The 52,896-nt window shown below is 26.7% G+C and overlaps 2 protein-coding genes and 1 pseudogene across 4 annotated transcripts; 1 reads left to right on the top strand and 2 right to left on the bottom strand.

Annotated features, from left to right (window-relative positions):
• Positions 1–20,686: 20,686 nt before the first annotated feature.
• Positions 20,687–52,526, bottom strand: LOC149062941 (uncharacterized; annotated as a pseudogene). The gene is made up of 6 exons (XR_016189746.1): positions 51,896–52,526; positions 29,655–29,887; positions 28,115–28,448; positions 23,635–24,330; positions 20,948–22,339; positions 20,687–20,818 (listed from the first exon to the last, which is right to left on the bottom strand). The product of XR_016189746.1 is annotated as an uncharacterized LOC149062941 (transcript).
• LOC149062942 (uncharacterized) lies at positions 35,079–35,804 on the bottom strand. The gene is made up of 3 exons (XM_089215451.1): positions 35,616–35,804; positions 35,393–35,522; positions 35,079–35,338 (listed from the first exon to the last, which is right to left on the bottom strand). The coding sequence occupies exons 1-3, from the start codon at positions 35,802–35,804 to the stop codon at positions 35,079–35,081; spliced, it is 579 nt and encodes a 192-aa protein (XP_089071577.1).
• Positions 39,344–43,717, top strand: LOC107166303 (uncharacterized). Of its 2 annotated transcripts, none has more exons than XM_015514898.2 (11): positions 39,344–39,565; positions 40,138–40,360; positions 40,438–40,636; positions 40,696–40,872; positions 40,935–41,170; positions 41,227–41,438; positions 41,553–41,627; positions 41,696–41,864; positions 41,936–42,202; positions 42,272–42,453; positions 43,515–43,717. In XM_015514898.2, exons 2-11 carry the CDS (start codon positions 40,154–40,156, stop codon positions 43,645–43,647), a joined length of 1,857 nt encoding a protein of 618 aa, XP_015370384.2. In that variant the 5' UTR covers positions 39,344–39,565; positions 40,138–40,153; the 3' UTR covers positions 43,648–43,717. The 2 variants fall into 2 exon arrangements, with proteins under 2 accessions (XP_015370384.2, XP_089073512.1); XM_089217386.1 differs by having other exon boundaries at positions 40,135–40,360.
• Positions 52,527–52,896: the final 370 nt, after the last annotated feature.

Raw genomic sequence — 52,896 nt, 5'->3', positions numbered from 1 at the left:
AAACATATAGAGGGGGATATACGAAATTCCGGAGGGGCTATAGCCCACTAAGCCTCCCCCATTCTACGCCTATAGATGATGGCTGTGTTATTAAACAAATCATTAAAAGCTTCCCAAGGAAAAACTTTTGAGCAGACCGATTAAAAAATGATATCGGTCAACGCGCGCTCGTATTACAAAATGGCGAAAGCAAACCGCGAAAAAACGGTTAACTATCAACAAAGAAACTAGAGGGAAATACGAGAGCAATATTATAAACGATAATTATATTGGCCACGTAAGTTGTAACATTAAACATTTAAGCAAATTATATGTAACATTATATTAAAAATGGTTGAAAGATGAATGTGCAGATTGCATAGGCGCCCGCAGAAATTTTTCTAGGGGGGGGGGGCAATGTTAGGATTTGAGGATAAATATTATAATTTTACTAGGTGTTTTAAAATAATAACCTTTTTTATTATACTCGTATACAATATATTATATTTTATTATATTACAACTTATTTTATACTTTAAATTTGTTGTTTAGTATATAGTAATTTATCTTAGAACATTCAATTAAAAAAAATATTTTGAAAAAGCCAGGGGGGCAAATGCCCCAGCTTGCCCCCCCCTGCGGGCGCCTATGGCAGATTGGTAGGTAGCTGTGTTGTAAAATTGATATACCTACTATAACATTTGAATAAAATAAAAAAACTGTAAGTACTTGTCATAATATTTTCATTCACTATGGACCTACAGTACCGTAGCCAGAAATCTGTATTTTTGTATTTTATTATTACAAATTTCTAGAACGATAAAACACCCTCTTAAGTAGGTACCTAACTACCTAATGCAAATTTAAGAATTCGGTGCAAAAACCAGAAAAGTTTATTTTTTTTAAAAATCTACTTTTTCATGGAATAAAATAAAGAAAGAAATTTCTCTCAAGTTGGTGCAACAACTATATCAGTCCAATATATATACCACTGCGTACTTATACTTTTTCTAGTAAATGGACTTTTATAGTTTACTTTGTTGATGCAAGAATAGTTCATACGGTCGCCCAGGATTTTTGCTGCAAATAATAATCACCTTTTAACAAAATAGGTAAAAATGGGTAGTAAGTAGTACCTATACATACATTATACAATTTCGTTATTGTTAAATGTAGTTTTCTTTTATAGAATATAAATGAACCAAAAATATCTGTTCATGTCCAGTATCTATCTTTCATAGAAGTAAATATTGGAAGTACCTAAGTATAATTTTCAAAAAAAAAATCTTATCTTAAAATAGTTTTTTGTTAATCCTGAAAAATATAAAAAAGTGGAATCCTTTGGTGTTTGCAGTATCTGAGCACTTTAATTTATTTTTGAATATAAATTAGTCATCAAAATTGGACTATTGCTGAATTACAAATAAATAACTTAGCACCAAAAATTAGAAATTAATTTAATAGTTCATAACGATAATAATAATCAAGTAAAAATGTGTATTTATTTTCTCTTTACGAATAAATTAATCAATATTTTTTTCATTGATCCTTGATCCTTTAAATAATATTAAGCATGTAATACCAAGCTAATAACAATTTCTTTTGTATTATGTGTGGATACACGCTGCATACTATAGAAGCTTGTGCTAAAGATCTTGTCAAAGGTAAAATTGTGTGTATTTTTAAAAATGTTTTAATATTAAGAGTGACATCACTATCCTTCTTCAGGATATAATTATTAATAATTAATAACTCTTTGAATTGTAGGGAACACATTTTTCCTGCAATTGCACTGTCCGAAATAATTATAAATTGATTTAAACTTAAAAAAAAAAATGGCTTTCATAAAAATCTTATCTATAATCGTGGTCTAGATATTAATTTATCCTATATTTACCTACCTATGTAAACTGCATAAACTTGATAATATTAGTTATTAATTATTAGATACTAAATAGGAATAATTAAATATAATTAAATACATATCTATTCAATGATTATATTAATAAAATAATAAACAATATTTCGAGAGTGTGGTCCTTCATAGGTTACTCCAAGGGGCTAGGGCATAAGTAGTACGCGTATAATAACTAATGAGTACTTCTTTAAAGCCCCAGGTTTTAATTGATATTATTAATTTATACCTACCTAACAATCATAAATTATTGATATTTTAATAATTATTTTATTTATTTAAACGATGTTTTTAATGTTCTTATTAATTGTGTCGGTAAATTTTATTTTTAGGCTTCAAAATTTAAATAAATAATAATAAAATTCGAATTAAAATGTAACATATTTTTGTGATTTCAGTAGAAACTGCGATTTAATGTAAGCAATAGATAAATGTTGAAAAAATAATGTTGAACATTTTAGTACCTATAGTAGAAAGCTATAAAAAATACAAATAATTAATTTCAGTTTATTATTTTTTTATAAAATCAAAACATTTACTTTGGAGGAATCAATATTGTAACATAACAACATTAACTTAGTATGAGTAATAAAATGAAATTAATACTCTGAGATGAACACTTAAAATGTTGTTACCTTGTAGTGTTCGTGTATCATATGTTGCATATACAAAAGTTAGGAAGGAGCTGCAATTCGCGTAAGACTACAGAATTCCCGCACAAGTCACCATGACATACTATTTTCTTCATAAATAAATGAAAAATGTTTCTCGAAGCAGTAATGTAAAATTCAGACGTTCAAATTCGCTTTCATTATCAAAACAACCAAATCATTTGTTCGATAATGAAATGATTTTTTTTCTATTACTTATGGAATCAATACTCAATAGTGAATTAATATGTAATAACTAATTATACATTACATATTAAGTATTTTTCATGTACGTTGTGATAATTTGTTGTCACTAAGAACTTATCGTATTATTGCCTAAAATACGTGGAACTCTAAAAAAAGTTAATTTCGACGATGTGGTTCGAGGGATGAACAACAACTTCAATATAAGATCATAGGTTTAATTTCAGCTTGTAAATTGAGGGCTTTACATATTAAAATGAAACAAACCTGTAGTGGGCTCTGCCCCACACCCCCACGTTTAAATATAATATTATTAAATATTATATTTTTCTCACCCACCTTCCACGATCATTCATTTAGGTACTTAAATGTAATATATTTATATATTATATTATAATTATTGTAACCATCGATTTGAAATTGGAATTTTACCCAAAATTAGTTCGTTGGAAAATTCATTCGACAAATTCCGTTTAATATGCATTTTTTATGAATTGCTGAATTAGTAAATCAATCTTGACTCATAGAAATTCGAAGCCAATTATTCCGAGTAGGTCAAAACACTCAAAACAAAACGAATACTATTAATTTTACAAAATATATTACATTTAAACAAAAACTATACATACAAAGTAAAAAATATTGACAATTGTGAAACTGTATGTTTTTCCCAAAAAAACGGCTAGGCCTATGGTCGATGACAATCATGAATTCGAGACAATACAAATATTACAGCTTGTAGGTATCAGGTATGCATAGATAAGGTATACATTGTTATTTATTTGCCAATTATATTTAATAATAGTTTTACAGTTATTCTTAAATGGTTTACCGTTGATTTTCGTCGAGAATTGACATAAAATAAAAATTACGAACGGGCCTGATCGGGTGCAATATTTGTATTTAAGTTTCGGAACAGCTTGGACCAAAAAACAGCTAGTGTTGATCTCTAATAGACACTAGTCAGGAATATAGGATATTTGTTTACCTCGATTTAAAGTACTAAGGCAGTAGTAATATAGGTACTATCTTAAATCGTGATACCAACTCGACATCAGTGAAAGACTGAAGGATGAGAAATCGCGCTCTGGCGGTGGCGTACGATGTTCGCTGACTTTTTCTTGACTGACACTACAATCCAGCAGAGCGCAGTACTCGATCCGAAATGCACGTATATCAGCTTATCTAGTTATTAACTATTTCCATTATGGAAAATATAAGTACACATACACATAGGTATTTGTAGACTTGTAGGTAGTAGGTACGATAGGCACATACAGCCGTGTCAGTTTGGCTTATGGTCCGGCACAGTAATTTACAATGGGCCCTTTTACAACAACAAAAAATGGCATTTTACATTTATAATCTTTATAAACATATACAGTTAATTAAAATTGTTTATCATTAAATAATTAAATAAAATATTCAAATTTAAAATAATGATTTTAATACTTTTTAATATCATAATAATAGAATATATTATAATATGTTTTAAAATAATAATTTCTTCAATTCTTGACTAGAAGATGCTATTTGATCAATTATTTCATCTTTTTGAATAAATTTGATTAAATCTTGTTCAACAAATAAGGACATTAGTGTTTCAAGATGTTCTTGATTGATAGACGATCTTAGTTTAGTTTTTAAGATATTCAACTTTGAAAACGTACGTTCACATTAAACTTGTGTACAAGGAACAATTAAAACATATTTTAATGTTAAATATAAAGTATTAAACAAATGTTGATGTTATTTCATAAAGTATTTGATAGACTTTAGGTAAGCAGTCACCGCATTTTGGTTGTTTTATAGCAGCCACATCATCTTCTGTATCTATTATTTCTCTTAAATTATGTTCACAATTATATACAGATCTTATTGTTGCAGAAAAACTTGAATATTGTTCTGCAAACTGTTTTAATTCAACAAATAATGTTTTTCTATCTACTCCAGCCAACTTAGGTAGTTTATTTAACAGTGGCGGACTGGGAGAAAAACACAGCCCGGGAAAATCATAATTGTAGAGGCCCTCAATATACTAACGGCCTTTTAAACATGTAATATATTTTTTATAAGTCATGTGGATGCTATAACGATGTATACAATACCTAATAACTATTTTAGATTATGAGCGGAGCGATGAATGTACTCGTATTGTTTTTACAATGATGTGTGTGTTTTTTATTTTTTTTTGTGTCTATCATCACCTTCTGGGACAGTAAAAATGCTTAGATTTTTTTCAACATTATCTTTTCTAATAGGAAAGTAGTGAATCTAGTTGGTAGTTTTCCCAGTAGTTTTCAAAAGTGCCGTGAAAAACAAAAGAAAAATTATTTTTATTTTTTGATGTAACTCTAAAACAAATGATCATAGATAGATGCAATTTTGACTGAATGTTTATATTAGCATTTTTTATACACCAAAATATTTTCAAAATATTTTGACTTGTTTTGAACTATTTACGGCAATTTAAAATTTCATGTTTTTTAATTTTTTTTCTATAAATATCAATAAAATTGTATTTTTTGTCCCAAAGTGCGTGAAAAGGTAATGAAAGGCTCCTCATATATTGTTACTACAGCGGTTGAAAAATATTAAAAATGCATAGGCACAAATTTTTTTATAATCATTTAAAGTTTGAACTTTTACAAAATGACACTTCAAATTTTCTCTATAGCTATTTGAAGCAAAACTTGTGGAAAACTTGTCGTTAAATTTTATAACCTTAGATATAAATACAAACAATATTATGAATTTTGAACTACAAAATAATTTGCAAATATTCATGGTTTTGACAAATTATTGTCAATATTTGAAATTCAAATGCTAATAAAAATTTAATTTGAATTTCTGGTGGACATTTTTTTTGTGATAAAGATTGACAAATTTGTAAGAATCTTGTATTAAATTTTCAAATCTTAGATTTAAAAAGAAAATTTTTTATGAATTTCTAGCTTATAATAATTTGTGAATTTTCGTGATTTTTACGTATGTTGTCAAAATTAAAATTTAAATGCTTGTAAAAAAAAAATGTGACTATACATTTCTTGTATTTTTCAACTGCTATTGTAAAAATATTTTAGGAGCCTTGTATTAAATTTTCTAATCTTAGGTATAAAAGGAAAATTTTTTATGCATTTCTAAAATAAAATAATTTACGAATTTTCGTGATTTTTACGTATATTGTCAAAATTAAAATTTGAATGCATGTAAAAAAAATAATGTGGCTATACATTTCTTTTATTTTTCAACTGCTATTGTAAAAATATATTATGAGCCTTGTATTAAATTCTCAAATCTTAGAATTAAAAAGAAAAACTTTTATGAATTTCGATCTAAGATAATTTGAAAATTGCCGTAATTTTTACGTATTAAGTCAATATTTGAACTTCAAATGCTAATAAAAAAAAATCGTGCCTATGTATTCTTATAGTTTTTTAATCACTATAAGAATAACTTATGAGGAACTTTGTATTAAATTTTCAAGTATTTTGATCGGGCCAAAAATTTTTTATCAACACTTAACTTCAAAAAAAAATTTTCAGACAAATTGAAAATTTCAGTCGTCTATAAACATCTCAAGAAAGAAAATGCAAAGAAAATGCCAATCTAAATAACTGATAAAATTTTCAAGTATCTGCAAATTATACTTTTTGAATAATAACAAATATTTAAAATCGTTTGAGGATAAATCGTTATCGGAACGCTATTTCGTAAAAATTTAAAATTCAAACGCACTTAAAATTTTTCCTATAATAATGCTTCGAGTTTTCTCTATAGCTACTTGAAAGAAAACTTAGAATCTAAAATTATGAAATGTTCAGTTTTAGATTCTGAACGAAGTGATGAATGTATTGATTTTACAATGATGTGTATTTTTTTTTGTTTTTTTTTTTTTGTGTCTGTTTACAGCATAACTAGTCGAAATAATGCTTCGATTTCAAACTTTGGGGGTAGTTTCCGATGTAAAATTGAAGATCCTTGGTGCATTAAAGAGTAAAAAAAGTAAATAAAAGTAAATATTTTCCAACAGTTTTCAAAATAATCGAGAAAAACAAAAAAAAAAATGACAGAAAAACGCGAATTTTTACGCAAAACCAGTTTTCGACCAAATCGATATTTATATATGGTTGTAATTCAAAAACTAATATTGTAATAATAAATACTTGAAATTTTCACCAAATGTTAATGTTAGTGATATCTATATACAGTTTAATTTTCAAAAATTTTCGACTTTTTTTGAGTTATTTATAGACCACTGAAATTTTCGACTTTTTTGAGAATTTTTTTTTGAAGTGTCAATAAAAAAATGTTAGACGACCAATAAAACTTGAAAATTTAATACAAGGTTCCTTATGAGTTGTTCTTATTGTAGCTAAAAAAAATTAAAAATCGTAAGTCACAATTTTTTTTTATAAGCGTTTATAGTTCAAAATTTTACGAAATCTGTCGAAAACGCGAAAATTTGCAAGTAATTTTGAAGTTGAAAAATCATAAAATTTTTTGCGTTTATAACTAAGGATTAAAAATACAACACTAAGTTCTCCATAAGTTTTGCTTCAAGTAGCTATAGAGAAAATTCGAAGCATCATTATAGGAAAAATTTTAAGTGCGTTTGAATTTTAAATTTTTACGAAATAGCGTAACGATAACGATTTATCCTGAAACGATTTTAAATATTTATTATTATTCAAAAAGTGTAAGTCCTAGGTACTTGAAAATTTTACCAGTTATTAAAATTGGAATTTTCTTTAAATGATTTAATTTTCAAAATATTTTGACTTCTTTTGAGATATTTATAGACAACTGAAATTTAATTTTGAAGTGTCGATAAAATTTGTTTGGCCCAATCAAAATACTTGAAAATTTAATACAAAGTTTCTCATAAGTTATACTTATGGTGATTAAAAAATTATAGGAATACATATGCACAATTTTATTTTATTAGCATTTGAAGTTAAAATATTGACTTAATACATAAAAATTACGGCAATGTTCAAATTATCTTAGATAGAAATTCATAAAAATTTTTCTTTTTAGATCTAAGATTTGAAAATTTAATACAAGGCTCCTAACATATTTTTACAATAGCAGTTGAAAAATAAAATAAATATATAGTCACAAATTTTTTTCATAAGAATTTACAGTTCAAATTTTGACTAAATACGTAAAAATTACGGCAATGTTCAAATTATCTTAGATAGAAATTCATAAAAGTTTTTCTTTTTAATTCTAAGATTTGAAAATTTAATACAAGGCTCCTGTCATATTTTTACAATAGCAGTTGAAAAATAAAAGAAATATATATGCACAATTTTTTTTTACATGCATTCAAATTTTAATTTTGACAACATGCGTAAACATCACGAAAATTCGTAAATTATTTTATCCTAGAAATTCATAAAAAATTTTCTTTTTATATCTAAGATTTGAAAATTTAATACCAGGTTCCTAAAATATTTTTACAAAATTTGAAGCGTCATTATAGGAAAAATGTTTTGAGCGTTCAAGTTTTAAATTTTTATGAAATCGCGTAATGATAACGATTTATCCTCAAACCAGGTATTCGTATACATAAGGTATTATGAATTATGATAACTACATGATAACTACATTAATCGATTAACCATGCCTTATGCGAAATGCGTCTTAATTGAGAAATAAAATATTTGTTTCAAAATAGAATATATGACAATATTTAAATATAATATATCCTAGAATGACAAATCATCTCCGTTCAGAATCGTTTTTCGTATACAATGATACCTATCATTGCATTCAAATTTAATCCCATCCATTACAGTAACCTACTGTACAGCAGAGCGACATCCACGACTTACCCGCTTTTTTTATAACTAAGGATTAAAAATTTAAAATATAGATTCTCATAAATTGTTCTTATTATGGCCAACAAATCTAAAAAATATATTAACACAGTTATTTCTTATAGACATTTTAAATTTAAATTGTGAATTTTTATTTCTTTATTTTAAATAAAATTAAATTTTTTAATTACATATAGATTAGTATTCTTGCTCTACGATAAGAGGTATCATCTCAGTGTATAGAGCAAAGCTAGAAAATTCATATGTTAACCATACACTTTGTTCAAATTTATCAACTACTAGGAATAAATAATTTTATTATTATTAAACAAAAATTTGGACGAAATTATATATTAAATCCAATAATATCGATTTTGGTTATTTTGTTGTAATTTAAAAATAAATATTATTCGTGGATATAAGAAACTTTTAAGAATATATTGATATTACATAGCTACTTATTACTTATTAGATAATATTTTAATTTATTATTCCACCATTATAATATTAATAAATATATATTTTATACCAGCAGCGGCCCACCGGGAAGTTTCCCGGTATCCCGGTCGTCCAGTCCGCCACTGTTATTTAACGAATTAGATGGAAGATTTTCTAATGAAAGTTCTAATTATGCATTTATGCGTGTCTGTATGTCTGTGTGTATCACTTTACTATCTGAAAATTATTGTAAATCTATTTTTGTCACGTCGGTTTCAACCACCGCTTATTACCCGTATAATTATATATTTATATAGGAATATGGCATTAATCTAAAGATATTGCATCGACTAAATAATATAGCGTTATCGTAATCAGCCTGCCTCAATAATATTACAATATTCAATCATCGATTACAAATATCAGTATTTATAATAAATGGTTCAATGTTTAAAACTTGATTCGATTGGAACCGAGTACAGAATCGCGAGTAAACTTAATATTATTATCCGTATGGGCCCCTAAAATTTAAAAATGTCCAGGGGCTCGATCGCGATCGCCAGGTAGCCGGGTGGGCCAGACAGACACTGACATTCAGCTTGTAAATATAAAATGTATATTATGTACAATATTTTAATATTTAGACTAATTTTAAGCTATAATTACTCCACTATCTTATTCACATCATTCTCTACCGTACACTGATATATTTTAGTAATTTTACTGAAGCGAGTAACAATAAAATTGTAATTGTGTGATATAAATATATAATATCATATCATAATTCTTACTTAATGATATATCATGAAGTTTCATGTTATCATGTTTTTTTTTTTCTGTCAAAATTAGTTCAGCCTACCTTATTATTAAAATAAAAATAAATTACTTTTAGGTACTAGGAAGGTTTTAGGTAGGTAGTATAAATTATGTACTAAAAAATATTTATATAATTATAAATCGATGAACCGTCTCCATTCAGAACCACTTTTCATACCTACATAATGATTCATGTACATTAAACAATTAAACCGAAAGGAGGGTTCTACGATAACAACGAACATTAAAAAAGGGTTCCACTGATTAAAAAAAAAAAAAAAAAAAAAAAAAAATAAAGGAATGCTGTTATGACGATGGTATTATAATGGTTCCAAAGTATGCGCGCAAGTGACTTTACTGGATAGTATCGTGGCTGTCGTAAAGTTTTATATGGTCTAAAAATAAATTCTATGCCCGACAATGGAGGTGATAGAAACGATTACAATTGCGCGTGTAATTAAAAATGTTAAAATTATGTAAATCTAAATAATACATAGTTTCATACTAGGTACTCTTAACAATTTTTTCTAGTTGTTATTTAGTTTTCATTGTTTCTTATAATTAGTCATCATAAGACCAGGGCTATGACTCACAGGGAACACTTATAAAACTTTAGTTCAAAAAGGCACTGTGAGCCAAATAAATTTGGAAACCACTATAGCATTGTTTTTTTAGATTTTGAGTAGAGCGATAAATATGTTGTTTTTTTTATTATGCGTCTGAGTTTTTTTCGTGTATGAATATAAATATTTTATAGTAGAAAAAACACTTTCATTTTTGTCTTGTCTGGTCATGATAGATAGTATGATACAAAGTTAAAATTATAAGTACTTAATAAAAATTATAGTAATTTATAGTTTATACATCACATATTATTAAAATAAATACAATAAAAAAAATTATTATATTTTAACATGCACTTATTTAAAAATGCTCTTATAAAATATTTTTAAGAAACTTTATTATTATTAGAAATTACAATGTTTCTACATAAACTAGATCGTAATTTACTTAACGAAAATATTGATATTTAAAAAAATTGTAAAAAAATTAGCCATTCGACTTAAATAAGTGTTTTTACTTTTTACCATATAAATTTTTCTAAAAATTAGAACAAAAGTTATTTAATTTGTAAGAATGTCATATCTCTGTGGGACACTCTGTATACTGTACCTGTCAAGTTGTCCGTTTTGATAATATATGATGTATTATTCATTTTTCGATTTTTTCTCTCGAATTGATCGATCTAACATTTGGCAAGAGAACACTTCTAAGTTTTATATAAATTTCTGTTTGTATTTCATCATCAATTAAAACCGCAACCAAATTAAAGATAGATGGAGATTCTTCATAAAAACTTCGATTGATTCGCAGGTTATTTTTCGTGCGTTGTAAACTAGAGATTGCTGATGCCATATTTCTGGAGGATATAGTCACAATTTACTGTTAAATAGTTTTCAACGAGATAGTCTGTATATTTGATGATTTTATCATCTTAAGGACAATCAGCTATAAAGTTTATATAAAAACTTTCCAAAACATTATTTGAAGTAATCCAAAAGTATAGCGCAACCATTTTCCAATTTCTGAAGATCGGTCTTGATATTCAGTAGCCAGTCCTACTTTTGGATTTGGCGATACCAAGTTTGAGTTAAATGAAACCTACACCCAATAATTTTAATTTGTGGCCAAAATTCATAGACTGCGTTAATTATAGCTTTTTCAAAATATGTCGTTACATACTGCGGCAATAATAATACACCTAAGAATTTCATTTCTGTAATATCAAGCGAAATGTATATAAGTTTCGGTATTCTTGTTTGGAAGTAAACAAAAACTCAATGGAATATAATTTCCATTTTTAAGTCCATGGATAGTAAACATTTGGGTAAAAAACGAGCCGAATATTTAAATGTCCTGTCTGTTATGTAAAATGTCTCGATTTCTTTTAAGAATAAAATCTTTATGTATATGAAAATAATACAATTTTTTTTCTCTTGGCCATTCACACGTAAAAAAGGCTCACCTTGTTTAGTTTTTAAATTAATTTTTTCCTATGATAAATAAACGTTTTTTAAATTTGTGGGACACGCTGGTAATATTTTTCGTTGAGCTTCGTATACATTCTTTCTTATTCGTTTTATGTCTGTTGTATTAAACTGTAAAGACTCATCATTTTCACCAGCTTCTTTTAAAATAATTTTTTTTTGGCCTTTCGTCAGAAAATTACGCTGAACTAGCAATTTATTGTACTCCGATCATATGGTGATTGGTTGTGTGATACATTTTCATCATGATGTTGTACGACAATTTGATTTTCTGTGTACACTTTAGCATGACAATCTATTTTAATATATCGCCAACGTGTTGAATTATTTTATTTTGTTCACTGACCCGATACTAAATTTATGATTATCTATAACTAATAACGTTTTACCTCGATTACTTTCAATAAATTTAGCCATTTATAAAAAAATAATGGTTTTGAATTATGAAAACGATTAAAACGACGTAAAGATAGTATGATAAACATATAGACACTGTACTACTGTAGTTATTACGTTTATATATAGATTGCACGACCTCGCGACTGTACGAGCATCGATATTATAAAAATAAGTTACTGATTATTGATATTTTATCTTGGCTATAAAAGATAGTTGCTCGATACAATACGACCTATAACAATCGGTCTGGGTACATTCGACATATACAGCAATCTTTATAATATTATGGCAGTTGCTAATTTCCATCACATTACGATCAAGCTCAGTCACCAGAACTAACCACTAGTTACGACAAAACATTATATTATGTAAGTTATTATTATAGATTTTAATAATTTTTAATTTGTATAACATTAATATTATATATTATCTTAAGCTTTATTTTTGATCGAAAAGCGAATCGGCCAAAAAGGGAAGGGTACGTTTTTGGTCGGAAACGGCCATGCCCCTAACAACATGGGAAAAATTATTTAGCGCGAGACAGGACCAACCACTCAGACAGTAATCCAAACCAAGCAAACAAATTTTCACACTACAAAGAAAAAATTTACAGTGCCATCATCGTTTTTATTTTTTCGATATCACTAATACAAAAAAAAGTTTGAAACAATACATTTTTAAACAATAAGAACTTTTTTTCTATTTGTAATAATGATCAAATAAAAACGACGTAGGTAGCACAGTAAATATTATCTTCTTTATAGGTAGTATGAAAAATTGGTAGCTTTAGCAGTTAGCTTCAGTTAGCTGAGTGATTCTATCCTGCACTTAATAGTTTTTGCTATACTGTATTAGGCTTGTAAGACGGACTCTTGAGTGTAACACAACAATTTTAAATTAATAATCGCATAAAGAAAATTTTAGCCAAACGTACATGTATATGATCATTTCGAATACACTGTAAAATGTCAAAATAATATAATAATTCAACTCTTTTTGAACTATTTTGATATTTTACATAAGATATTTTAGATTATTTCTTTTTAGTTTTTTTCTCACGATAAAATTCGATGTATAATGTTTTTCTGGGTTTGCTTTTAAAGCCACACGATTTATTAACACTGATTTATATATGGGAAGGTTCCCATTTCGGTTTAAACGTAGGTAGGTACAAAAAAAATACCTTACAACAATATTGTATTATACGTATTAGATTGTATTATATCATATAGATATCTTAAATCGTTCGAATAATCCTTAGGGGGTGATGCTATCAAATAACATTATAATGTATTACTCTTCTTTTGAATTTTACAAAACCGGTCGTCGTTTGACAACAATAACAATAAGAATTCTTCGAGGGCACGTTATTCAGGACTATGTCGGGCCAGTGTATTGTGTAGATGCATATCGTATCTCCTACCTATATATATATATATATATATGTATATACTTATCTCTAACGACTTATTTCAATGCCCAATAAATTGTTTTTTTTTTTTGTTGTAATTTAACTAACAATTTACAATAACCGAAAATGTAAGAATTTACCTACATATTTTATAATGTTAAAATCGATCCTACAATAACTATTACTACTACTACTACTACACAGGCGCTATTATAGTTCACATCATATTCATGGTTTCTTCTTTTCTTTGATATTATAGTATACAAGTTGTAACCAAACAATCTGTTAAATTAAAAATTGATACTAGATAAATGTCTGGAAAAATTAAACTATACTAAAATTAGATTTATTTACGTCTGAATATTCCTATACAGAATATTTTGAATAAAGCTATTACATTTTGAGTGAATTTACTCAAATAAATATTGATATTAAATGAATATAATTACCATCCAAATTTTTCTGCAAGTCTTATTAATAAAATATAGACTACCTACATTAGTTTTTTTTTTGAAAGTACCTGGATTAACTCAGTATTGACTTTAGAGCTACTTAAAAAATACTCAGAACAGTAGGTATATTATGAAAAATATATTTTATAAAATTATAATAATTTAATAATATAATACATTTTTGCCATAAATTAATAAAATATTCGATATTGTAATTATTTCGTGATTATATATACATATATATATGATGTAAAACATTTTAATTATTTCCATGTAAGATTTCGTAGTTAGAAATCCTGCAAAAATATTATTTTCATTAGAATGTATCGAGTATTGAGTGTGCCGTCGAAATAATCAAATACCTACGTCTTAATGATTAGGTATCGACTAGGCAAATCACGAACACTATCAAAAATACGATGGTGTAAATTACAAACAATATACCCGTGGTGGTGAAAATTATGACGGCCTGGCCGATGTACGAGTTTTTGAAGTACCTACCTCTTTCTGTCAGGCACGTAAATAGTTGCTTATTTGGGGGAGGGGGGCAATTAACCTTTTTCAGAATGCTGTAGGCTTAAAAAATGTGCAACGTTCCATACTTTATAATCATTTATTATAATGTAAGTGGTTTATTTTTATTGTAGAACAAAGTTTCAAAATACATGATTCAGGTGTATAATATTATTGTAATACTCACAGGTATTAGATATAAATATAATAATTTCATACAATTTATCTTACTTCGGAGTTTTAAAACCAATAAGAATAAGAATTCAAAATAATAATAACATATTAGTTAGTATTACATTTATTATTACATAATAAAAATTATAATATTAAATCAGTATTACTTTTTTCCATAGAAGCAAAGCGTTTAATTATATCATCAACTGAGAGTTTTATTTTTTTTATTAATTATTCAATGATGAATACAAAATATTAAATTATAGGTATATTATAATGTTAGGTATTGCTATAGTAAAATCATTACGCTTAGACGTTTTACATGTAAGTATTCAGGCACCTATCTTTACATTCAATGACGCGCGATCGGTGAAAGAAATGAGTGTCAAAACGAGGTAGAGAAAAAATAAATCGTATCGTACAAAAGTGCTTAAGTTAAACACCTGTGTGATTCATTCTGCAGGATATTAATATTTATTTGAATTATATCATTCAAAAACATCAAACGTTAAATCTAAATAAACAAAATATGCCGTTAGTAATATCTGATCATACAATCGTGTTATAAGACGTCTAAAGACCGAATTTATATACATTTTATTATTCATAATTCATACTGAGTGTATGCATGACTTCGAGAGCTTTAAATATTATAAGCATAAGCATTTTAAACTGTACTGAATTCATTGATTAAATTATATTTTACATATCGAATAATCATAATGATACCTCATATTAGTCATATTTGAATAATAAGGCTCAAGGCATATTTACATATTTTGTACACTACTAATGAATAATTAATCAACAATTTCTTCTAAACAATTAAGATAGGTATGTCAATTAATTTGAAATGGTCAAGAAAAAACTGTAGATAATCGAAAATAATATTAATTAATTTAGGAAAAATGTCATGTATTTTTATATCCTTAGCTATTATGTCAAATAGCCAACACGAACTGGTGGTAATCAAAATCAAATAAATATGTCTAGACTTCAACATTACTCACATATTTTTAAACGCTAATTAGTGTTATATTACCAAAGTATTAAAATTTAATTACAAATATTGGTCTATCATGAAACAAAATAATTAAAGAAACATTGAACTAAAAAATCTATGTTCAAAGTTTAAATAAAATAATGAATACAATTTAACATAATTTTATATTTATATTATTATAAATTTCAAACATTAACAATAATTTTTTGGTTTTATTATGTATAATTCAATGAAAATTAAACCTCTAAAATAAACAATGATAATCTGACTTATTTTGACGATAGTGTAAATATTATTATTATATTGTGTTTTTATTATTTTTTTTTGTAGATATACCATACACAATATTAGTTTTTTAATTTTAATTAATGCTTTAACATCTATGGTCATTACTGCATTAGTCCATAATTTATTTGAGTAAGTTTTTAACTATGGGCTAGAGTACGGTCGGTTAGAAAACGTGTATATGTGGTGAGGATTTGTCACTATAACCCTGGTGGTCACCCTTCCGGGAACTAGTGACACCTGCTGATGTTTGACCTTACAACATGTTTGTGACTTAGGCAAAACACCACACTACACTAGGCTACATATATAATATTTAAAAGACTATAAAAGGTTAGGTTTTATTAAAAATAAAAATACATATTTTGAATGATCGTTAGGACGAATAATACAAATAATTATTATTCTATAATGATTAAATAATATTATCAAACAATACTTAATTAATGTAACCTAAAAGTTAAAAATATAGTATCTGATTTGAAGGTTCGTTGAAATCTCTATGGTTTCGATATTAACGTTTTACGTGTTTTCTTTTGAAAGGTTTTCTAATATTTAATGTGATGCATTAATCAAAGACTCAAAAAATATTCTACTCGGTGCTTTAAATGTGGTCTACCGAAAATCCTTGACAATTTTAATTGTACGATACAATATTTATTTGGTCATAAGTCATAACACCCATAACCAATTATAGATAACGGTTTTCCAAATTGTGTTCGTGAACCTATTACAAAAAAATTAGCTGGTGTATGTTACATTATATCTTATGTTATATATAGGACAGATGACTTGTAACATTTGCAAATTGTTTTGCACAGTCACAAAAATAGCTGAATACAATACAAATACGTTTCAAGCTTTCTCACAGCTAGTTATGAAATTTTATTTTGCATATAAATGCATATTATGAGTCATTTTAGATTTTATACTTTATACTCAATTTTATACTTTTAGAGATATACTTAACTTAAATCAATTTTTTTCTATATTGACTTGTTTATTTCGAAAATACAGTCAAAATTTTTGGATAAAAAATATTTATTTTTAATTTTTGTCGTACCTATAATATGGTTTACGACTGTCCACATGCACACGTTTTCCTAGAAGCACTTGCACAGGAAAATAATTTTAACTAAATTATTATTATTATTATGATTTTTTTTTTGTGCCAAAAGAAAAAATATAAAACCAAGAAAAAGTGACTTTACTTTATATCATGATCTGAAGCTACGCATATAATAAAACATTAATTGATTTAAATAATGTCGACTTATTTTGGTGATCATTTTTGTTTTAGCTATGTACGCTTGTATTAGTAATATACGATCACGAAATACCGCCAATGCGTAGTCCATCTATTTATTTAACATTTAATCCATTTAAAACTTAATAAACTCAATTTATCAAGATGATATAGTTATCGTCTAAAATGTCAAGTCTCTAATGGCTATTACTTGTCGATAATATCTGGAATTACATTATCGTCATTTGTCATTAAGTACTAACACGACATTATAATACGCTACGTGCAGGTATGCGACATGCGTCCAGACGTCTGGCGCCGACATTGTTGTTGTAAGCAGAAGTATACAACAAGAAACGTTCGCGAGTCACACGGATAAATAAAAATACGACGAGAGCCAAAATGTTTCAATCATCGGAAGAAATTAGACAAAAGTAATAACTAATTGAGATTGGCCAGCGGCCGCGGACGAACATCATATATTATTGTCAAGTCGGTGTATAATAGACAATAGTTTACGACGATTAATTAATAAAATTAAAATTTACGGGTAACAAGTTAATGTTGGCTTTTTTTAAATAATAAGCTAACCGCACGTTGGGCATCCCTGGTACAGAAAGGAATGTTTATGGAACGACGAAACGCAGTGAAGTTCTAGAAGCTTGCAGGTGTTAGGGAGGGCCGACTACGGTCGGTCGAGAAGACCTTGAAACGGCGCCGATTATTGTTATTTCACATTATCCATATCTGTTGTAACGATTTTAGGGTGGAATGTTAAGTGGGACCGGTCTACCACCCGTCATTTAGACAAAGGTAGGTAGGGCGGGTTTGACGGTGCTCGTTCCATCTGACTACATTTTACTGGATAACATTATTTATTTCCAATAAATTATGTTACATGGGGATCGTAAGCCTTGTGCCAGGTGGTAAAAATAACAACAACAAAATAAGAGGTTCCTAATGGGTGTATTATACTGCAGGTATTAAGTCGCCGGTCGTTATTTACTGTAATACCACGCCACAACCCGAGAGACCAAATCAGTATCCAATAATAATGTCTCATCATAATTCATTTCACTAACTATAAAAATATTTGTTTCATTGAGTACAGAAAACGAATAGTAAAATCAACAATATATAACTTTAATTTTAGCATGTTCATTTTTAAGTTTTAAACTAAATTAATTCACATTTGTAAATTAAATTTGTGTCCCTTTTATTGTTTGCCATTTATAGTGCATTTTAAATTATAAATCATAAGTAAATTCTAGGTTATAAATGTAATATAGAGATGGTCTATTAGACCTATGTTAGGCAGTGATTGTGTGAACGAGAACGCTGTCATTACTTGCGACGTTTTTTCTCTATATTGTATGTTATCATTTATTATTTATTACTCATACCAAGAGTGATTCTCTGCGTTTTTTTGTTGTCATCATGATTAGAACTGCCGTTTGTATAAAATCAAAAAGAGTAGGAATGTGTTAGTGACGTAAAATGTCAATATGTCATTCAATCACTCGAATGAATACAATTATTTATTGATTTTCTTAATGCATATTTATTTTCGATAATATAGTGCGTTTTCAACAATTTATTGGTTTTGAAATACAGTACGATTTAAAATATAACATCAATTTATTAACGTTAGGTTAAATCAGATTGTCTGAGCGTTAACAATAATTATTTGAAAGAAATGTATTTTATAATTTGCACCCCTCCAAAAAAAAAAAAAATTGTTCACAGCTAAACCACAGTCTATTGGCCACAAATAAAGGAATGATATCTTAATATTAAATGTACCTATGTGTATAGTTTTATGCTCAAAAGCTATTCTATTTAATTTTACAAAAATCTGAAAGATGTCTAAAAAGATTAGAAATTAAGAAGGTTAAACTACATTAAAATATATAAAGTGCTTAATCCAATCCACGACTTGCGTCTAGGTCGAATTATTATTTCACACAACTATATATGCTGACATCGATTTGACCGTTAACTGAAGTACACTAAAGCTGAAATACACCTAAATAGCATATATACTACATAGGATTTATCACAAAAAATAACGTTTTTAAACGAACAAACCATAGATATTCAACTTGTATATTTATTTTAACATAAGTTAATTCAAAAAAAAATTATTAATGGCTTAGTACATTGATGATAATTTGTAAGTTATGGCATTGTATTTTGGATTAAAACATATGATTTTAATATTCAATACTTAAAAAATATATTAATGAGTGTAATTCAATATTTTTTTATGATTTTTACACATGTTTACAAATAATTAATGCATATGGAAACATAAATAATCAGTAAACAAAAATAGGAGAAATATTTAACTGAAAATAAATAATACTAAACTCTGTTCAAGTTGAAAAACGTAGTTGGCATCCAACTCGTGTACAGGGGTGTTGCAATTTTACATGGAAGCTGCTATACAGAAAATTGACTGGTTGGGATCACCACCGACTACGTTTCTTAATTTGGACAGAGCACAATACAATAAGTAACAATTTAATTAAATGAGAAATTGAAAGACACATTATAAGGAATTAGAAGCACAATTTAAGTTTTACATAGGGTAAATGATTAATTAATATTAATATATTATAGGTACATATTGTACATAACAATGATCAAACAGTTATTGTAATAATAATTTCATGTACACATAATAACAAATAAACAAAAATTACCATAACAATAAACAATATTTACATAATATTCATAATTTTGAATTATATACCTAATTACGAGTATGTTTGGTAATCATCTCACCGCCACTGCATCGATAAAATTTTGATACGTGTCCTTAATACTAATCTTAATCTTTAATTTTTTTACGACTGTTTAGTGGATTGTGAACATCTACTTCAAAATGGTTCACCTAATGTAGGCCGTCCGACTGAGATGAACAATTTGATTTCTTGCTGGAAATATATTCGTGCAACAAGCTCAGCTTTGTGCCTACACAAAAAAAAATTAAGACATTTTACACAACCAAAAATAAACTAAAAATTTTATTTTGTTTGATTAAGTATGCAACAACTCCTACTACATCATAAAATCAAAAAATGTAAATTGTTAGGTATAATATGACGTATAATCAAAATTACGGTACAGGCCAGTAGGATGGTCTGACCAAATACTGAATTGATAACATACTATCTTGATAGAATTACATTTAAAATTAAAAATGTATTTAAGAAATATAATTTTTTCATACTTTATCATAATGACCTGTTCTAAAAATATTTTCTAGTTTTAAATATACGTAAACTAAAACAAAGTGTATACTGATCCTACACACGTACCGTATCATAAAATATTTTCTCATCTTTAGTTTATTGAGGTATAGTGTCTTGAGACTTAGCCACATTCATAGTATTGTCGTCAGCGATTGTGTTAGTTCGGCATCATTAACATCGTGACCGTTGATTGTCTGCTGATGCTGCTTAAACAGAAAAAATACAAATCAATTTATTTTGAATATTAAAGATAACAGATACATTTTTAAATATTTAAACCTCAACGTACTGTATGCTATACAATACACATTAGCATTATATTATGTACTTACTGTTGTTACGATGGTATTCTGTTGCTCCTCCTCGACTAGCTTATGGCGAAGCCCCTCAACTTCAGTCGATACAATTCCATTTTGCTGGGTGAGATCTGGACTTGAAATTTCCACTGAGGAATCGTACTCACTCCGCAACACTTTTATGATAGTATCGTGCTCTGTTCGTAAACATTTTATTATGTCCACAATCTCCGACCTCAAACCTTGGTTTATCTCAAGTATATCTTGAATCAAATTCTTGTCCTTATTAAAGACAATTTCATTTTCATCAGTTAGTCTTTTAATTGTAACTTCGTGTTCTTTAATTGTGCCATCATATTTCTCACGAATTTGCTGTATTTCTTGTTGGTGCTCTTTACGAGTTTTTTCTTTAAGCTCGCGCATACTTTGCAAAGCAGCTTCTTGTCGTACGCCCTGGCTGTAATTTAAATTACGTAAATTGTAGACCAAACCCTCATGATTTCTTTGCATATCATTCATCATCAATCCGTGATTCAAATGGAGCTCATTAATCTTCGAATTATAATACATATGCAAATTCATAATCTCCACTTCGTGATCCATTTTAAGCTTTTCAATAGCCTCTCGTCTGTTAATTTCACACTCCATACGCACTTCATTGACCATAATATTTAAGTCAATATCAGTCCGAATATTCATGAGTTTTGCACGCATACTATCAATTTCATCACGTAAGCTCCTGATCGTTGAGTCATGCTTCTCGCAAAATGTCTCGTTATCTAAATTCTTGCTCACGCTTTCTGAACTCTCCAAATGATTTGTGTCCCTGGCAGAATCTCGAAGAGCCGTTAAATCTTTGGTGTGAGTCGCCCCAACGACAGGAAACTTGTGATCTACTCTCGTAATCTTAGTCGGGGCCTGCAGGTTGTCGACCTTCACAATCAGAAGTTCGTTCGGTTTTTGGGAATCTGCTTGCAACACGTTGTCTTCTTCGGTTCTGAATGTTTTTACTGAAGCGTCTTCTTCAGCGCACATTTGTTTCTTCGTCACATCAACATTAGCCTTATTATCTTGGAGGCTATGGCGCGGTTCAGATTCCTTAACCGATTTAGTAGGCGCAACAGAAATTTCATTAGTGGCAGGTGTAGCGTTATGCTTTTGAGGTTGAATATCGTGTCGCTTTCTTTCCAGTTGTTGGCGCTTTTCTTCCTTCTTTAATTTTTGTTGTCTCTCTAATTCTTGTTGCTTCTCTCTCCGTTTCTGCTTTTCTTGTCTCTGGATCATTTCTACGTTCAATTGAATTTCTTTTCGTTGTCTACGAAGCTCCTGCCTCAATAATTGTTGCTCCAGCTCTTGCAACATTTTTTGATCCTTTATTTTTTTATTTTCTTTCTTTTTCTTCTTGTCAGAAATACTGATACTGCTAGTCTAAAATAAAACAAAAAGTAAGCAATAAATTATAATATAAATTTAATGAAGTTTAAGTTTCAACGTTTTAATTTATCATTTTTTTTTTTTTTTTAAATCTCTGTTGCCAGATTATGTCTATGTCATGCATGCTAGCAAATCATGCCAAACAAATACTTATAAAATGTATAATCAATCATGCCCGAGTAGGCTAGCTAAATGATTTTGATTGCACGTAAAAAATTAAAATATTTTTACTACATAATATAAATATATATACTGATAGCAGACGTAACTATATATAATATTTTTCATGTTATGCTCGAAAAAAATGTGTAATTTTTGGCACGTAGCGTTCAAATAATAACCAACTCATGTGGCTCTGTTATTAGGACGAAGACAAAAAAATTAATAAACCTACAAGAGAAAGATAAACGCAGAATATTATATAGTTTATAGTTTTGTTCAAATCTATAATATTTAAGAGCAATGATAATCATTCGTACATAAAACCTCGTTTATGAGAAGATATTTTTAACGAACTTAAATGTTTGAGGTATTTTTTGCAATGTGTACTATAAATTTGTGTGATAAACTTATAATGTAATGTTTAAAATTATGATACTAACAATTGTTCATACTTCATATATCTGAAATGTACAGTAAATTATTATAACTCTTATGAGAAAATAATACAGCAATTAAAAAAATAAATAAAAATACTCAAGTAATTTAAACAAGTGAAAAAAAAGCCTAGCTTGAATGAAGAAATTCTTTAATTCATTTAAGATTGATTAATCAAACACATGGGTGCTTTACACATTAAATAAATCATATAATTAAATTATAAATTAGAATTTATAACCTGGTTGGTGGTTAAAAAAGAATATTTTTTAAAGTGTAATCATTTAATAAAATTTTATTTTAATGAATATAATTAGCATTTGTGTTTAAACATAAAATGTGTTTATAAAGAGGAGATATTTGTGTGTTAGAATTAAGAGTAAAATTAATTTTTGCTTTAGTAAAACAATTAAATAATGAATAAATAATATTAAAAACTAACATTTTTTTAGCAAATATTTACGTTCATAAAGTGACAACTATTCCTAAATTTGAAATTCTTCACGTGAAGAAAACTTTTTTTTATCTGCGTAATATTGCAATTAAACCATGGTCATGCTTTTAATAAGAACTCATTATTATTCAACCACATTCAACTAATTAATGTATTAAGGAACAGTATAAATTTACTAAACAAGTGGGGTGGTTAAAGTCACGACAGTTACGTATTAAAAAATTTAAGATTATGTTACCTCGGGTCCATGTTCTATTTTACTTTCTGTATGCACTTCCAAGCGTTCCGAAAGTTTGTTGTTCCCGCACAAATCTTGAACTTCCGTGTGGTCTTTCAACGTTCTTTCTGTTGCTTCAATGACACGGAGCTCGTGGGTCACTTCCGTAATCTGAGTCGGGGTCTGTAGCAGTTCATCGATCTTCGCTTTACAACGTTTTTTCATTTTTTTGGACTCCGCTCGCAACTCTTTGTGATTTTCAACTCGTAAAGTTTTCTCCGAAGCACCGTTCTCAATATTCTCTCTCTCGTCGACTTCAGAATTGATCACTTGGCGGCTCTGGATTGATGATTGATCATCAATTGCGTTTGGTATTGTTACAGATTCAGTCAGCGTAGCGGGAATATTGATAATGGCAGGTGATGGAATGTTGTTCAGCTTTTGTTCTTCTTCCTGAAGTAGATTTTTTTCTAATTGCTGATGATCATCTTTTTTTGTCTGTTTCTGCTTCTCTAGTTCTTGTGATTGTTCTCTGCGTGCCTGTCTCGCCTGTTTATGCAGTGTTTCTTTATTTAAATGAATTTCCTGTCTTTGTCGACGGATCTCTATTTTCAGTGCATCTGTATGATTCCTCTTCTCTTCCAGACTTTGATTCTTTAAGTTTTTATTTTTCTGTTGCTTTTGCATTTTTAAATTTACTTTATTTTCTTTCTTCTCCTGTTGAAAATGAAGAATACAGAAATTAAAAAATTGTATCATATAATTAATAAATTGCTATTAATTATTATATTTATTTATTTCACTATAAGTAAAACGGTATACATTTTAAATGGACATTATCATACAATTAATCCAATTAGTTAAAGTTCCTGATCTCCATGAAAAATACTTTTCAACTAAAAGTAAATAAATTCATCACTCGTCATTTGAAAATCGTATTTATACCTAATTTGAACTTCATATATTTATAACAAAAAATATCGCTTTTTATCAAATCCAAATGTTTATCAATATTAATAGAAAAAAAATTAAAAACATAATAACAGAGGTTCGAAAAGTGACAAATATTTTCAAAATTTGATTGCGTATGGAAAATTCATATTTTTGAAAAATTTAACTAAATTACTAAATTACAATCTCTAATTCGTTACATCCATAAAATATAAATAATTAATAGAATTAAATTAAAAAATAAATATTATTTTAATAAGTACAATAATAGAACAAAAAAACATATTTTTGATACCTGTTGTAAGATATTTATTTAAATTATTTATAAAAAAAAAATTGATTTTTCCAAAATTCAGTTAGTATACTCCTATCTATGTATTTATATTTAGTTTTATTCTTTACTTAAAAAATATATTTAAAATGTATTTTTTCTTTCTTATTATTAAATACGGTGCAAACCATTTGTGCCCGAAATCATAACCCATTCTAGAATTTATAATTCCTAAATTTAATTTTAGCTATTGTTATATTGACAACTTTTTTTAACCCCAAAATGTTGAAAAAATAATAAAATTTAAATTATATTATTAAAGACAATTATAATTATTAAAGTACTAATAATTGTCTAAATAATAGATTATAATATAATCTACCAATCTACTTAATTTAAGTATTTATCAAGATAAATATAATCTATAATAATATGAATCGTTGAAAACGGCAACGTTGCATACGAAATGGGCGCATATGGGTTATAAATCGACAGGTAGTACCTTATCTTTCGGGCGCATCTGCCCATATCCCTCGGTGCGCAAATGTAATACTCTGGGGCGCAAATAGGATATAGCCTTATAAAATTTATATTGACATATGGATAACACCTTGGGCGTAGTTTACGTATGCCCAAACATTTGGTACCTATATACATTAGTTTTTTTAATGCATATTTTAAATATTTTGAAGTGTAAGTGCATATTTTTAAATAATGTATAAATAATAACCATGGGGAATTCGTTGGCATTTCTTAATAATGTCACCAAAATTATTCACGCCAAAATGTCATCATTATACATAGTATGATATAATATTACAATAACTATAACTAAGATAACAATTATCTAACTATTATTGAAGTCATCATTATAAAAATTCTTCACACAAAACTTAATCTATAAAAAAATTTCCTTGAAATCAAGTATCGATTAAAAATATATAAAAGCTTTATTTATTACTAATTACTACATATTTGAATAGTTGTGTAATGTTGAAATTATCTAATATTATCGAAATTAAACAGATTTAGGTGTTATAAGAGAACATAATTACAGAATTTAGTCATCATATTAAATTGTTCGGTTCCGTATACAATTCGCTTCGGCTCAAGTTTGGTTAACCACATTTTTTAGTTCAACCCACCTCTATAAAATATTATCGATATCTAAATATATTTTTGTATATTTAAATTGTGATTAAATCCATAAATTGGTTCTAATTATATTTAAACTTAAGATATTGAGTAATAGCTATTATTTACAAGTGATAAAGTGTGTAGATTAAATACAAAAAAAATTACTCTAATACTCTATAGATTACATCTAAAACTACTACCAAATTTACAACTTATGACCAAATTAATTATTACATAATGTAAAAGCCAAAACATCTATAGGTATATATGCGCATATAATAGAATCGGAAAATACGATTTTGACGATCCTAGGAAGGTCTAAATAATTAGATAACAGATTTAACCAGCTATAAGGGTAGCTTACACGCTATTAGTATTACTAAAACCATAACCACATATTAGTTTAGGTGAATCAGCCATCGAAGTTTGTTTTATCCTCGGGCTAAACTGGTAATACATTTAGTATTACAAAGAAAAATATTAAAATAATTGATGTACAATAAATAAGATTTGTTTTAGTCAAGATGTGTTTAACCTGCAGTATACCTATTGGTTATGGCTAATATCAAATAACCAATACCTAACTACTATTAATAACAAATTATTTATATATTATACTATTATATAAGTAAATTTAAAATAAAGTTAGAAACATAAACTGACAGCACGTCTCCGCTCAGAATCGTTTTTAGTATGTAATGAGTTATCATTTAATTCAAATTGTATATAGTATACATTTTCCAGAGTGCTACTCAGTTAAAAGAAACACTTGATAGTCGATACCTACAATACACAGCAGAGTGAATTTCTCGGTTTTTATTTAATCCAATAAAAATATCTTATGAAAAAACTGGCATTACATTTTCAGGCGTCAGGAGTTAAAAGTAAATTAAAAATATTTAATCTACTTAGAATGGATCAAAATATTAATTAACTATGATTTTTATATGACTACTAAAACCCAATGTCAAAAAACAAATTACCAAAAATCTTTTTTATATTTTTACTTTATCTATGCTATCTGATACTTAAGTAAATTTATGTGTGCATTTGGACCTCCACGCATGTTATTCAAATAATAATAAGTAATTTGGATAAAATAAAATATTTTAAAATCTTTAAATAATTACTGTGAAAAGAAAATATATTACCAGATGAAAAAAACCAGAGATCTATGCTCTACAAAATATCAAAAATCTCCTCAATTATTATAAAAATAAATAATACAAAACTATTTTAATATAAAGTCTTCAATAATACAAAAAAAAATAACAGGGGAAGTAGTTATTCTGTAAAGTAATTTCTGAGTTTACCTCACTGCAAGGCTGTAACTTTGGAGGGGGTCCAGGGATCCGAACCCTCAACCTAAATTTTTAAATATAGAAACATTTTTATATTTTAGTGGTTAGGTAATGACAATTTTCAATATCTATAGTTTAAAAAAACGTTGAACCCCCCAGAATTTTTTTTCAGTTACGGCCTTGCCTTACTGTACACTTTATGTTGGTCACTGTCCAGTAGGTTAGTGTCTGATGGATATGTAATAAATATAAATTAAATAATATAATAATTTCATTGTTATACGAAAAATAATATTCGGAGACAGTTAAGATTCTTGACAATAATTCTTATGATATTTTATTACAAATTTATAATTTGATTAGTTATACGGTAAGCTAAACTTATTTTCAATAAAAACAAATCTTATTTATTACATAACAATTATTATGTCAATATTCATAACATATAATATTGGTTACCAATTATTTCTATTAACGTGCAAACTAAAAAAAGTCAATACCATAATAAAAATTTAAGTATATTAAAAATACTCGACCATACATTTTTATTATAAGCATTTGAAGTTCAAATTTTGGAAAAATTCGTCACTAACATTACTAACGTAATTCAAAAAAAGAGCCAAAATATTTTTAAGATTATAATACGTCTAGAAATTGTTTATACAAATATTTGGAGAATATGTCAAGTGTTTGGTTATTAATTTTTAAACTACAACAAAAAAAGTTGTTTATAAACTTCCCATCCTTTCCCAAATAATTTGTTTTTAGTTGACCGATTATTTTGAAAATTACTGAAGATTTTTACCTTTGAAGCCCTATTACAAACTAGATACTGATGTACCTGTAGCCGGACTGTGCTATCTTTGATATTGTTATTCTTCAGTTTGACTGCGGTAGACGTTGATTTTTTTTTTTTGGACTGCAACGTTTTCACGTTGGCGACATTCCCATGCTTATGCTTGTGATCAGTCGGCTTTTGCCAGTGCTTGGCAGATGCCCATCGCAGCAAGAAGAAAAACATGCAGAATTTCAACGCTATAATGATCAGTGTCAAGGCTGATGGCCGTAATACCGACACTTCAGTGGTGCAAATCGAAGGCTCGTCTTCAACTTTCATTATTAAAGTCTCTCTGATGCAGTTATTTCGGTTAGTATGTTATATATATTTTCGTGTGCTAACCAAAACGGTAGGATGAAAAAAAAAATAACAATATGATTTCTACTTTGGTGTACATTATTAAGGCGGTGGGAGGGATGCAAGCGCATCATGCTGTGTAGTCGTCCAATCTTAACCTTTCTCGTGGGTGGTCCACCCCGAGCAGGTGCTTTCGATCTAAGGGTAGAATACACAATGCGAAGGGCGATACCCGTTTGCGCACATTTATCCTTTTACGACTCGATTGCGCACGAAATTTTAATACCTGTGATAAATGACCCAAAACGTAGGACTCGTTTGCGTACATAAAATATAGTTAAAGTCTACTAAAACCCTTAACAAAAATAATGTTTAAGATTGTTTTCAAAAACTTTCCTTCTCACTTTTACAGGCTTAGGACTGTCTGTTTATAACCAGCGTGATTAAAAATGTCTTTTTTTGTTGATTTAATTTAAATTAAATTTGTCATGATTTTTCAATGTTATGTTTGTATTTACTATATTATTAATTTTAATGAAATGCTTCTTTAGAACCACACACTAGTTAATCAATTACATGTATCTTATCGAAATTTGCTGACACGTAACAATATAAGTCTAATTTAACAGCTGTATACAAACGAGTTGTCAGTTTACAGGTAAAAAATTGTGTACTGTGTGCAAACGAGTATCGCCGAATGCGAAGAGTAGCGAGAGTGTAGAGAAGTGACAATGGTCACCGTGGTTACGCCGTTGGTGTTCAAAATGAATGGCAAGATTTATAGCAGTAGTGGTCTCTGCCACCACATGCATGATGATGACAAAAATTATATATTAAGAGTGTTATTACTTATTAGTATTATTACCTATACAGATATATATTAAGCAGTTAGTTTCGAAATGATTGACTTAATTATATACATATATATATATATAAATAGAATAGAATCTAAGAACGAAGAAATGAAAATATGCTGGGTGTAGTAACATAAATTGCTGATAAGTATAATTAACTGACTTTTTAATAAGTAATAACTTTTGTTCTAATAATCGATGAATTTCATTGGCTGTTAATATATAATTTAAAATAAATTATCATATAATTATATGCCTAAATTAAAAATCAAATTTTTTGAAATTCTATTGAAATTCAGTTATTAAATTACAGTTAATTTTATCTGCCAGTTTATTTTGTAAAATAAAGTATATTATACAAAAGTACATTAATAATAAAATATTATGCTCACCAGTGACGACGATAATAAACAACCACCTGTTGCAACCAAAAACTGAACGCAATAAATTTCTGATGTATCAACGGTAAGGTACAACTGTAAAGTGCGTCGTACAAGTAAACATACAAAACGTGAAATGACGACGATTAAAAACACATCCCGAGACTGTGGCGTCCATCGTCTACAGTTGGTCGTTACAGTGTTACCAACTCAATATGCAATAATATCGTAGACTTGTAACATCCCTAAAAAACAGATAACAAGAAAAATATATAGTAAATGATGTATATATTTGATACTGTATTAAATAAATTATGAATAATTGAATAAACTTTTTTTAAATAAAATGTATGGTCATTAAATAAAAATAATAAGGCCACTAATAAAATAATATGATTATTAATAATTATAAACATCACTAGGTAACATTCTTTAAAAATAATACATTTTAGGGATAAAGGAATATGACTAATTTAAATATCTTATTACGTTACTTATTGCAAGTAAATGTTATTTATGGTTATATTACCATCATGATCTTCAGTAATTAATATATTGAATTTATTTTTAATTTTTTTATTTTTTTTATTTGTTTTTTGGTGGTTGTCTTAATACTATTACATAAAAGGTATATTATCATTATACAGGGTGATTGATTTATCAAACAAAACTCATTATTTCAAAAAGTATTGACTTTTTTGAGTGTTTTATGATAAATCAATCGCTTTGTATACGAAAAATGATTCTAAAGAGAGTCTATCTATCAGTCAATCCTAACCGGGAGGCGGAAAAAATGGCCACGGAAAAAAAAACCAAAAAAAACCACGGAAAAAAAGCCCAAGAAAATAAAAGTGCAATCATTGTAAATTGTAATATTTTATAAAATGTGGTTGATTGTTGATTATACAATGGATTTAAAATCATATAATATTTTTATTTCTATGATAGAATAATACATTTTTAACATAACATAAGAACAAAAAATTAAAAATACAAAATATTCACGTTTCTAGACTTGTGGTAACATAATAATATAGATTGTATTGTTAACTATCACACGTACAAATCTAGTATTGAATTAACAACAAAACACTTATTAAGGGTTAATTAATAATCATTTACTTGGATTAATTTAACTCATTTATTAATACAATTATTACAATTATAAAATCAATATTTAATACAAAATGATATTCACATTATGGCCATTTTAAATATAACTTATTTAGGTTGAACTATAAAGTTAATTCAGCTACACACTGGTGTTACCTTTAACTACCCAAATCACATGATTTACTTGTAAATTAACTTAACTGTACAATAATGATAATTAACTACAAAAACCCAAGTTAAAACAATACAAAATTTAACTGAAATTCAAGTTTAAAAAAAATTAATTAAATACTATGTATATTATTTAAAATATGTATCTATAAACAAATGTAAATATATTATGTATAATATATTTTGTTGGGCTTTTTTTCCATGGGTTTTTTTTGTGTTTTTTTCCGTGGCCATTTTTTCCGCGATTCATCCTAACCATATATAATAATTTTAAACTACAACAAAATAACTAAAATTGTTATTCTTTGTTTAAACATATAAATTGTGTCCAAATTTCAACTTAAAATAGTAAATAAAAAAAACTGTGTTCATATTTTTTTTGATGTCTGTAGACAGTATTGAGAACCCTACTAACCTATGAGAAACCTTGTTTTACATTTCCAATCCTTAGCTATGAAAAGTAAATAATTTTAATTTCGTAACTATAAAATAATTTCCTATTTTTTTAGGTATAATGAATCTGTTAAATTTTAAACTTTGAAAATTTATTTTTTTTAAACGTGCTGATATATCTTTATAGGTTTTTTAAACTATTATTCTAATATCTTATGAGAAATTTTATACTTAATTTTAAAACTGTCTAACCAAATAAAAAAAAAAGATTATACAATAAACCACATGTTTTTTTTTAATGGCATTTTTAAGTAAAATTTAGTTTAATACTTGATATATTTTTGGTCAATTAGAATTCAATTTTTGACGGCATTAAATATTTCACATCTATTGTAGTAGACATAGACAGACACATGTCAACTAACAATTGATATAATACGAAAATCATTAACTCTAAACGGCTAGACGATTATTTTAGGTAGTTAATCAATTGCCTACATTTTTCAATGTAATTACAAAATGTTGACGAATAATATTTTTAAATTACAACAAAATAACTAAAATCAATTTTCTTTGTTTAAATATCTTATTTTATTCCAATTAGAACTTAAAATAACTATTAAAACACTGTGTTTAAAAATATATTTTTAATTGTTTAGTCACGAAATAACTACTTCTTTGCTATCTTGTTTTAAATTTTCAATCCTGGACTATAGAAGTTAAGCATTTTATACATTTCTAACAAAATATTATCTTAAAAACTTAAAACATTTAGATTTTAGATATTTTGGTTACCTACAGTATAAACAAATTATGAGAAACTGTATTTAAAAATTCTTATTTTTAACAATACAAATTTAATATTTTATATATTTTGAAGAATTTTGTCAAATTTTGAAATTTAAAAGCTTATTTAAAAAAAAAAATAATATCTTAAATGTCATTCCACTTCTTAAATAACAACATATAAAGAACTGTACCTATGTTGCATTTTCAATCTTTTTGACTACACAAAAAACTTATATTGACATTTACAGAAAGTCAAAACTAATATAAATTGGTCAAAACAAGTCAGAATATTGAATATCTTGTCATGTATAACAGAGAATATTTTGTGAAATTTCAAGTACCTAGGTTGTTCATTTTTGAATTACAACAAAAAAAGAAAATTTCTCAATGTTTACAAAACAAACATTTTATGAGTTATAAAGAACCATACCATACCATACCATACGATACCATACTATGGCTATGGCATACTGAGATTCTTTAATAATAATGATTAATAATGATAATAATAATGTATGTTTAAAAAAATAAACACTGATATGATTTAGGTGCATTTGTAGAATTCTCAAGAACACATAATTATAAAATATTTTTGTCATAATGAATAGAATTAAATTAAAATGGAATTAAATTACTGCTTTAAGGTTTTAAATAAAAACTAAATAGGTTGTGCTTATCTCTATTCAAAATGTTTATAAATTTTTCATTCTATTACTTGTTATATATTTTTAATAAGAAAAAAAACTAGACTTGAGTTAATACGTTAACTGTTAATTTCCATATAACTAAATACTTAACTAAGTTAAAAAAAAATTTGGATGACTTTCATTCTTAAACATTTACAATGGCTCAAAACATGTAAATACTGAAATAACAGTTAAAGTGATTAATATTTTAAAATGGATATTAGTTTTGCTGCATTGTGCTGTATGACGAATGGTAGAGTTGGGTGTATTTGATAATGAAGAAGAATGGTATACAGACCAATAGACTATATTTAAATTTGGCGGCATTCGTGGTGACCTCCGGAGATCATAGTAATTTTCAATTACTACAATTATTTCTGGTTCAATTATTAATTTAGCTTATTTTTCTTTTTAAATACCTATACATAAACATAAAAATAAATTGATAATCACTAAAATACATTAGTATAAAGTATTATGTATTATCAGTAGCTATAATATTGTTTCGAATTTTTTTAATGTTAATTTATATTCAAAATTTGTTTGTAGAAATTACATTAAAAATTGTATTGTATCCTTCATGAAAAATAATGATATAAACTATTAAAAATCCTCGGTAGTCTTCATGGACGTGCGAGCGGGGTATGCAGTGTATGGGCTTGCATATACTCTGCGGGTAGACCATTGAGGGCACATGAACAATGTTTCAGTTCATAATTTTTACTGGTTAATTTTTTACTGGTAATGGTTATAAAATGTAATGGGATATCAGTATAACAGACTGGACTTGTTTTTAAATTCATTGTGAACGGTTATCAATCTCTAAGGAATAAGGAAATATTTGGTTTAATTTTTAGTGTAGATATTTACTATTTATATTTTCCAACAAATGACTATGGTTACATTTTAAAATTTACTATGTCTTAATACTGTAAAGTCTTATGTTTATTATAATAGTTGAATAGTTGACATTAAAATAAATTTAATTTATTCTACATGTGCTAATATTTGCCAGCATGACTGACCAGTAAACACTAATAAAAATATCTTTACCGTATGTTTGCAATCAAGTTGCAGTGACGACCCAAAAACGCTTGGATGCATTATTGTTAATATTCATAGAAAAACAAATTTCTACTAAAATTGACATAGAGAATTTGATTGATGAATTTAAAGTACTTATACCAAGAAACACAAGGCTTGAATTATAAAAATTATGTATAATGTAAATTTTCAATTCAATGAACGTGTTTGTAAAAAAAATACTCCTTAAATTTAAATTTAAAAATTCTTTTATTCAAAAAAATATGTGAAATTTATTTTTGTTCTAATTATAAAGTTGTAACCATATAAGTTTATAATGAAATATCATACACGACTATTTACGACTTGCAATAAAAATACAAGGGGTTAGACAATTTACTTATAAACAAGTATATTATTACCATAAAATTATAAATCTTAACTGAAAATAATAGAGAAATGTAGCTATTAAAAAATTGTCTGAAACAATATATATTATATTATATTCTTTTATAACATTTAAGTCATCAGTCACATTTGGCTATATTTAAAATGAGAAAATTCACAACAGTTTAAAGTGCAATGATAATAGTAGCATTTATGAAGATCAAATTGTCTGTTTTGGACATATTAAAGGTTTTGTTATGCTTGTGAGAGCCTTAATAAATCATCATGTAAAAACTATAAAAAATGAATGGAACAAATTATTATGTGGTGCACGCAAAATACATTTTGGTAAAAATAAAAAAACAAAAGTTCTTGCTGTCTATATTCTATTCAATATCTAACTGACTGACTGGAAATATTTTGGTAGTCGAGATGACTGTTAAGTAAAAAATGTGATAATTCAAAGGTTAAAAAAATTGTTCCAAATCTAATATCTTATCTTTATAACTAATTAAATAAGTATATATTATAGCTATTAAATTTTTTAAATAGTTTTAGTTCATTGCAGGGTCGGACTGGCAACAAAAGGCCCAGTCTGCGATCTGATGAAAGGGCCCTTACAGCCTTACTAAGGTTGGACAATAAATTGTTAGGTTGTTCTCTACTTCTCCATTTTTGTATTTAAATAAGATAACAATTATATGGAATAAAAAAAACACATTATAATGACAAACATTTTAGATAAAAGTGTAATATTTTACACACATTCTTTTATTTATAGCAATTTGTTTGACTTTAACAAATTTGAAACAATACATAATATGATAACAAACATTTAAATGTAAATAGTTAAAAAACTTAAATAAATTACAATTCAATTTAACAAAAGTTTTGAAAGTTCATTAGAACTCTTTGCAATACAATTAATAACACTTTCTTTATCAATTTCAACATTTCTTTCTATATTCATTAATAATAATGCTTCCATTGTATCTTGGGAAATAGTCGATCTTAGTTTTGTTTTAGCATTTTTTAATTTGGAAAAGGTTCTTTCACAAGTAACTTGGGTACATGGCAAAGTTAATACAAATTTATATGCATAATATACATTTTTAAAACAACCAGACTGTTGAACTAAATTATATAACACATTGAAAGCACATCGTAAACAGTTATTGCATGTTTTACAATTATTGGATGGATCAATTACAGATGCTTGGTCTTCATCTAAATCTAATTCATGTTCATAAATAGGAAATTGGGAGTCTTCAGTTAAATGTGTAAAAGTAGCTTCAAAAGTTTTAGTAATAGAATTAAACTGTAAAGCAAATTGTTATAATTCATAACAAGCAAGTGTGTTTCTATCAATAGTTGTTAGAATTGAAAGTTCTAGTAACGCATTTGCAGGTACTTCATTTTTTATAGAATTACAATTTTTAGGATCCAGGCAAACACAATCACTTAGTAATTTTGTATTACTTATAAACCGTTTATCCAAGCTGTTTGCAGAAATATCATGTATATAATTAAATGTTTCAATTTTAAACCTATCAATTAGTGACATATTTGGCCGTTCATCTGTTGCTTCTTCACCAGACATTTTTTTTTTTTTTTTGATACTCTACCTATACAGATTTTCCCTCATTAAAATCATTTTTTATAGTGAAATTACTACTATTTAATTCTAGCTGTTTATTTATTTCTGTAATAAAATGTTTAACTTTAGAATAAAGATTAATGAATATACTATCAGCATTATCTCTTCTAGATCTAATTTCTTTAAGCAAATTGTTAATCATATTAAAAGCAGTTAGATAGTTTAATGACGGAGATTGAAGAAATTTAGAAATAGGTGAGCTAATACTAAATATGTCCAGATAAATTGCTGCAGTCATAATCACATCAAACTTAGACCAATTTTGTAATAGAATGCGAGCAGTAAATTTTGTTTTTGAATCAAATGTAGAGTGATTTGAAATTATTTCTAGCAAAAAATTTAATAATAATAAAAATCTTGAATTCTTTATGTCAGTTTCATTAAATTTTATAATAGAGCTTAACGCTTTGTCTTTGCTCCACCAACGTGTAGCACCAATTAAATTTAATCTCCTAAGTTTATCATTTCTTGTATATATACATCAGCTATTATATCTGTATTAATTGGTGTGTGTGTGTGTGTACGCCGTGCGGTCGAAGGCAGAAGGACCCATGAGCAATTATTATAATTTATAAAGTTATTATTACGACGATTCAGTTGTTAGATAAACGTTGATAATAGGTATTCATTTTATTTTATATATCTAAAATCAATAAGGAGCCCTTCAAAATATTAAGACATGTTTAAATACAGTTACTAAAAAAATGGTAATCTTATTTAAATTTAAAATATGAAAATCAAGTTAGGAGGCCCAAACTAGCTGGGGGCCCAGTCCGATCCTGGTTCATTGTATATTTTTTACATAAACAAATGAACAATGATATTAAAAAATAAATATTGAATAAATTAAATGTTGATAGTAAAAAATTTCCCATATTTGTTACAAATATAAGTAGTAGGTATTTAAATAACATTTTGACGAATTGACGGTATCATTAAGTACTTCGATGGTTAATTTTGATATTATTATTTTATATGAAACTTAGCTTTTAGATTAAGTACATTTTGTTATTGATGGTTATTAATCCTTTAATTCTCGTGGTGTAAATAATAAGTTTTTAGATTTTTAGATATCAAGTTAAAAATGTTTGTACTAACTCATGTCTCATGTTAATTCCATTTAAATACATTTTGATATTAGTGGTATTTTAAAACTGGCTGTTATAGATCCCCTAGTGATAATTTTGATGTTTTTTTTTTTTTATTTTATCTTGTTTAAATAACTATTTTATACAGAATTCCAATTTTAAAACAAATTTTATGGGGTGATTTCAATATTGATAACTAAAAATCAATAATCTGAAACAATTTTTCTGGTTTTGGTTTTTATTCATGTATTGTTAATGTAAAGAGATAATCAAATACTTTGGCTTTGTGCATAGATAATTTTTTCGTTCAGAGAAATTTACCAACTAATATTCTTATATGTTTTTGGTTGATTAAAAAGAACATTTTTTAGTTTTCATTATGTACCAAGATAACATTTGAAAGAATAGTTTTAGATTCTGAATGAATCAATTATATATGAGCTACTTATAGACATTTTAAATAATTTATTTTGTTTTTCAATAAATATCAATAAAAAAATGTTTGCTTGAATTTAAAAATTATTATAAATTAATTAATAAATAATTTATGAGGATGTCAGCACAACATTTATTTTTTTTATGACTCACTTGCAACATATCAAATGTATGCTTACTTAGAACCAGCCCTGTATTATTACATTTAATATTAGAATTATTAATTTATCTTATAACATAGTTCAAGCTAAGAACATTACCCGTGTCCCTACATTAACTTATGTACAATAATTTAATTTTTATAAAATTTTTAATCATTTTTAAATGTAAAAATTTATACACTCATAAAATTAAAATATGAAATAGACAAGGTAGAGGTATACAGTTAGTTTTTTAAACTTAAAGTTTGATACAGGTGAATTAGTTCCAATATTAAAATTAACACAGGATTGGTTCTACTAAATGAAAATTTTCCATATTGTACACGGGTAAGAGAAAAAACTAATAGTGTGCTGACATTCTATTATTAATCATTTCTAAGATTTATTCCTCAGGATAAACTTCAATTCCCTTCTGTACGTATTGTTACGTACCCTATTAATATACAAAACATAGTGTACGTTTCTACTATGAGTGGTGATATAACTAAGTAGGCAATTAATATAAAATAGTATGCCGAGGTCATTGCAAAATGTGTAGTGAGCAACAGACTAGATAATTAAACTATAAAAGTATTGTCATACGTCTCTTCTCGGAAAAAGTCTCTGTTATTAAGAAAAGATGTGAATCGACCAGAATAACCAATTACACCAGGAGACTCAAATTCTGCCTTGTGCCAGATTTCACCTCCACATACGACCTATGGACACGAGCATATATAAGGGAGACCACGACAAGAGTTCATCAAACGGTTAGGGACATTTAAGACGCTTAGAGGCAGGTCGTAAAACCACTCATTGTCATTTAAAACAATATTTCAGAGTAAGGTCGTAACACCGCTCACCAGGTTACTGTATTTTTGTATCAAGTTTTAATAAATTGTAAAAATAAAGACACTATTACATTGTATACATCAGTATTTCATCTCTACGTTGATGTATGAATCGAAGTTCAGTCGGGACGTAACAGTATGGTAGAGTGGTTAGGTACCAGCTGGCAGCTTTCTACCGTGGCAAAATGTATAAGTGTGATTGGCAACTTAGTGATACATAGGTGTCATTGCTGCCACTGACAGTGCATTATATCACTTCAGTTTCAGTTTATTGGTTAACAATACTAATAGTATACTATTTATTAATTTCCATGACTAAGTAAATCTAAAAACATTGCTAGTTAAGATTCCTTGAGATGCTAAATCATACAATAATACTAGGTACATGCGCAGCCCAAAATAGAAATGCGTCTAAATGCGATCATACTTGTATAATTAGCCATACTTTTTACTTTTTTAACTTTCATTTTTTATAAAAAATAATAATGAATTGTTGTTAGTTAGTAATAACATTGGGCCTTACCAGTACATGCATATATCAATTTGACATAGTATATCATCAATTCCTGGTTTTGAATTTAAAAAAATAAATAAATACAAAACAAATAAAAAATTGAGAGATATTTGAAAATAATCACGGACATACACAAAAGTCAGAACGAGTATATTTTATTATACAGTTTATCATACGTCCTTAAAAATTATATACATACTACAATTTTATCCAATCTACAGCTTAACCACCGTGCGCGCTGGTAGTTATACCGCAACTAGAGGTTATGTTTCCATTGCATGCACTGCACAAACGATTTGTCAAATTACATACATTTTGCGAACCACTATACTCCGCTCCTCACACCAATGAGTTGCCAATGGCCGAGTGGCGTGCCCCATTCACAATTCACATTCCATAAGACTATAACCACTAATATTAATCCGTGCTGTAATGTAATCATATTCGTATAGTAGATTAAACCACATGATATATCAATATCATATTTATATAATATTATTATAGGTGCCTATTTTATTTATAATATTTATAATAAAATATAAAACTATCTGTTTATTAACCAAACATTTATTTTTATTGTTCTGACTATAGTCAGTAACAACATTAGCCGCGTCACAGTTTGTAAGATTTCACTCATACAAACACAGATAGTTCAAAGTCTGTACCTGTAATAAATGTAAGTAAACAATATTAAGTATTATATTAATTTACAACCTAAATGTTTACTGCCAACAATAGTCGGATCAAAAAACTCGTACCTAGTAGATTAAGCATCACTTGCCTTTTGCTGTTTAAGTTAAAGAGCTGAAAGGAAAAATGTACATTTTAATATATTTAATCAAAATACCTACTTATATAATTTTGTCTTGTAGATTAGAAAATTGTCTTAGGATAATATAACAATTATGTTACTTACTAAAAAATTGGACAAATTTTAGTTAAAAATTTAGAATATTTTTTAGTTATTCTAGTCTGCTTATAAAAATATATATAATATAAAATAATAAAATTATGTTTACCATTTAATATTATTATGTTACATATTTGTATTAAATTCGCTCAAAATGAATTAGATTTAAAAAATGAGATTTTAAGTATCTATATTTAAACAAACACAATTATGTATGGACATATAATATTTTATATTTACAGTATTTGATTTAGTTCTAAGAATGTAATGATAAAATAACACAAGAAACATTAATATTTGATTATGTATTAATATATGATACATTGTATGTTTAGCAGTATCTTATTTACCAATATGAGTTATTCATTAGTTGAAATTAAATTGCGTCGATTTATATACTTGGGACACAAAAATTCAATTTATGTAAATCCAATTCATCAATCAAAATTTTGGAAACAAGAAAAAGATTTCTATGAATTAAATGGTATAAAATTGATTTCGAAGATAATTGCACAAAATAAAATTAAAGAAATTAACTCTATTGTTCCAATAATCTTAAAGGTTTGTTGTTTTAATGGTTATTGAATAATAATGGTTTCCAATTACTGTTGGTTTTAAATATTGTTGTTTAATTTTAGATCGAGCAAGAAAAGAACATTGAAAATTATGAATATTTAATGTATTTATTGGCTGTATGTTCAAAATTTCATGAAAAACGATGTCATAAAATGGTATCTGACGTCTATAAAGTTCTTAAAATCATTTGTACGGATGGATTAAAATTATTGATGTTCTATAAATTTTGTAATAGTGCAGCTAAGATTCTATACAAACATGGTAATTTTTCTTGGTATAATAAATAAATATATAATTTTAATGTTGTGGATTTGTTCTAGGATATATACCTAAAACATCTTTAGGTTACGGTAATGGCGCTCGAAAGACATTTCAAAAATGGTATCTTAATAGAAATCCTCTTGAGACGATTAAATGTATAATAAAACAAAAGAAGTTTCGTGGTATTAGTCACAAACATATTATGAATACAATTCATCTTGATTCAAAGGACCTAAGTAATTTATTAAATACAGTGTTCAGCAGTTATAAATTATTCATGCATTTTAATGTATTATAGGACATCAAATATACATTGTATACATACGATTTGGCATTAATATAATGCAACAAATATTTGAACCTAAAATGCAGAAAGAGGAATTATCAAAGGAACAACAGTGTATTTACAACTATATTAAATTAGTGCATCGTATAGAAGCTATAGAAGATAGTAAATTGATATGTGATTCAAAATGGAGTACTTTAGGAAAACACTTCAATTTGATAGTTCCAAAAATGTTACAGAGTACAAAAGTTAGCTATACCTAGGTTCAATGTTAAAAAAATGTTCTAACTGAAATTTCTTTTAGGTTTTAATTTCGTTTGTTCGACATTTACCACTGAGAACAATATTAGATAATACTTACCTCTTACAGAAACATGGCTTATTCAAAAATTTATTAGGTAAACAGGGCCTTATGGAATTCATATCGCGCTTCAAAGATCACGTAGCAGTAAATGAATCTGGAATACATCCAATAGACTCATATTTAGAATTTTTAAGATATGAAAGATATGACACGTAAGTAAAATTCAATGTTATTTGAACTGTATTGACTTGTATATATAAATCAATAGGATCAACAAAATCAAATATCAATTAATAACTTTAAAACACATGAATGTTTTATTTTAGTGTTATTAGCAGTATAAAAAAAAAAAAAGGAAACAATCATTTAATGTGGTTTGCAACAAATGAGATTGAACAAAAGTAGGTTTTAGAAAACCCATCTAGATTAAGGTATTAAAGTATGAAAAATATATAAATATTTGTTTCAGATGTTCTGATAATCTAGAGCTCGGAATGAAAGAAGATTGTGAAAATAAGCTTAAAAAATCTCCTAAAAATTTCCCTAATAGTCACCTATATTTCATGAAGCCAATTCCAACTCCTGTATGTGAACTACAAAAGTTTTTATCAACTGATTTGGTGGAAAGAACTTTAAAAGTATTTATATCATATTAACCTCAGTCATTAAAACAATATACAATTATAAAATCACTCTTTCATTTTTTTAGAACTTAAAACCAACAGGTCGTCAGTTATTAATAGCTTACGATAATCGAATATGTATGGAGTCAGTGAATTGTCAATATATGCATGTAAAATTTGTCAAAGTCCTTGATGCTATTGTGTTGATAATACAGTCACTAGTTTACCAGGAGAGATCAAACAAACCAACAATATGCGCATTATTTCATCCAGTACATCGATTTAAATGTATTGAAGTTAACTATCAACAAAAATTGACAGTACAATACTTTAAAAAATGTTTGTTTCAAAAGGTGAATTGTTTATTTATTATAAAAATGATTCAACATTGAAGAATAAAATCAATATAAATGTATTTTCAGTCCTCCAAAAATAATAAATATCCAATAGATCGAGCAATTAGACCATTAAGTACTGTCAATTGGGCTAGAAAACGAGACAAAATTTTTGATGTTTTTCTGTTTCTGGGAACTTCTAAAATGGATTTAAGAGGTATAAGAGAAACCAAGGCAAACTATGAAGCATCTTCAAATTCAAAAATTAAGTATGTCTATATAATATAAGCTAGTATAGTATTATTATTTTTATAACTACTTATTGACTTAGATTTATTTGAGCATAATGGTTAACTGCCAGTGCCAAGGGTTGGGAGATTTAACACATTGCTTAAATATATAGCAATTATATGTTGCACACTTTAATAATGAATAATGATCATTGAATCAATAGGTAGGTCAGAATTGTATAATTTTAAATATTTATTATGAATATGGGATTTAGATATCTTTTCAAATCATACAAGTCTAAAGTACTAGATAAAACATTTTTGATACATGGCAAAGCCTATATTTTGAGATAAGAGTATTTAGTTTGATGCAGAATATTTTTAAACACAACCCAATTTTTGTTTTTCACGCAATGTATCTAAGATAATATCGCATTCAGAACAAGTTACTGACAGAAAAAAAAATATTTCATAAACTTTAAAAGGTAATTAAACACTAATTTTTTAATTAAAAGTGTATTTTAAAATCTTACAAAATTATGATTTATTGTTTTGCTTTACATAAGTGTATTATTCCATTTATTATCAAATCATGCAAAAGTGCATTGTTGTCATAATAATGGCATACAAGTACAAACTGTCATAACTGTTTAATAACTTAATACATTAGCTCGTACATAAGGAAAAGATTTTCTTAAAAATCAAGATAATAGACATTATAGGTAGCATCGTCTAAACCAAGGGATCCTCAAACTGTGGTAAGTGTACCCCTTGGAGGTACTCAAAATATTTAAGGAGTATGAGTCTTGTCAACAAAATGTATTGTATAAATATTTTAGTTTAGTAAATAAAAATGGGGTACCCACAAAAATTTATTGGTAAAAAGGTGTACAGTGTTCATAAAAATTTGAGAATCCCTGTTCTTGACCAATGCTAAATCACATTTATTTTGCCACATCAAATAATTTTTGTTTTATTATTAATTTTAAATAATAATTTTTTTAACCTAGAAAGATGATCATACCTACTAAATTATTTTTATTGATAATTATTAATTAATTATTAATAAATAATTTTTAATCAAAAATGTTTTTTTCTAGGATTATTATTTGTTGTCTAAATGGAAAACATTCAGAACGTGTAAATCTTAGTCGTGATGGTATGTTGTATATAACTGGTTTTGATAAAAATACTGCAAGAATTATTAATTTATTTATAAATAATACATTTTAAATACTCTTGTAAACTTTGAAATATTTTGATATAAGTATTATAATTAAATAATTCAATATTTCATAATTCATTTATGCATTAATTTATGCATTTATGGAATACCTAATTTTATGTTTGAAATTCAATTCCTTTTTGTATTAGCCAGATTTCATATTTCCTAACTTCAAATATTGAATCCTAGGGTACCTCTTTAATTTTTTTTTTTTTGAATCACGCAAAGGTTTTATTTTTATTTTGAAACTTTTACTTGTTTATTGATTTTTTTGGTTCACTAAAATCATAATATTCTTACATCAGATAATTTAGCAGTAGGAAACAAACTTTTTTTGATAATAGAATGACCTTTACAACCTCATTCTTACTAGAGTACCATGTTATAGTAATAACTAATTACTAATTAGTAATAATATATATATATAGGATTTGAAAGAATTTTTATAGTCATATTTAATTGTATATTCTGTAGTCTAATACTTGAATACATTAACTACTTATTTAAATATTGATCTACTTTCCTGTGTCTAAATAGATGATCTTAATTATTACCTAAATAATCTTTCAACTGGATGATCATTACATACTGAATTTCATGTTAATGTTTTAAGTTCAATTTTCATTGTTGTACTATATTTTTATTAATTTTCTTTTAGTAAATATGTTTGACTATACCTAAATTTTCACAAGTCACATATTAGATTATACTTAAACCTATCTATTTACTGATTATATTATTATTGAATAATCTATGTATTATATGTAAGATTAACTATCTCAATTAAATATGAATAATAAAATATGATTATAAATTCTAGACAAATGTGTGTATATTTGTATTTGGGCATGTACAATATTAAATAATTTAAATGAAAGATCTTCAATATTTTTTACAGGTTTTTATTTATTCTTTTAGGTTAGTTAGATAAAGTATTGAATTACACTCTCTAATCTAGTCTATATTTAGAGTATTTAACCAATAACTAGGCCAATAACCTACAAATTTTTTAAGTTCCTTCATCCTTGTACCATAATAAAAGTGGTTATAATTGGTCAATTGGTGCTACATGATGTGAAAATTATTGCAGACGCTTAGTGATGTTCTTATTCAGCCAAAAAGAAAAAATCCAAAACTATGATTCTTGATGTTATTGCCATCTTATAATTTATTAATAATAATAAATTAATCTTCTTTGTGTATTGATCATGCCTAGTGATAAATAAGATTTTTTTGTATAAAGAAAAATTTAAGGTTAGATTAGAACCCTAGAAGACTATCCCTATGTACGCCATTATGTGGATAAACAGACACTTTGTACGGTGATAATAAATTGGTAATAATTGATAATGAATACTTTTTGCAATAAAAATAAAAAAATATAAATATATTACAAGCAAAAATAAACTGTAGGCTGTAATTATTGCTCAAAACTAAATTATAATTGTATGAGTTTGATAACATTTAACATTACAACATGTCCTATAGTCAAAATATAAAAATCCAAAATTCTTCAAAAGTGTGTATACCTATACCAGTATACCATATTAAAAATAAATAATTTTTATATTAGTTAAAAGTGTTCAAAAGTAACTTATTCTAGTAAAGTAACTATACAATCCCGAATTGTATGAATGCACAGAAGAAAATCATACAATAACAAATAGACAATTACTTGAATAATTTGACATGCATTATTTATAACTTACAAAATATATTAGATAACTCATAACTATCTTTTGGTTGATAAGACGATAACCTTGTAAAATTCAAAAGCATTAATGAATATGCTAATGACATCTTTGTGTAGATTGTTTCGAAATGTTTATAATCGCTTTCAGATAAGCGCATGTCAGATGTCAACTAATGTATAGCTAGATATTGTGAGTCTAGAATGAAATGGTTCTAAATCGAATTTTTTCAAAAGTCATTTTTTAACAGAATTGATTTTAGAATTCAAAGGCGCATCTTTTAAGCTAACATTCATGATTATACAATCATTATTGATGATTTTTTTTAAAGTAAAAGGTTCTAAATCGCCAAAAATTAAATTATAAACACATTTTCATCAAATTGTAAACGATCGGTTAATGGACCCAAATTATTAACAATACATTAGTATGAAAAGGTTCTAATTAAATTAATCACTACCAATAGTACAATAATAATTGTATTAATTATTATTATTGTATGATGATATTATGGTACACAATAATTGATAAAATTATAGTCTGTTTTAACTTTTAATAATAATAACTGTTTTGTAAAAAATGGAAAGCGTATTAAGAAGACGTCGGTCTAATAAGTTATTAGAGTTAACTAAAATGAAAAAAATATTTTCAACTAAATCAGTTTCTTCTAAAAGTTCTTCTTCAGAACAATATGATTTGGACAAAGATAAAGATTATGTTCCATTTAAATTGGTGTCTGTTGATCAGTAAGTTTGTTTTGAAATCAATAATAATTAATAAGTTATTACATGCCTATAAATTATTTTTTATTTTTTAATAATTAAGATCTTTAAAGGAAGATAGTATCAGAGAAAATCATGAAAAAAATAATCCAAAGAAATACGTTGATAATTGGTTAGAACTATGTGAACCAAAACCATTAGTGTGTAAAAGGTACGTACCTACTTTTCAATTTATGTATTATAACTATTCAAATTGTAAATAATATGAGGCCTTTGCAAGTTATTGTTTTGAAAAATATATTAAATTGATTACCTTATACCTAACTAAAATATATATGTACATAATACATAATTAGGAATTTTGTGACCCAGGATATTAGAATATTTGTTTGTTGGAGAGGCTTTTATTTTAAACTAGGTACATATTATTTTAGTTTTCTTCTTATATCAATTATTTATATTCAATTTAATTTTTAAAATTATAAATACATTAGGTATACTAACTATAAGACTAAAATTAATACTTAATGTTGATCAAGTTAATATATAACATATTATATAAAACATATTATATTTTCACTTGTAATACCACTAAATATTTACAATTTTCATTTTTAAACTTTTTTTTTATTGTTTGATACATATTATTTAAATCATTTTTTTTTTTTTTTTTTTGTATTCATAGTTTATTTCAAGACAATAAAAGTTCACAAAATAATATTGAAATTATAGATGAATTACAAGATTGCATGGGCTTTAAAAGTGAATCTTCTCAGCAAATACATACACAATGTGTTAATGATAATTTAATTAATCAACAAACAGCAAACACTTCATGGTAATGTTAACTTATTATAAATATTTTAATCAAAATGGTTTTAATTTTTATCGTCTATAACAAAAATTGTTATTTTCTGTCATTGTTTCAACAGCAGTATAAAGTTCAATATTTCTATTACAAAAATCAATTTTTTTTATATAATTAAAGTATCTATACTTAAAAATTGTTTTGTTTTTGTAAACCTAGTTTACTTCACAGCACTAAAGATTCTCAAAATTATATTGAAAGTATAAATGAATAACAAGATTTGATGGGCTATAAAAGTCTATCTCTTCAGAAAGTACATACTCAAATGTCTTATGATATGATTGATGAAGATTCAACAAACATTTTAAGGTAACGTTACATTATTATAATTATTTTAATCAAACATGGCTTAAATTTGTATCATCTGTAGTAAAAATTTGTATATTTTGTTATCATTTCAACAGCAGTATAAATTTCAATATTTCTATTACAAAAATCAATTTTTTTTATATAATTAAAGTATCTATACTTAAAAACTGTTTTGTTTTTGTAAACCTAGTTTACTTCAAAACATTAAAGATTCAGAAAATGGCATTGAAAGTTTAAATGAATTAAATGATTGGAATGGCTTTAAAAGTAAATCTCCTCAGAAAGTACATACTCAAATTTCTTATGATATGATTGATGAAGATTCAACATACATTTTAAGGTAATGTGACACTATTATAATTATTTTAATCAATAATTGCAACTTGAGCTAACATAACGGAGTAAAAATACCTTAATTTTTTATATTTATACATTAAATTTATTAAATATACTATACTAATTTTTCACTGAATAATTGATTATTGAATATTTTGTTATAATATTATAATATGTTTTACTATTATACTAAGACCTTTATATTAACCTTATGATAGATAGACTACAAATTTTTGCAAAAATGCAAACATGTCACACACAGTCCATGCGATAAGAATACTAAAATTACATTTAAAAGTTTATGTCTTAATAATTATGATATAAAATAGTAAATACACTTAAATGTAATTTAATAACTAAATTAAAACAATTTGTTCTCAGACTAGTTGAATCTTCTGAAGAATCACCATCAGAAAAGTCACCAATTAAAATGGGTAAAAAGTTGACCAGAAAAAAACAAAGAAATCCCAAAAATTGGAAACAATCAATCAATAAAGATTTAACTAACAAAGGACTAGAACATGTATCTAAAACAGGAAAAATAATTCCAGCCAAAAATGTAAACTTTCTAAAGTTTTGTAATAGTTGTGCTCATAGTTGTTTACTTAATTTTCATAAAGATGAAATAATAAGTATTCACGATTTATACTATAGTCTCAGCAGAAAAGATAAACTTGGGTTTATACTTAACTATACATCGGTAATTACTTCAAAAAGTAAAAAAAAGTAAAAGAAAAAAATTTTACCGGTATAATTTCTACAAATCTGAGACATTATTGATTAGAGTCTGCAAAAAATTTTTCTTAAACACATTATGTATTAGCCAAAAGGTTATTTACAATTGCCATTCATCTATGAATCCACTATCATTAACTCCACCTGATGAAAAGCGAGGCAAGAATACAACTATTCATATTAAAGCAGATGACAAACAATATGCAATCGACCATATATCTAGTTTACCTACAGTTGAATCACATTACTGCCGACATGACACAAAAAAGCAATACTTAGTTTCTGAGTTGAACATATCAAAAATGTACAATCTATATACAAATAAATGCCTTATGGATGAGAATCCTAGAACACCGGTTAAAGCTCACCTGTATAGATCATTATTTAATTGTAATTTTAACATGGATTTTTCCGTCCTAAAAATGATTTATGTGCTACATGCGAGGAATTTAAAGTATCAACTAATAAACAATATCAGTATGAAGAACATATACTTAAAAAAGATACTATGAGAATGGAAAGAGATGAAGACAAAAAAAATGTGATCAAGAAAATGTTGTTGTTTGTTTTGACTTAGAAAATGTAATCACACTACCAAAAACGAATGTCGACCCAGCATTTTATAAAAGAAAATTAAATGTATATAACCTAACAGCTCATTTGTCAACTTCTAATACTATATATTGTGCCATTTGGAATGAAACAATTGTTGGTAGATCAGGTAACGACATTGCAAGTGCGTTTATTAATATATTACAACATATTGTTGATAATAATTTGGATATACTAAACATTGTTACGTGGTCTGATAGCTGTGTGCCACAAAACAGAAATAAAATAATGTCAACGGCTATTATTGGGTTTATGTTGAAAAATCCCAGAATCAAATCTGTTATAATGAAGTATTCAGTTCCAGGCCACTCGTGCATCCAAGAAGTGGATAATGCTCATTCGCAGATAGAGAAACATATAAAAAAAAAAGATATTTGGTCACCGTTGTCATTTGTGAGATCTTTACTGAAAGTCAATTCTAAAAACCCTTTATTGTCTTACAAATGTCTCTTAATAAGTTTAAAGACTTTAATAAGGTATCGAAATTATATAACTTCACCCAAATACCATTTTTTTAAATTTGTTATTTGCATTTTAACCAAGATTCACTTCCTGAAATTCTATTTAAAACTGATTTCGGGTATAATAATCCAAAAAGCGTGTCCATAGTTTCACATTCAATTGGTTTTGAAAAAAATTTGTTTATTAATCCTCCCGAAGCAGGTGAGGGCTTTAATAAAAAAGTGACTCTAGAAAAAATTTCAGATGTTGAATCTTTATACAAGTTTATGTCGGATATTGATAAACTGTGCTACACAACAATATTTTCAAAATTCAAACTTTGAAAAATAATTCTACAAATTGTTATTATACATGTGTTGATTCCAGGGTTAAAAGTTATTTCCTGTTTGCATTTTAATTTTAATTTTAATATCATTATGTTTATGTTATATTCATTTTATACATATTGAACACTACTAAAAAGTTAAAGGCTGTACATTGTATTTAAGAAAAAATGCAATTTATATTATTAAGTTTCAAGTTTTTTTCTTTGAATTTTTTTGTTGAGTTTTTATTTAACTTCCTACTAAATAACCATATAGTAATTTTATAGTTTGATTGAATTGAGGGTTAAATTGAGGGTTCATTATTATTTTTTTTTCTACTGCTGAAATTATTTTATCGTCTGTGGTAAAGTACAATTATGTAAATAAAGTTTCAAATTATTTTTATCCTATTTATTTTGTTGGCTATTTGTCTACCATAATCATATATTAAAATATACTAGATATGTTAGCAATAAAAATATATGTTGATCCTTTGGTAGATTCTTTATACAAAATTTTTAACATTCACAAAAATTAATTTTATTTTGTTTTTAGTTGAAAACATTTACTAGTAACTGAGTGAATAATTTTAAATATGGATAAGTATTTAATTTTGAAGAGTTAATTATTTTTGGTTGTATTTTTTTTATATAGTAATATTGTTTGAAAATGTTTTCAACAAAATTAATTTATGTTAATAACTAATATAACCAAACAATAACTTACTTCAATAACTGACTCATACAATAAACTTACATTAAAAAATTTCAACATTCTGATACAACTTTATGCCTGAATTTCTTCTTAATCAAAACCATTTTTAAACTGCCTAGTGATATATGCATTAAATAATTAATTGGAGCAATCCCTCATTCTAAATATTTTTTATAAAGGACTGCATTTTTATTGTCATTTATTTGTTTAATCTTTAGGGTAAAACTATATTCATGTGTTTCCATTACGCATGATGTGTACCTATTCGCATACTCTGTATTGAACATTATATGAACATTTATATAGCTACAATATTGAAATATGCCAAAGCAATTTAAATTCTAGCTTTATTCATAACTAATTAAGTAAGAACTTTCCCACATACTCGGAGTAGTTTTTAAAATTATCTAATAGTTACAAATTATGTAGGTACCTAAATATCTAATAGAATTAAAATATTAAATACAATGAAAGATCAAAATGTCCTATATTTTCCCTTTCAATTTACTTATAAGTCAATGATACAAATTATATACAAATTATATACAAATCTATAAATTAATAAATATTATACTATGCAGTACCTAATAATTATGAGTATTATTAACATTTATCCATATTCAACAGAATTTTACAATCGATAGGTATACAGATTTCGATGTTGCATGATATTATTACATTATTTCGTGTTAGAAGGTTGGTAGCAATGAAAAAGCATTATTCTGAAAAGGATTCAGCCAACACAAATAAAAATAATAAATAATAATGAAAAAGTTCTAATTCAATATATTTTATTATATTTTAGGATGAAAAGGTTCTAATTGTAGAACCTTTTCATACTAAACATTTTATAATTTTTATTTTATTAATTTTTATACCAACCAATACAGCAAATTATTATTATGTTTTGAATTAAACTATACAAGTTTCTGCATGGCTCAAAACTTGAATTTTAAAAATATGTTGATCAAGGAGTTAAATATTTGAACTCAAAATTTCTAAAATTGAATTCCTGGAAAATTTCATAAAATCGATTTAGAACCTTTTCATTCTAGACCCACGATATGTAAGTTCGGCAGTGGTATCAAAGTTCTAAAAATCTAGAAGGGCAAAAAATATTTCATGAGGCCCAATATCTTAATATTGCCGTACGGTGGAGAGGAAAGGGATCAATATAAAGTGGCCCTATCCTAAATTTTCATAATATGCCGGGCCATGGCCTGACCTTAACATAGGGTTTGGCGCCACTGAAGTTCAGTAATTGTTTATACGTTCATTTATCGATGAGATAAATTACAGGTAAATTTAATAGTATTTTCTTAAACATTTACAGAATTTATAATACATTTTTCTAGGTAAAATAAAAAATAAAATAACGTCAATTTTACATATCATGAACCATATATCTATATAGTTGATATCCCGGCTGATACGAAATTTCCTCGGAAATTTAGGAAAAGTTTAAGAAAAAAGGAAATAGAGCAAATACGCTAAACTCTTACTTGAATTTTCTGAATCTGCGTAACTGCATAAGTACCTATACTGAACTCGTGTGCTGGCTGGCTGACATTTCGAATTTTGAAATTGCACATTCGACGTTAAATGGTATCAAAAAACTCGCGTCGTACTTAAACACGAATGAACGAATTTCATTCTATGTATTCAATCTCAACGATTTAAATGAACGTAAGACCAACTCTATTCATTTTAACAACGATCCCTGGATCGTGCGAAAAACTAGCGAACGCAATAGGTAGGTACTATAGGTAATATAGCTCATCCGACTTGAACAACAAAGCCAGTCAACACAGCGACAGCTAACAACAACACAGCTTTACAAAACGCACCAAAAAATTGCTTTTACACCACGTGAGCACTGAGCAGCGACGATTTCACAAATACGAGAATTTTGAACGTGATAAGTTTAAATGATTACTTAACAAGAAATACGATTAAAAAATTTGCGAACCGTGCGTCGAATTTCAATTAATTATATTACTACATTAATTTATGGAAATAATAATATTGATCGAATGAAGAAAACACGGTTAACACGTCGTGTACACGTAGACTGAGTACGTAGTATACTTTCTGTGGTAATTACTCACGATTAGATGTTTATTAACATTTTGACAACAGATCTATAACGCCCGACCGCCGATATTGATAAAACAATTTATCGGAAATCGTTCTGTACAGTCCAGACTAAAATAGAACACAATATTTATCATTAAATGCACCATACATCCTAATGTCATGTCATCGTATTACAAATTACAATGCGTGAATGCGTCACATGGCAAATTGTACATTCTGACTAATCTGTCTGTTATGAATTTATGATTAATAATGGAGCAATGGAGCGAATTGACCAATTATCAAATTTTTAAGTAAGAATATTACCCAGTGAATCACTTAGGCCATAGGATATACATTTTAATTTTAAAGCGATTTATGAATATTTAAGAACTGTAAATTGTTTGTGCATTTTAAAATATTTTTG

Source organism: Diuraphis noxia, unplaced genomic scaffold (assembly GCF_037042655.1).
Source record: "Diuraphis noxia isolate RWA-SAM2 unplaced genomic scaffold, SU_Dnox_SAM2 contig0001, whole genome shotgun sequence".
NCBI lineage: Eukaryota > Metazoa > Arthropoda > Insecta > Hemiptera > Aphididae > Diuraphis > Diuraphis noxia.
Note: the sequence above shows the minus strand (reverse complement) of the source record. Positions and strands in the feature narration are given on the sequence as shown.

Excerpts from the sequence above, each read along its gene's own strand:
- LOC149062942 (XM_089215451.1), bottom strand. The coding sequence starts at position 35,804 with ATGTCTGGTGAAGAAGCAACAGATGAACGGCCAAATATGTCACTAATT. Across the intron at positions 35,523-35,615 it reads GTAATTCTATAAAAAATGAA|TTTAATTCTATTACTAAAAC; the intron begins GTACCTGCAAAT and ends TTTGCTTTACAG. Across the intron at positions 35,339-35,392 it reads AATTGATCCATCCAATAATT|TTCAACAGTCTGGTTGTTTT; the intron begins GTAAAACATGCA and ends TATATAATTTAG.
- LOC107166303 (XM_015514898.2), top strand. The coding sequence starts at position 40,154 with ATGAGTTATTCATTAGTTGAAATTAAATTGCGTCGATTTATATACTTG. Across the intron at positions 41,628-41,695 it reads ACAAATGAGATTGAACAAAA|ATGTTCTGATAATCTAGAGC; the intron begins GTAGGTTTTAGA and ends TATTTGTTTCAG. Across the intron at positions 41,865-41,935 it reads TGGTGGAAAGAACTTTAAAA|AACTTAAAACCAACAGGTCG; the intron begins GTATTTATATCA and ends TCATTTTTTTAG.